Source organism: Thalassophryne amazonica, chromosome 16 (assembly GCF_902500255.1).
Source record: "Thalassophryne amazonica chromosome 16, fThaAma1.1, whole genome shotgun sequence".
Taxonomy (NCBI): Eukaryota; Metazoa; Chordata; class Actinopteri; order Batrachoidiformes; family Batrachoididae; genus Thalassophryne; species Thalassophryne amazonica.
This window is the reverse complement of record NC_047118.1, coordinates 61,067,037-61,139,125: the sequence shown is the minus strand read 5'-3', so window position 1 is coordinate 61,139,125 and position 72,089 is coordinate 61,067,037. Positions and strand designations below refer to the sequence as shown.

Below are 72,089 nucleotides of genomic sequence, written 5' to 3'. Positions count from 1 at the left end.
ATAAAGCGCCTTGGGGCAACTGTTTGTTCTGATTTGGCGCTATATAAATAAAATTGATTTGATTTGATTTTGTCTTCAGTTGTAGCTCTGTTCTTAGTTCTCTGTTTCACTCCACACCCTGAATCTGCTCTATGTTTTCATCCCTGTCACATCTCTGTCTGTGTTGTCACATCACTCCACTAGCTTTGTGCCCTGCTCTCACACTTTGTTCCAGTCTGCTTTGTGTTCTCATTTACTCATGTTCTTGGCACATGTTCACATATCTTTGCCTATTACATCACTCCACTTTGCGCACTCCCTTCCTCACCATCTTGTCCCATCTATACTCTTTGTTCACCAGCCACACCCCCTTCTAGATTATTCCTCACATGCACCTTGTTAACACCTGCCTATTTAATCTCCACCCGGCCACCACACATTTGCCAGTTTGTTGTTGCTTCATGCGCACATCGCAGCCTTTGTATTCTGTCCTGATTTCTTGCGTTGCCATGTACCGTGTTTTGCTCTGTCCTCCTCGACCACGCCTACCATACCTTTGAACCCTGCCTGAATATGACCGCGTTTGTGTCTAACCCATATTGTGCTTCTGCTCCACTGACTGATCACCTGTGTGCTGAACCTGATCCTGGAATAAAGACCATGATTACTCACATGCCTAAACCAAGTCTTCGCAGGTCCAGCCACTCTTGGTGTCAGGCAACCGCCCTGCAGTCCAGTCGGCAGCGCTCCTCTCCACTCAGATATTACAAGTCCATTGCTGATGAGGGGCTCCTTCAATGGACTAGAGAGTAAAGGTGCACTGACATGAGCGCGTTTTTGCTTCACGACACATCATGACCTGTGTCATGATGTGTCGTGCTGGAGAGTAAACTCATCTTTAACTGGTGCAGACAGGACACCAGAGGGGCGCTGGTGCATGCTATTGCGCACAGAGAATTTTGAAATGTTCAAAAAAATCTTTCACGCACAAATGTCATGCTATGTGGTGCAATCTAATCTCCAATAATACATGCAGATCATCAAATAGAGTGAACAGAGCGAGTGGTGACGTCAGCGGATCGCATCAGAGCGCAGCTCGTCTGAAGGATTATAACAAGTTAAATCTGTTATAAACACACTTTAACAGCTGCACACAAGAAGCAGAGAACACACAACTGTTTTATCATGCCATGACAATGTAAACAAGACAAATAATTACCTTTGTAGATGACTCAAAATGCTTTCTCCAGCTTGTTAGGGGAGCGTGTGCAGGCCCGCGTGAACAACTCCGACTGCAAATAAAATGGTAAATGGACTGCATTTATGTAGCACTTTTCCATCTGCATCAGACGCTCAAAGCAGTTTACAAATAATGCTTCACGTTCACCCCGATGTGAGGGTGCTGCCATACAAGGCGCTCACTACACACCGGGAGCAACAGGGGATTAAAGACCTTGTCCAAGGGCCCTTAGTGATTTTCCACTCAGGCTGGGATTTGAACCGAGGATCTTCTGAACTTAAGCCCAACGCCTAACCACGAGACCATCACGTGCCCCCAGACTGCAGCCTCCTCTGTGATTCAGGAAGTGATTAGAGCCATTTTCAACTGCCAATTTGCAGAAAAAAATGATTAATCTGCCACGTAATAATTATTTTATATACGCAGTGTCCAGCGCAGAGCACGTGGCAGCCAGTAGAACAAAGAACGGTGTCCAGCTGTGAACACAGCATGTGGGATCACCGCAACACAGTTCATGCTATTGCGCGAGTCTCAGACATGCTCGTGTTAGTGCACCTTAAGGTAAGTGGCTAACTACTTAATTGTTCATTTACGTTTAATGAGGTAAACATGCACATTGACCTCTGCAAAATCTGTTCCATGGTACCAGCAGGGTTGGGAGGGTTACTTTAAAAATGTATTCCGATACAGTTACTAGTTACCTGTTGAAAAATGTAATCAGTAACGTAATCCAAGTACCATAATATTAAAGTAATGTAATTTGATTACTTTCAATTACTTCTGGATTACTCCAATATCAAATATGCTAATACAGACAAAAGAAACTAAATAGAAATAGTCTTGACCACATAGTACAGTTTATTAAGCAAAAATAAAACTGTTTCTTTTACATGGCATGCTCTGTTTTACTTCACATTATGAATTAGGAGCATCCACAATATTGTTTTAAACACACCCAGTGTTCACCTGCTACATTTTCAACAAAAAATGGCAAACAAATGAAGGATAATGAAAACTCAAGCAGTGTGCACATGAATTTGTAATTAAAAGTGGTTTGCAGAACAATATACAAAAAAAAGTCTGCTCCTTGTTCAGTAAACATAAAATTATCTTACTTTAGTCTTTCACATGGCATTTGCACCATGTTTAACATATCAGTCCACTTATTGAACTTTCAGAATAAGAACAAAAGTATAATGAAAACCATTAAGTAAATACTGTCAGTAAGGAGGTGTGGTCCCATTTTAATTCCAGGCAAGTTAGTGATTTGCGCACATAGAAGTTCAAGAAACAGGTGGAATATGTCGGAAAGCTGCGCATGTTGGCAAAACCACAAACGGAGGAACAAGGGAGACAATATTTCCTTCCATAAGTAAGTGGTTTTGGTTCTTCTTGTCACTTTGACCGTGATATTTGGATGATAAACAGCTGTATGTTTCCTGCCGTACCTGTGTCGCCCGATGACACGGACCATTAACTCTTCACTTATGTCTAGTTGATATTTTTCACTGCTAGACCAATGTCTAGTTAAAATACTTGTCGTTAGTGATTAAAATTGTAGGACAAGACTGGGGATTTTTTTTTTAATTTGCACCTTAAAATAATGAGATTATAATGACCCACGCTGTGCCGCTCACAGTCACAGCCACACATAGAGATGTGTACCCACATCACTGACTTGAGTGGATAAGCGACTGTGACTCCAGGTTTGACACTTTCACTGCACACAGAGTAAGTTTAATACTTTCCTGACATAATTCAATGTCATTTAATTTTACTGGCTTGATATCCAGGTCAAAATGACATTTTAACACTTATTTTGCGAGCATTTTTCTGAGTGTGTTCAGAATCTCCATTGAAAATGCATTAACATCGGGGAAATTTATCAATATTTTGCCCGGTTAGGAGACGTCATGCTGTCCATGTTTTCATTTCAAAGAAAAAATATATATACAGATAATATCATAAAATTGCTTTTGGCAATTAAAAGCTTTTGGCTTTCCAAATGAAATTAGGAAAGCCAAAAGAGCTTATAAAGACAAGGTAGAACATAAGTATAGTAGTGGTGATCTGCGGGCAGCCTGGAGAGGCATCAAATCTATGGCCTCAGTCACTAATGTTCAACAGGAAAATAATAGAGCACCAACTAGAATAGAGGGGAGCAATGAAGATCTGCCAAATGCTTTTAATCGTTTTTACTCCCGGTTCGAGAACCATGATTTATCAGATGAATTCTCTCTTGAGAGTATTCCCTCTGTGACTGACTGTAGTATAGTCATCAGTGAGGAAAGTGTAAACAATCTCCTGAAGATGGTTAATGTAAGAAAGTCCTGTGGTCCAGATGGAACTTGTGGACGCACATTAAGGTGTTGTGCTGACCAACTTAGCAGTGTCCTCCACCACATCTTTCAGAGGTCACTAAGCTGTGGCCAAGTACCTGATTTATGGAAATCTTCATTCATAATCCCTGTTCCGAAAAATTCATTCCCCAAACAGTTTAATGATTTTAGACCTGTAGCACTTACGTCACTGTGTATGAAGGTCTTTGAGAAAATTATGAAGAATATGATCATTTCAAATATGGAGGGGAACATTGACCCACTGCAGTTTGCTTATCAGGCAGGTAAAGGTGTAGAGGACGCCAAGCTTTTTATCCTTAATTGCCTCTACAGCCATTTGGAAAAACCTCAAGCCCATGCTCGGCTTTTATTTGCTGATTTTTCCTCGGCTTTTAATTTAATGCAGCCACATATTTTACTTAAGAGGATGATGTGTGATTTTTAAATTGCCCCACCAGATTGTTTTATGGTTGTCAGATTTTTTTAACTAACAGGAAGCAGAGGGTTTGTGTAAACTGTTGTGTTTCAGACTCCTTAGCTTTGTCCACTGGTTCACCACAGGGCTGTGTCCTTTCCCCCCTACTTTTTATTTTATACACAGTTGAATGCAGAAGCGTTAGGCAAGGCAGCTACCTAGTCACGTTTTCTGATGATACTGCTCTGCTGTCCCTTCTTCAGGGAGCTGAATCAGGACACGGGGAGGCCCTTGATGATTTTGTCTCATGGTGTGACATAAACTATTTAGACCTAAATGTGTCTAAAACGAAGGAGCTCATAATTGATTTTAGACATAATAAAAGGTTAGCTACAGACAGCATCATTCATGGCAATGCTGTGGAAAGAGTTCCTGCATATAAATACCTAGGCACCTTTTTTGATGAGAAGCTGAAATTTGAAGTGAATACTGCAGATATTGTGAAGCGAGGGCAACAGAGAGTCTCCTCCGCAAACTGAACTCTTTCTCTGTCAGTCCTCTTATTATGTGTTGTTTTTATCAGTCCTTTATTGAAAGTCTCCTGTGTTTCTCTTTCATCTGCTGGTTTCCCAGCCTTGCACTGAAAGATAAAAACAGTTTGTATAGTATTATAAAAATATGTTCAAAGATCACTGGAGTGAAATTTAGGGATCTAACCAGTTTTTGTAACCAGCAAATTTTGAGGAAGGCAAATTGTATTTTGTCTTCTCCTGGTCACGTGCTGGCAGGTGAAATTTCCCTGTTGCCTTCAGGTCGTCGTTATGTTTCACCTGTCTGCGGGACGAACCGGTTGTTAAAATCTGTTATTCCCTCTGCTATTCGTCTCTTAAACTCTTTGTAGGGTCTATATATGTATGTATGTGTGTATGCATATGTATATGTATGTGTATGTATATAAAAGTAAGTCCCTTCGGCTGCTCCCTTGTTTGCACTCGGGGTCGCCACAGCAAATCCAAGGTGGATCTGCATGTTGATTTGGCACAGGTTTTACGCCGGATGCCGTTCCTGACGCAACTCCACATTACATGGAGAAATGTGGCAGGGGTGGGATTTGAACCCAGAACCTTCCGAACTGAAACCAAGCGCATTAACCACTTGGCCACCACCCCTGCTATGTATGTATATATACATATACATATATATATATATATACATATACATATATATATATATATATATATACATATATATACATATATATATATATATATATATACATATATATACATATATATATATACATATATACATATACATATATATATATATATATATATATATATATATATATATATATATATATATATATATATATATATATATATATATATATATACACATACACACACACACACACACACACATATATATACGAGGTCTGTTAGAAAAGTATCCGACCTTTTTATTTTTTTCAAAAACCATATGGATTTGAATCACGTGTGATTGCATCAGCCAAGCTTGAACCTTCGTGCGCATGTGTGAGTTTTTTCACGCCTGTCGGTTGCGTCATTCGCCTGTTAGCAGGCTTTGTGTGAACACTGGTCCACCCCTCTCGTCGTTTTTTTTATTGCAAATAAATGTCTGAACGATTTGGAGCTTTGCTGCATCAATTTTTTTCAAGAAACTGTGAGAGACCTCCAGGTGGACACCGTTCCGAAAATTAATATGGCTTTCAGGGACGATTTTATGGGGATTATACAGATTAAGGAGTGGGCGGTCTTTGAACCATCTGGATCACTCCTTAATCTGTCACCACACTGAAACTTTATTCCTTTTCTCCAGTAACACTTCTCCTGTTAAAGATTTTGTATATATGTTATCACTGTTAAACATTTGTACATTTGTCTTCTTTCTCATGAGAACGGTGTTGTGCTGTTTTGCACTTCACCCTGAGAATGTACGTGTTATTCAACCTTGTTTTAGCTTTGTCTTCTTTCTCATGAGAACGGTGTTGTGCTGTTTTGCACTTCACCCTGAGAATGTACGTGTTATTCAACCTTGTTTTAGCTTTGTCTTCTTTCTCATGAGAACGGTGTTGTGCTGTTTGCACCTGTCTTAACGCAATCCTGAGAATTCAATTTTGTTTTAGCACTCTGGGGTCAATCTGAGCTGGGAATGAAGGGCTGGATGTACTTATTATTATAATATACCTTTGTTTTCGCAGCCTCTAACAACTGGGAGTAAGAGAACGTTTTGACTGTTGTGATGTGGTGCTTAGTGTGAAGGAGTGTGAAGGACAGGACACTTCAGGCAGATGCAGAACAGCTGATAACTGCAACAGACGAACGAGATGTGCTGACCTGTGTAAAAGAAAGTGTTCTTCCTTACAGCTGCACTTATTGACGTATGCGTTTATGTTACGGGAAGAAACTTGTCTTGCGTCATCACCCCCACCCTTAGGACAAGTTTTTTGTTTATGTGATGAGGGCGTCTCTTAATAAAAAGAGCGGAAAGCAGGCCAGACTTTAGTGTAGCCTTGGTGTACAGCCTGACTGCACTCCGCGCGTAAAATTTGACTTTCTGTCTCACTGGTGTTTCTTGACTCTGTTTGTCTTGTTAAAGGTTTTAAAAATGTTTGGAGGAGAAAATACCCAACATTGACTGGGGGCTCGTCCGGGATCTCAACAACACCGGAGGTGTCCGGCGGAGGTCGTCAAGTCCAGACGTAAATCCTTGGCCAAGGTCCGATCGATCGATTGATCGTGTCTGCAATTGTCGACCACCGTTGGCATCGTCTGGTTGACGAAATTTTCCCGAAGAAGACAGACAGGAAGTCGAGTCAGTGAGTAAAATTTCTTTGTAAACAGTACTGAGTGAGTGGTGATCAGATCGCATAAAACAGTTAAATTCCGCAAGCGATGATACAGAATCGTCTGTTAATGCAAAGCAGTTAAACTCTGTAAGGAGGGTGCAGACTCCTCTGTTTATATACGCGTACCGGTAGGGGATAAAAGTGATCACATAAAACAGTTAAACTCCATAAGCGATGATACAGAATCGTCTGTTAATGAAACACAGTTAAACTCTGTAAGGAGGGTGGACTCCACTACGGTTGCGAGGGACGCACGTAGTTAAATTCCGGAAGGAGGATACTCCTCTGTTTTAATACGTAAAGGAAATCCCGGGTAGAAATACGTGCACTGTAAAAAAGCAGTTAAATTTGGCAGGGACGGCGGAGTCCCCTAAGGCAGGACATTAGTTAAATTTCACGGGAGGGCGAGCTCCCCTGGCATAAGAATACGCGTACGATTATTAAAAGTGTTTCTATGTGTACATAGTGTTTTGTGTAAGTGTAAATAACTGTGTGAAAGTGTAATACTTTGGACAACGTTAGTGACAACCGTGCGTGTGGAAGCAGAGGCAAGTGATTCCGCTTCCTACGGGGAGGTGAAAGGAATCAACCACACGACGGCAAATTAATTGTCACGTCCAAAGAAAGTGTGAAAACTTCAGATTTAGAACACCCTAGGTGTGCCCCCGTCTGAAGTCCAAATTATAATAAGGGATAAAAAATATAATAAAAATGGGGGGTAAGACGTCTAAAAATAAGGAAAATTTATCAACTGACGACTGGAAATTTATGGAAGCAAAAAATCCAAAAGCAACAAAGAAATTGGAGACCTGGATAAATAAACATGACTTTGACGGACGACTGAACCTGATCAGCATACAAAAGCTGAAGAAGGAGTTAGAACGGGAACATAAAGGTGATGAGAAAAAGATGCAGAAAGTAGGGGCAGATTTAGTGGCATTTTGGGAGGAAGAAGCAGAGAACAGACAGAAAGGAGCAGAGAAGCGACGATTAGAGAAAGCAAGGAAAAAGAAAGCTGTAGGTAAGGCAGAAGAAGATGTGATAATTCAGCACAGAGAGCCAGAACAGCCTCAACAATCACCGCCGGCTGGATCGTCGGTGACAAAGAGACCTTTATCTCCTCTACCAGAGGATGACGATGTACCGCCACCACAGTATGATTTGGCAGTAAAACCTAAGGTAAAAAGAGAAAAACCAGAAAAACCACAAACACGCAGTCAAGCGAAAGTGCCTACAGCCCCTCCCATGGTGGAACATAGTGATCAGGGAGGTGCCTATCCTATGATAGAAGTACCAAATCCTCGTGCAGGAACAGCAGGACAGCTATCAACCATGCTCGTTTATCGGACATGGAATGCTGATGATATCAAAGCAGCAGTCAACATGATACGTGCGGACGGATTGCAGCGTCGGCTCACAACCGCTGCGACACTCCGCCACAGGAAAAACACCTCCGTTGGAAGCCTTAAGGACAAGTTGGAACATGTCCAGCTGTTAAACAATTTCTCATATACTCACTCCACTGAAAGCCATCAAAAGCCACCTGGATTTTACAAATGGTTATCAACACGGAGGTGTTTTTCCTGTGCTGCCGCACCGCGCCGGCTGCGTCCTGACGCACGGACCCGTCCGCACGTCTTTCATTAAAAAAATCTCCTTTAACAGTGGAATATCCGGATAAAATGCTGAAACCGACTTCTTCTGAAACTTCTCTGTTCTCTCACGACGTCCTGGATCAATAGAGCCTGAAATGTGGAGGTTTTCAGCTTGAAACAGGCTGACGACGGCGTCTGAGAGCGCTGCACGACGTCTCGCACCGTGGGAAGTCCTTAAAACAACAGTATCACCCTCAAAATCTCTCATCAGCTGTTAAAATTTTCACCGAAAACCAGCTTAATTTTTCGACCGTGTCCACTTCGATGTGTCTCACAGGTTTAGAAAAAATTTTGATCAAACAAAGCGCCAGTCTCTCAGCAACTTCTCAGACAAAGGAATTCCGACGAGGGGCTGGACGACTCCTCCCACAAGGAGTGCTCACAGGCGAATGACGTCACCGACAGGCGTGGAAAAACTCACGCATGCGCACGAGGGTTCAAGCATGTCTGACGTAAAAACATATGAATGAAATCCATATAGTTTTTGAAAAAAAATAAAAGGGACCTATACTTTATTGACAGCCCTCATATTAGTGTTGTACTGAATTAGTTTTCCCTCCATCTTAAATTATATTACAAATAATGGAGCTGGACTCAGCCTCATTATATTTAATTGTGGCATTGTTCTTGAAGCAAAGGGATAGCTGCCAGTGATTATATTATCATATTTTCTGTTGTAATCTGTGAGTTGTTTGTTCTGACATGTTTGTTGTGGCTGACTGCTCTCTCTCTCTCTCTCTCTCCTCTCCTCTCTTCCTGACATCTCTCTCTCTCTCTCTCTCCTCTCTTTTCTGAGGTGTTGTCAGCAAAGTCTTCACTGATGGCTGCAATGGAGAAGGAGTGTCCATCAAGAAATCCCCTGTCTGAGGATGTGGTGTCCTGGACAGAATTCACTAGGTAGTGATCTTTGTTAGTATGGCCAAAGCTGTGGGTCACCCCTCTGAGTCTGGTCTGCTTAAGGTGTCTTCCTCAAGAAGCACCAAAGGGAGTTTTTCCCTTGTCACTGTTGCCTACATACTTGGTTAGGCCTCAACATTGTGACAACTTATGTTGTGATTTGGTGCAATATAAATAAACTGAACAAGTCTTTTTTTTATTATTACATTGGGAGGCTCTGCGACTTTATCTTTTGTGTTATGCTTTCTAAACAATGGATATTTCTGTTAGTCTTAATAAAGACAGCAGTGCAGTGATGTTGCACCCACACAAAGAATTCTGGGAATGCTAACAATAAATAATTATTTAGTTATTCTATTGGAATGTTTCATGTTGGTTCTTATGGTAATATTTTTACAGTTTAATAAAGCTTCTTAAAAATTAAAGTTATATCCATAACACGAAACATGCAGCACTGTAATTGAATGATCCTTATATATATATATATATATAATATATATATATATATATATATATAATATATATATATATATTATTATTATTATTATTATTATTATTATTATTATTATAGTCATTGTATTTTAGTCATGTCAGAGGTGTGATAAGACAAAAGTGCATCAACTTCTGTTTCTGAAATGTTTTTTTTCCTCCCTGCTCTTCCTCTAGGTTCTCATGATAAGTACACATTTCAGGATTTGTGCTTCAGTATTTGTGAGGTGTTCTGCATTGACCGTTTGTGGATGAATGTGGCCATGTAGAGGGCGGTACATGAGGTAGATCTATTTGCACACCATCCAAAGTACACTAAAAAGTAACTGCTGTCTCAACCAGAAAAATTGATGTAACAATTTGCATAATTTTTTAAAAAGTTATTTAAACTTAGTTATTTCAAATTTCAACTGAGTTAATGCCACAAGACTTCTCTAGTTAACGTGAAACAACTTTTTTAAATTATGCAAACTGTTGTCTCGTTGAGACAGAAGTTAATTTTTTAGCGTGTAGTGCATGATGATTTTCCTTGGAGTGTGTGTAAATGATTTTTATGTATGTTTTTTTTTTTTGTATGCCACTTTTGCCTTTTGTTGGTATGGACACTTTTAGTATAAATTCTGCACAGTGTTTTATAAATGAGGCCCCTGGTGTTTCCTGTCTTACTGCTTGGTGGTGAGACTTGGATGCTAAACAGTGACTTAATTTGGTGGATGGATGGATGGATGTCTTTGCTACCATCCTTGTGTGATGCTGGAATGACTGTGTGGAATGAATGGTTACTTAGGGGGAGCGTCTGCTTTGAGATTTGGGCTGTGTGGTGCATTTCTCTGTGCGTGACCCAGCATGCATGTTCAGTGTGTTGACATCCCCAGCAGCTGGAGAAGGCAAAGGGGACACCTACACTTCACGTGGCTGCAGCAGATTCCATAGACTTACTTGTGTGGCGGTTCCGCCCACGGCCCATTTGGCCGTGTTTTTTAATTTGTGTCTTATATTGGAGTTTACTATGTGTCATTGTTTTCTGTTCTCTGGTGTGGGTGTGTCTCCTCATGTCTGTCATGTGTGCCTTGGTCCTCGCTCCCTGCCCATGGGCGTGTCTCCCCTTGTCCGTCGTGTGCGCCTGCTTGTGTGTGGTTTCTTCCTTTTGTGTGTTGTGGATGAGTCTGTGTGTGTGCCTATCGTGTCCTACCACTGGTGTGTGTGTGCTGTTTTGCCATTTTTCTCCCTGCATCGTGTGTGTGGGTGTGTGTGTGCTGTTTTGCCATTTATCTCCCTGCATCGTGTGTGTGGGTGTTTTTCGTGTACGTGCTCTCCGTTCTCCTGTGTCTTTGGATCTGGGTGCAGATTGACCCCCTGCTTCCAGTGCGTGGGTGCTTGTGTGGTATCCGTCCAGCCTCTTTAGTCTTGTGGATGTGTGCTGCTCCCCGCTGTGTCTTGTGTTTGTTCAGTCCTTTACGTGTGGCTATGTATTCAGTCTTACTTTGGTTACGTGTCGCAGGGTCATTATGTACGCACGGTTATTATTCGTAGTTCCACTTGTGGTTTCTTGGTTTTCTGGATTTTGTTTTTTGTCACTATGCTGTAATGATTGTCATTTAGGTTTGATCACAGTGTTATTGTTTTCTTAGTTGTTTTTATTTGTGTTTACTTCTGCTGCACTCACCTCTTAGTTATTTGTATTCTGTGGGGTTATTTCTCTTATGACGGTTATGTTTAGGTTTTGTTATTTATTTTCCACTCACCCTTGGTTGTCCTTTACTTCATAATCATGGTCCCTGTTCATGTTGGTTCTGTCACTTGTATATCACTTTATTTCCCATGTGCGTTTTTGTTTCCTGCTTTCGTTGGTTACGCACCTGTCTCCTTAGTTGACACCAGTTCTGTTGCTGTTTAGTGGTTCATTGTTTGTAATGTTGTTTGTCGCTTGTTTTTCTGGCCCAGTGTTCATGTTGGTGTTCCATAAGGTCTCTGGCCATATGCTTGAGGTCACGCAAGTAATCATTGAACCAAGGTGACTGTGTTTGAAGGGGCATGGTTTTAATAAAGGTGGCACAATCATGTCAAGTGTAGTTTTGAGCGCTGAGCTTAAACTATCAATAGGAGACTGTCTACTGATTGGGCATTTTCCAAACGTGAAGCTAAGATATCAGGCAGTCTAGCTTCAAGTTCAGTCATAGGTTAAGAGTTGATGCGTGACTGCAGTGAGAAATAAGGTTGTTGTTCCACTAAACACGGCAGCGAAAATGTAAACCTAATAAGTGAGTGATCAGAGACCACTGATACAAGAAGCATGATGTCAATATTTGTTACAGCAATACCACGTAATACGGCTGATTTTTATTCTTCTGACCTTGGTAATGCATAGCATCGTGGGCAGAGTGGAGAATCACATGCTCAAACAAGTTAGATTTGTGACCCCCAACAGCTAATAAGCTGAACCTAGATTTATAAATAAGAGCAACACCCCCACCTTGCTTTGAATCACGATGGACACGACTAAATGTATTGCCGGTGGGCAGGCCTCATTTAAGGGGAGGACAGCTGTAGGTTTAAGCCAAATTTCACATAACCCAATCATATCTAAGTGATGATCAATAATTAGATCATTAATTAACAATGATTTTGAGGATAGTGATGTTATGTTAATGAGATCCAGACTAAAGACCCCAGTGGGGTTGACGGTTGGACTGATTGAATTTAGGGGTGGTTCCAGAGTAACATATATAAGATGCCTGGAAGTAGGTTTAGTTTTGAGACATTCCACACGGGTTATAGGTAGCAGACACAAAATATTTGATATTGCTGGAACACCAATGGGCCACCTTCAATTTCAACATCATCCAGTGTAGTAATGGGTATTAAATGTGCAACGCATATCCCTCTATGATTTTTTTTGGACACGTCTATGGAAACAGGCCACAGTCTCAACTTGTTGAATTTCCCTCCCTGGCACATAAACTGCACTATCACCATAGTGGATTTTCTGCACTAATTTCCCCACTAAGGTAATGAATTCCACTCCCACATTTGTCATAAGCCTTGCAAGGTCTCTAATCACCTGCTCCGTGGCCTGCTGTAAAATCCTAATGTTACCTCCCTGTAGTGCTCTATCTATTGTTCGCAGACAAGATGGTGGCACCTTGCCCAGTAGGGTGAAGGTTGTCTGGCATCAGCAAGCCACGGCGGCCCCAGACCGAAACCCAGTTATCAATAAAACTAAAGCCTTGCTGTCTAAATTGCACCAGCCACCTATTTATGATGTCAGCCTGGTAAATGCCTCATCACTACCCGGAGGGGAGGGGATCAGAGACTATTAATCAATGGTGACACATCTTTCTGGCAAGGTCACAAGTCCTCTCTATGTCCATTTTTGTGACCTCTGAGTACTTCATCCTGACATCATTGGCGCCAATGTGAATAACTCTCTCATGTCATGTTCCTTTATCTGTCTACCCTTCTGTGGCATCAGCACCCTAAGATGGGAGGCAATGTCGGGTGCTCTGGCCCCAGGAATACATTTAAGGTCAGCCGGTGTGTGTAACCTGACTTTGCGGGTGATAGAATCCCCTAAAGTCCACTAAAGACCAGCGTTTCAACCTGGAGATAGGAGTGGAAGTCACCTGTGGGCTCAAAGAACTCAAATCAAGCATATCCAAGAGAGAAAACCGGTTCACAATTCGCAGAGACGAGTGTGATCGGGTACCACAACCGAGCACCAAGTCCTACGTGACTTCCTCTGCCTAACCACAGTCTGAAAACCGTCCTCCAGTCTGCATTTCTAGGCTGATGCTAATGGGCACACTAGCTGACCCAGCACTAACCTTGTCTGAGGTGCCTATAACATCTATCTCCACTGAGCTAAGAAGCTGTTCTAACTTAGGGACATGTCTCTCTAAAAGAGCCACCCTATCTGCCAGAATCACACAGGATTTATGTGCACCCGAAGGTTCAAGAGTATAGCCAAGCAAGCACGAGCAAACCACTAATGAATATGCTAACCACTCCTAAGATTAACACAAGAGCAAAAATTAACAATTAATAATGAGCTAAAATTCACAGCAGTTACACTGAAAAACTAACAGATATGTTAAAGAAATGGATTGGGGGATCAACCTAACTAATGCAAGTTAATTGCTAGCAAAAATGCTTGCCACTCCTAAGATTTACACAGGAGTAAAAAAATAATGAGCTAAAATTCACAGCAGTTACACTGGACAACTAACAAAAGCATTAGACTGGTAAAAAAAATAATAATAGAAAGGTAAGGGGCGGGAGTCGACCTAATGAACGCAAGCTACTCGCTAGCGAAAGCTACTTGCTAGCAAAAGCTACTTGTTAGCAATTCACAACAAGAGGACTGTAATTAAATAAGACTGACAGGAGATACACTTAAAAACCAAAAGAAGTGCTTAACAGAAATAAAAGAAACGAATACAACTGTGTAGTGATTGGAAGAATGTCACAACAGCAAACTGTTCAAGTCAGTTGGAATCAGTTGAAGTCAGCTTATCTCATCTATTCCTCTTTGGATATTAAATATTGATTCCTCCTCTTTTTTCTTTGGTCTTCACAAATAATTTTCAATTATTCACAAATAATCATTTTTCTTGATGCTCAAAATGTAGGTCTAGATACCTCATTTGTCAATTCTGCCTGCATAATCATCAGTTCACTTAATGTTACAAACTGGATTTAATGTAGCTGCTTTGTGTGCAGTCCAACTGATAAAAACAAGTGCTTCATATCTGTCTGGGATAAACCAGGATGTCTGATGGAATATTCCATTATTGCTTATCCAACCTAATCTCACGGAAAGTCGTGATTCAGCAGTGCGAAATATACATTAATCTATTGGTTCGTGATATTGTGACGAAAAGCGCCTCATTTTCATCATGGCAGCACAAATTAATTCTAATTCATTCCATGATGGCTGCCCAAAATTAAAAGTGAAGCGGGGGGGTTGGGGTGATTATGGTTAGGGTGGGGGGGAAGGGGTAGGATTAAGTTATTGTTAAGGTTAGGGTTGGGGTAGGAGTAGGGTTAGTAATAGTGAGTTAAAAAAAAATCACGAAAATTTGACTCATTTTGTGACAGTAGCACGAAAAAAAAAAAAAAATAAATAAAACATGAGACTCGGCTGTGCTTTTCATGCTGACACAAACAAGTTCATCAGAAAGTTTTATAACACATGCTGCTTGAACAAACAACGCAATCGCGTCACCCGCTTACCATGCAGGTGCACCAGTATTGCAGCCAATCACATAGTCTCACTGATACACACGGCAGGGCAAGACCGCCCACCTGGGGGCAGGTTGATAGCAGGAATAAGAACAGCTCAGCCCTAATGTCTGGGCTCTCTGTTGCAATGGTGCATGTGACATTTGCATCTGGAAGACCAGCGCTGCCTTAGTGACTCTGTTCTCAGTGTAGGCATCTCTTAATACAACATCTGTTTTTTTGAAGTCCGTCACCTGTCAGTTATTGAGTTCGTTCACCACATAAAACTACAGGGTGGGGTTCAGGGAGACAGAACAACCCCTACAGTAACATCGAGAGACTCTGATGATCAAATGACACCTCTCTAGGCTTGATGCAGAATTCAGGTGCCTCAGTGGCACCCAGTAACAAGACCAAGGACACCTTCACGTATCACCTGGCTGCAGCAGATAGATCATTACTTACAAGTGTTTGGGATGGGCTTGTTGTCTACATGGATTGTTGCCACCTAGGATCTGGGGTGGCTCTGTGGTGGGGTGGGGGTGGCAATACACATCACTGAAATGAATGCTGTAGACCCTCACCATCCTTGGAGAAGAGATGAGGGTATGCAGGAAAGTCTCAGATTTATTTGTCAAAGGGCTGTAACAAACTTTACACCTGATTTAACTTGGAGAGAGAGAGAGAACACAGTGGGAGATAAATTTTTTAAGGTTACATTTTGTCCCAAGGTTGTGAAGGTGGCTAAATGCTGATTCAGATGTAATCATTTTTGCTTTCATCTGCTGTGAAGTGGTGCCAGGGCTTAGAGTATAAGATGGGCTGTCTAACAGCATTGATCACTACTTTGTGCTGAACATGCGAAATGTGGAAAAAGTTTTTTGGGGGGAGGGTGATTAATTTGATCTCTTCTTTCTTGTGAGGCGAGGTGAGAGAACAGATTGTGTGAATCTGTCATTATCCATCATGAAATATGTGCGACACCACGGGGGTCCACTTAGTGAGTGTTTTTGACATCTTCTGGTGAAGGAGTCAGCATAAGGGAATGACAGACGCTCCTCCCGGTTCATTGTTTCTCATTACCGTTGCAACGAGCAGGAGCTCTTTTGAAAAAAACAAAACAAAAAACAAAAAAAGAATTTACAAACCTGATTCTTCAAGTAGTCACATGCTGCATCATCAAACGCTGCAGCTCGTGTGTCATTGCTTTTGCACAGCCGTGTCTGTGAATGCTTGTTGGGATTGGGGAACATTTTCTACGCCCTCCCACACATCACAACCTAGCAGTCCACAAATATCCAGAAAACGTTCCATCGCAAGCTGCAGGATGTTGGGAATTAGCCTCGGCTGTGGCTTTGAATCGCTGTTGATTGGTGGGACTTTGAGATGTGTCTCGAATAACTGATACAGTGTTATGGAAATGATATACTCAGATACAGATAATGTGCAGTGACAGACACACCAAACTGACAGCCAAAACAAAAAAACAAAAAAGCTTAACCAACTGTGAATGTTTACGCGGCTGCTAACACCAAATGGTTCTGCAGCTATTGTGACTGTGCAGTTTGGACACTAATGCTGAGTCCGGTGCTGATAGAAACTAACACTGATTACAAAGCAGATAATGTGGTCTGATTCCCGAATAGTGAAGTGAATTATTGTGGAAACCACACGCATTCTAATTAAGCCCAAACTATGCCTTAAGAGAATCACAGGGACAGACCTGATGCAGATTGTGTAAGAACACAATCCATACCAAGAAAAAGTGCACCATAGTTAATGTTTATTTAATTCAAAAATATAAGCAGACGTCAAGTTTACTTCTTAAGTATACTTGTAAATGTAATTACAAATTCAATTTAATTTCAATTTATTTTCATTTATATAGTGCCAAATCACAACAGAGTTGCCTCAAGGCGCTTCACACAAGTAAGGTTTAACCTTACTAACCCCCAGAGCAACAGTCGTAAGGAAAAACTCCCTCTGAGGAAGACACCTCAAGCAGACCAGACTCTAAGGGGTGACCCTCTGCTTGGGCCATGCTACAGACACAAATTACAAAACAATTCACAAAACAAACATACAGGAAATGTTGCCAAGGCACAGGACAGTTTCTGGAACAGATACCACACCTATCTCTGGATGGAGCCGCATCTCAAACAGAGAGAAAAGAAAAAAAAGAGGATCAAGCATCAGAAAGACAAATACAGTGTAATTTGTCAGCATTAAGCAACAAGAAAAACAGAAGAAATACTAAGGTGATCACCGGCCACTAGCCCTAAGCTTCACTAAAATACCCAGAATTTAGATAAAGTTGAGGCCACGGCCCGCTGTTTCCAAATAAAATGAATTAAAAAGAGTAAAAAGCATAGTAACATACTATACCAGTATGCTAGCCATACGAAACGGAAAATAAGTGCATCTTAAGTCTGGACTTGAAAGTCTCTACAGAATCTGACTATTTTATTAATGCAGGGAGAACATTCCACAGAACAGGGGCATGATAAGAGAAAGCTATATGACCCGCAGACTTCTTATTCACCCTAGGGACACAAAGTCCTTCACCCTGAGAACGCATAGCCCGGGCTGGTACGTAGGGTTTAAGTAGGTTAAAAGTTGAGGCCACGGCCTGCTCCATTTCCTAATAAAATGAATTAAAAGAGTGAAAAGCATAGAAACATTCTATGCCAGTATTCTAGCCATACGAAAGGGAAAATAAGTGTGTAAAGGGAAAATGAGTACTTGTATTTCAGTAGTTCTTTGGACTAAATTGGCCCACATTTTAGTCTAGAAAAGTATAGTTTTAAGTACACTTTAAGTGTAAGAGTAGTAAAGTTTTATTAGACAACTAGTTTTATTTTATATTGCAACTGAATAATTACACCCACTTTGAGTTTACGAAAGTACACTTAACCTAGGAACTTCAGTAATTTTCAAGTCTGATCAGGATTTGAACCAAGAATTCTCTGATTACACATCTACCTCCCTAAACCCTGAACTGTGAAGTCCAGTTTGGCAGCCAGTGAGTTATGTGTTAACTGAATTCACTTGCCAATCATGTTCATTCATTCGTTTATTCATTCATTTTCTATACCCACCCACTCCAGTCAAGGGCAATAGGGGGCTCGAGCCCATCCCAGCAGTCATAGCGGATGAAGCAGGGTACACCCTGGACAGGATGCCACTCTATCACAAGGCCACATATAAATGGACAAACACACTCACACACGGCTATGAAAAATTTAAAGTAATCAATTTACTCTAATTTCCAGACTATTAGCTGCTACTTTTTTCACACACTTTGAACTCTGTGGCTTTTACAATGATGTGGCTAATTTATTGATTTTTACAGGCTTTTTCCTAAGTCCAAATGTGTCAGTTGATGTTGTAGATTGATTTCCTGAAAGCTGCACTCCTCATGTGGTGTAAATTCACACACAGTGTAAATATAAGGTCTTACACATTAGTTTTAGTGAAGAAAAGTCCCTCTCCAGCACTGTGGCCTGTTGCGCCGTCAGATCTGTAGCGGAGCAGAGCCTACTCCCCCCACCATTCCTCACCAGTTCTCTGTCTTGGCGCAAAAACTCTAAAAAGTCACAGCGCTTCATGAACGTGTCATTTATCACAGACTCCATTTGATCCTGGATGCACGCGAAGAAAGTTAGAAAAAGTTAAAATTACTCAGTTCCCCCATGTGGAGCAGATACATCGTATGCGCATGCTGGATGATGTGTACATCAATATTTACACATAACACTTCAAGGAAAAAAGCATTTATGGTAGGTAATTATTTAAAGTTAAAAAAATATTTCTGTCTAACATCTTTCTGTGTAAATATCTCATGTTACAACGTGGAGACCCGTGGCTTATAGACAAGTGCAACTTATTTATGTACAATTTCTTTTTAAAATTGGTGGGTGCGGCTAATATTGAGGTGCGCTCTATAGTCCGGAAATGACGGTACATAACTTACATATTTTTAGAAGTGAAGGGAAGCCGGACCACCCAGAGGGAAACCATGCAAACATGGGGAGAATATGAAGACTCCACACAGTAAAATGTACATATGGTCCACCTCTAACCAAATTAGGACCATATGTACATTGTCAGTGTTAATTTAACACTGTCAGTGTTAATTTTACACTGGCAATTTTACTGTGCACACAGAATGGTCCAGACAGGAAGCAATCCCACAAACTTCTTCCTGTGAGGCAACAGTGCTAACACAAAGTCACCGTGCCACCCAGTGTAGTTGTCAGTTTACTCAAATATATTTACACTTTACTGTATACTGTCAGTATAATCCAAGTATACTTAAGCTTTCCACTATACATCAAATATCCTGAGACATATCTGTATATCTGTTAGTATACGCCAAGTATTTTTGTATACTTGTCAGTATAAACTGTATTTTTGCATACTTGTCAGAATAAACTATTTTTTATACTTGTCAGTATAAACTATATTTTTGTATACTGTACTTGTCAGTATAAGCTAAGTATAAAAAGTTAACTAGTAAGTAAGTAAGTAAGGTTTATTTATATAGCACCTTTCAAGATAGAAATCACAAAGTGCTTCACATAAGAAATGAGAAATTAAAAACAGCAGAAACATAAAACCATAAAAACTAGGTAAAAGCCAGCCTATACAAAAGGGTCTTTAGCTTCACTTTAAATGTTTCAACAGAGTCCACGGAGCGTAGGTCCAAAGGCAATGCATTCCACATTTTAGGTGCCACCACCTCGAAAGCACAGTCTCCCCTGGTCTTCAGTCTTGTCCTAGGCACAACCAATAGGCCCAGGTCCGAAGCCCTCAGAGACCTACTTGTCACATATGGATGTAATAGCTCGGTGATATAAGATGGCATTTGACCATGCAGAGCTCTAAAAGTCAGTACTAGAATTTTAAATTGGAGTCTGAAATGGATGGGAGCCAGTGCAAGGAGGAGAGGATTGGGGTTATATGTGACCTCTTTGATGACCTCGTCAGCAGCCTCGCAGCCGCATTCTGAACCGTTTGTAAGTGGTCCAAAGAGGACTTGCTAAGGCTAAAAAATAGAGAGTTACAGTAATCCAAACGCGATGACACAAATGCATGAATGATCATCTCCATCTCCGCCCGAGACACAATGCTGCGCAGACGGGCAATATTGCGCAAATGGAAAAAACAAGACTGTGCCAGGCGGGTAACATACGCGTCAAAATTGAGGGAGTGATCGAATGTAGCACCCAAGTTCCTCACTGCTGAGCGAACAAAAGGGGCCAGAGAACCAAGATTCCCAACCACAGTGGGAACAAACTCGTCAGGGGCACAAAGGACCTCAGTCTTTGCTATATTTAAGGACAAATAGTTGGCCGCCATCCAGTCACCAATAACCTCAACACAGTTCTGAAGAGCAGATATCCTAGAGACCGTTTGAGGAGTGAATGAGATGTACAGCTGGATGTCATCCGCATAACAGTGGTAGGAGACATCTTTAAAACTACTCAAGACATAAACTCAATGCATACTCACTTATTTTTAGTATGGAAGAGGTATCTGTTAGTAAATGTGGATAAACTTCGCTTTTGCAAGGGAAAAGACTGTGCAATTAACTGAAACAAACCAAAAAGCAGATTTTAAACTCAGAGATATGACTACATCAATACAAAGATCCCTGGATTGGTTGAATGAAAAGTATTTTGTGGCTACTTCTGCATCTTGAAACTCTTACAAAAGTTCACGACTCGGTGTGAGGCTCTTGTGAAACTGGTCACAGGAACATTAATTTAGCAAAGTAAAAACAAAATCAATGTGTCTAGACCATCCATCCCACAGTGCTTATTATGTTCCTTTGACAGTTTCTCAATCTCAGTGTCTACTTGGGGTATAGGAAAGCTTTTGGAAGGTGTAGGGGGAAAAAGGAAAAAAAAACAAGGGGAATAACAGAAAATGGTACAACACAACTGGTTTCCTAGCATGTCTATTACCAACCCAACCAAAGCTATTAAGACTTTTACCATGCTCCCAATATGGTAACAACTGCTACCCAACTGCTGTTCGAGCTATGAATACCACTGGAACCAAATCACCATTTTACATGCCACATTTTAAATGAGTGCAATATTTGTTTATGTGGAATATCCACTGCATATACATATATATATATATATATATATATATATATATATATATATATATATTCCAAATACACCTTATGGATGCACTGGGACGCATCATCAGTGATGTATCCTGGGGTCATCGGGTGTTTCGGGTCTTGCAACATCATACACCCTCACCCAGGCGACCCAGCCGGGGGTGATCAAGCCCCGACTTGCATCCCAGTAGCAGCCCACGGATCTGCCCTCTTCATCCAAAGCCACCTGGTGGCCTTTTCGGCGGCTTCGCTTGCGGACTTGATGGGCCTCTTCTTTGCCGCTCCTACGATGCCCAGGCGGCTGAGGACCTTGCACAGAGACCGCCCTGCAAATCCCCTGCAGCCTACCTCTATGGGCTCGTAGACCGTCTTCCAGCCTCCCTCCCTGCACTCCTCCACCAGTTCCTGGTACTTAGCCCTCTTCCTCTCATTGGCTTCCTCAATGTTTTCTTCCCAGGGCACTGTCAACTCCAGTATGATCAGCTGTTTCGAAGACTGAGAGGTCACGATCATATCTGGGCGAAGGAATGTTGTTGCGATGTGCTGGGGGAACCTCAGCTGCTTACCAAAGTCGACCTGCAGCTGCCAGTCAGATGCTGTGTGGAGTAGTCCTGATGTCACATGTTGGTTTGCTCTGGGTTTTTCTCCAGCTTTAACAAAGGAGATTGCCTTCTTTGGAGCATGATGGTTCTTGCTGGAGCTGATGTCTGAGGCTACGCTCTCAGTGACTGCCTTAAGCACCTGGTCATGGCGCCAGCGATAGCGACCATCTGCCAGAGCCCTTGGGTAGCCGCTGAGGAGGTGTTCTAAAGAGCCTCTACCAGAGCACAGCGGGCAGGAAGGTGTCTCACTTTTCCCCCACGCATGCAGGTTCGCTGGACTTGACAGAGCATCATAGACAGCTTGCACCAGGAAGCGGACCTGCTGAAAATCTGGCTGCAAGATGTTTGTCCAGGTGATCCTGCACTGTAGTGCGCTCTCCCACCTTGTCCATGCTCCCTGTTGCCGTAGTCCTACTGCCCTGCTCACCCGCTCTTCCTCCACACCCGCTCTGACTTCCTCCTGGATCAGGTGGTGCCTTTCCTTCCCACAGGCCTGGCTGATGAGGATCTTTGGGAAGTAACCCAAGCCTGCTCTGCCTGTTGCCACAGTGCCCACCAATGCCTTCTGTCTTAGGCATGACTCTGCCAGCTCCACTGCTTCCCATGTCTTCCACTTCCTTCCTGTCATCACCTCGATGCCGGCTGCTGACACATTGCAGTCCTTTGAGTCCCTGTACTGTAGAACTTCTCTGGTGCGTGCCACCATGAACTCTTCTGTGAGACCACTGAGAGGAAGCTGCAGGATGTTACTCGTTCCGTACAGGGCAGCGATGGTAAGGCTGCGAGGAAGTCCCAGCCACCTTCGAAGAAAGCCACTGATCTTCCTCTCTAGGGACTCAACTGCTGTTATTGGGACTGCATAAATCAACAGGGGCCACAGGATGCGGGGCAGGATTGAATGCTGGTAGATCCAGGCTTTAAACCTACCAGGCAGTCCAGACTGGTCTACCTTGGTGAGCCAGGTTCCAAGTTCTATCCTGGCCTTCTGGATGGCTGCTGAGTCCTTCAGGGTGGAGTTGAAGAGTTTCCCCATGCTCTTCACGGGTTGCTCCGTGATGGTTGGGATGACAGTTCCTGAGATGGAAAAGCGGAACTTGTCACTCACCTTCCCCTTCTTCAGCACCATGGATCGTGATTTGGAGGGCTTAAAACTCATCCTTGCCCAGGTGATGAGCTCTTCAAGCCCTTGCAGGATCCTCCTGCACCCTGGGACCGACATGGTTGTTACAGTGAGGTCATCCATATAGGCTCTGATCGGGGGCTGTCGTACACCTGACTTGGTCAGGGGCCCTCTGCATTCCACCTCAGCTGACTTGACCACCATGTTCATGGCTAGGGAGAAGAGGACAACAGAGATGGTGCAGCCTGTAATTATCCCTTTCCCAATGCGATGCCAGTCTGATGTCTCAGAAGTACCCAGACCCAGAAGTAACTCTCATCCTGAAGTTATCGTAGTAATCCAGGATGAGGTCCTTGATCTTACTGGGAACATGGTGGAGGTGGAGAGCGAGCTCAACCAGCTTGTGTGGTATGGACCCGTAGGCCTTGGCCAGGTCCAACCACAACACGGCTATGTCGCTTTTGTTCTCATGGGCCTCTCTGATGAGTTGCGTGATGACCCCAGTGTGTTCCAAGCAGCCAGGAGCAGAGATCCCTCCCTTCTGTACTGATGGATCAATATAGCTGTTCTTGAGGAGGAACTCAGTCAGTCTTCGTGAGACGATGCTAAAAAACACCTTCCCTTCCATGCTCAGCAGTGAGATGGATCGAAACTGACTGATGTCTCGTGAGTTCTCCTCTTTGGGGATCCAAACTCCATCAGCATTCCTCCACTGGTTGGCCAATTTTCCCCTTCTCCAAATCACCTTCAGGATCCTCCACAGGTGCCATAGAAGCTCCGGGCAGCGCTTGTAGACCAGATAAGGAATTCCACTGGGGCCTGGTGCTGACGCAGAGCGGGCCGCCTTGACGACCTCCTCAACCTCCTTCAGGCTTGGCTTCTTCAGGTTGAACACCGTTGTTGGGGGATCTGGGCTGATGATAGCTTTGTTGGGCTCCAGTTCCAGGTCTCTCAGAAGGTCAATTACAGTGTCCTGAAGGAAGTGGTTTACTTTCTCTATAGAGCACTCAAGCCGGCCACAGCTCTTGTGATAACCAGAGAAATTGCACACGATGGTCCTGGCTCCACACAGCCATCTGTTTAGAAATGATGTGGTGGTTTCTGCCTCTCAATGGCGGCTCGGAGCACGGCGCACCATGCGCCATTGTGGGCCATCCTTAAAGCTGTAGTAACACTCCTTATTCTCTGTGAAGCCCGTAAAATTTTCACCAAAAGCCAGATAAATTTTTCGAATGGTTTCCAGCTGCCTGTCTCTAACAGTTTCTGAAAAAATTCTGATGGAAAAAAAGACCAAATCATTCCGCCATTTCCTCGCAATGAAACAACGACGAAGAGGGGTGGAGCAGTGCTCACTCAAAGCCTGCCCACAGGCGAATGACGCAACCGACAGGCGTGGAAAAACTCACGCATGCGCATGAAGGTTCAAGCTTGGCTGACGTAAAAACATATGAATCAAATCCATATAGTTTTTGAAAAAAATAAAAAGGTCCGTTACTTTTCTCACAGACCTCGTATATCTATCTTTTTTGCTACTACATTCTTATATATTTTTTTTTCTTTTTAAACTTGCACTCCAGACATACCTTTATATTCTGTTAAATTTTATGTTTATGTTCTTCTCTTCCCAAGACTTTTCAAGTCTGCATGTGATTTACTCAGGTTTATATTTCCAAAAAGGCTTGCACCTGACCTGTTCTTGTACTTGTTTAATGACAACAAAGAATGTGCATCTGTATTTGTGTTTAAAACAGATTTAGTAGGGTGTGTCTGCTTGGGACCCTGTAAATTTGTCCAATACCACATATATAACTGGAGACACCTCAAGGTTAAAGGTAATTTGCCAACTTCTACCTGAAAAGGTGAGATTGATGACTTCCTGAAAGCTCTACAACATACACAAAGGGCCTGCACTTGTATCACATCAAGCTTTTGTAGATGAGATTTTGTGGCTGAGCTGCATACAATACATGCATAACCTAAGCAGATCTTATTATGGCAGTATAGATTTGCTTCAGAGACTTCATGGTAGATCTCCAGCTACTTTCTGACAAACACTGCATTATATTTGCTGCTATATCTTGTGACAACTCTTTGGATATGCTCTCCAAAAGTCAATTTACAATCCAACCAGACACCCCAAACCCACATCATTTGAACTTCCTTAACTGATTGCCCATTAAACTGAATTGTAATTGGTGGATTATTACACAATTTTGGAGAAACATATGGCTTGTGTTTTATCCACAGAACAAGGGCAACCACAGGTACTGCCCCATCTCTCCACTGCAGTGACAGCCACCTGAAGCTTTTTCCCAATAAATGCAACATTTCAACCCTTAATCCACAATACACAATCATCTGCATACAAAGACCTTCCAAAACTAGAATCTACCTCTGAGAAAATATCATTAATCATGATGTTAAACAGTAAGGGCCCCTTCACACATAGTGCGAATATGTACAACTCTAGGGTGACTCACGGCAGTAGAGCTCGTATAAGTGCACCACGAAACATTGCGCTGATGGGCAGGCATGCACGATGCTGGTGCAACAGTTCATGCACGCGGGAACACAGTGGCAGCAGTTGCATGATGTGTAACCACATTGCGCAGCTCCTGTGAAGAAAAAAATGAATAAAAAAAATACATGCTGCGACGGTTCTGTGAATGAACACAGCAGCTTCTCATAGCAGTTCCGCGATGTGGTTGAAAATAAAAACATAAAAATTACATGCCACCCACGGGAATCAAACCTGCACCTTCCAAAAGCTCTGATTTCCAGTCAGAAACTTTACCACTGAGCTACCATCACAGTCCTGTAAAAGCTGCAGGAACCTGCCAGATATCAGAAAGGACATGGAAGTCCATCCATCCATCCATTCATCCATCCATCCATCCATTCATTTTCTTTCACCTTATCTGGAGTTAGGTCACGGGGGCAGCAGCTCAAGCAAAGCCGCCCAGACCTCGCAATCCACACACACCTCCCCCAGCTCCTCCGGGGGAACCCTGAGGTGTTCCCAAGCCAGCCGAGAGACGTACTCCCTCCAGTGTGTCCTGGGTCTTCCCTGGAGCCTTCTTCCAATGGGACGTGCCCTGAACACCTCTCCAGTAAGGCATCCAGGCGGCATCCGGAAAAGATGCCTGAGCCACCTCAGTTGGCTCCTTTCAACGTGGAGGAGCAGCAGCTCGACTCTGAGCTCCTCCCGAGTGACCAAGCTCCTCACCCTATCTCTAAGAGAGCGCCCAGCCACCCTGCGGAGGAAACTCATCTCAGACGTTTGTACTCGCGATCTAGTTCTTTCGGTCATGAGCTTTGGCTCATGACCATAGGTGAGGGTCGGAAAGTAGACTGATCGGTAAATCGAGAGCTTTGCCCCCCTGCTCACCTCTCGCTTCACCACGATGGTCCTGCAGATCACTGCAGACGCTGCACCGATCCATCTGTTGATCTCACACTCCATCCATCCCTCACTCGTGAACAAGACCCCAAGATACTTAAACTCCTCCAGTGTCCAGTGGACACTACGTCTTTGGGGATCCATAACAACATCTGTACATCTGGACTGGCATTGACTGGCAGGTATGTCGATTTCTGTTTGTTATACAGTCGCAAACTGTCCGCAAATCAGATGTAATACAAACACTTTATTCGTGGCCAATCTGTCTGCATTCACTACAACTTATTTTAGTTTGTGATGTGGACATGATATGCACACTATATATCCATTTTACACACTGTCCTAGTCCGCTGCCAAGCCACAATACCCCGTCTGTTGCGGATATCAGAGAATAACGGCGGATATACAGCACATAGATTGAGTATGTATGGAGTATGTAAGGCGGCTGGCTTCTACAACCAAAATTTTTTGCAGCTCAAAAATCCTGGCAACGGCAAAAACATGCCTGTGGATAATTGCAGATGTGTGGGGTGTCGGCCGACTCATACAAGCATGTTTCACAGATATTGTGGATGTTAGCAAATATCAACCACTTTGTGCGCAATCCATACGCAAATATACACATGCCAGTGGGGACCCACCTTTCCTTCTAACAACATCAATAGGTGTTTGGGAACTGAGGCACTAACTGTTGAAGCTTTGTAGGTGGAATTCTTTCCCATTCTTGCTTGATGTACGACTTCAGTTGTTCAACAGTCCGGGGTCTCCGTTTTTGTATTTTGCGCTTCATTAGGCGCCACACATTTTCAGTGGGCGACAGGTCTAGACTGCAGGCAGGCCAGTCTAGTACCCGCACTCTTTTACTATGAAGCCACGCTGTTGTAACACGTGCACAATGTGGCTTGGCATCGTCTTGCTGAAATAAGCAGGGACATCCCTGAAAAAGACGTTGCTTGGATGGCAGCATGTGTTGCTCCGAAACATTGATGTACCTTTCAGCATTGATGGTGCCATCACAGATGTGTAAGTTGCCCATGCCATGGGCACTAACACATCCCCATACCATCACAGATACTGGCTTTTGAACTTTGTGCTGGTAACAATCCGGATGGTCTTTTCCCTCTTTTGTCTGGAGGACACGGCATCCATGATTTACAAAAACAATTTTAAATGTGGACGCATCAGACCACAGCACACTTTTCCACTTTGCATCTGTCCATTTCAAATGAGCTCGGGCCCAGAGAAGGCGGTCGCATTTCTGGATGTTGTTGATGTATGGGTTTCACTTTGCATGGTAGAGTTTTAACTTGCACTTGTAGATGTAGTGACAAACTGTGTTAACTGACAATGGTTTTCTGAAGTGTTTCTGAGCCCACGCAGTAAGATCCTTTACATAATGATGTCAGTTTTTAATGCAGTGCCACCTGAGGGATCGAAGGTCACGGGCATTCAATATTGGTTTTCAGCCTTGCCACTTACATGTAGAAAGTTCTCCAGATTCTCTGAATCTTCTGATTATATTATGGACTGTAGATGATGGAATCCCTAAATTCTTTGCAATTGAACGTTGAGAAACATTGTTCTTAAACTGTTGGACTGTTTTTTTGATGCAGTTGTTCACAAAGTGGTGATCCTCGCTGACAGCTTTGCTTGTGAACGGCTGAGCCTTTTGGGGATGTTCCTTTTATACCCAATCATGACTAGGGGTGGGTATTGAGAACTGGTTCCTTTTGGGTATCGTTAAAAAATGATTCGATCCACCGACATCAATAAGCTTTTTGCTTAACAATTCCGTTGTCGGTCCTTCAGAGTGGCCGTTGTTTTTGGGGGTTTTTGTCAGGAAAATGATCATTTCTCTATGTTGATTACAGACCCTGTAGTGGGCCTGTAATCAACTTTTCTGCAGCGCAGCTTTGCTTTGAACCTTGAACCAATCGAAGCAATGGTTCGCAGATTGAAGCAGTGCTTCGATCTATTGCTTCGTTTATTCATTTTTTTTCTTTCACTGTATCTTATTTTTCTACCGCTAAAACCCTAAAGAGCATATGGCTGAGTATTATTTACCTTTTTTATGTTAAACCGACCTGTTATGGTCTTCTGAAACAGTTGATAGATGTATTTTATAACTTAAAAACAGGAGCGATGCTAACGCGTTAGCATGTCTATGGCTTTTTCTATGTTAAAGTTAGCATTAAGCAGTTGCAGCTGTCATCACGTTTGGGTGCATTTTTCTGTATAATAAGCATTTGTTGTCGTAAAAGGGTCAAATGTATTACAAATATTACATTGTAATATTTTTTAATTTTATTTTTGTTTATATATTAATAATCTAATGATTAGTTATTATATACTATTTTAGAGAAAGAGACAAAAAGAACCTGAATAGAAACACAACAGAAAATATAAAACCAACTAACAATGAACATACATAAATAAATAAATAAATACATACATACATACATAAGTGTTTCTCGTGAACACCTAGTGACTCTTACACCTCCACTTCATCCCTGTCTTATTTAAGTTTAATGACAGTTTGTTTCGGTCAAACCATATTTTCAATTTGTTAATTTCTTCAGTGATTTCCTCCAGAACTATCTGCCAAGCTAGAAAACTGCTGCATCCTAGTAAGAGCAGAATACTAGAATGTATGCTGCACTCACTCCAGTTTATTGTCTGGAATAGTCCCAGATTGCATTTCAGAGCTTCTACAATTCAAACATTTTCATGCAGGTGGTGTTGGGGGTAATTTTGGGTTTCAGCTTTTTTGTTTTTCACCACTTTCATCCCTGAATATGTCAATCGTGAGTCACTTTTGTGCGGACTAAAGGTACTAACTGGGACTCCTGTCTTGTTGCGAGAAACAAGAATCGTCCTCCATTCTGTTCACACAGCTTCAAACGCTGTGCAGCTCTCTCTGCCGAGTCAAGTTAGAATGATAGAGTCCAGTCGGAATTAATAACTTCAAAGCGAAACACCGTTTTCTTTATTTTTATTTATGTCCAGAGAAGTGACCAATTTCATATTTATTACCACCGCCAAGGAGGTTATGTTTTCGGTCGCATTTGTTTGTTTGTTGTTTGTTTGTTTTCAATGTTAAAAGTTAGCATTAAGCAGTTGCAGCTGTCATCACGTTCAGGTGCATTTGTTTTAAAATTGTAATATTTACCTCCACCAAGGAGGTTATGTTTTCAGTCGCGTTTGTTTGTTTGTTTGTTTGTCTGTCTGTTTGTCAGCAGGATAACTCAAAAGGTTTTGAATGGATTTTGATGAAATTTTGTGGAGTGGTTGGAAATGACAAGAGGAACAAGTGATTAAATTTTAGTGGTGATCCGGATCACAATCCGGATCCCGATGCTAAAGCGTTAGCATGTCTATGGCATTTTCAATGTTAAAAGTTAGCATTAAGCTGTTGCAGCTGTCATCACGTTCAGGTGCATTTGTTCTCAAATTGTAATATTTCTTAAATTTATTTTTGTTTATAGAAATTTTGTGGACTGGTTGGAAATGACAAGAGGAACGAGTGATTACATTTTAGTGGTGATCCGGATCACGATCCAGATCCCAATGCTAACGCGTTAGCATGTCTATGGCATTTTCAATGTTAAAAGTTAGCATTAAGCAGTTGCAGCTGTCATCACATCCGGGTGCATTTGTTTTCAAATTGTATGTATATATTAATAATCTAATTATTATTATATACAATTTTAGAGAAAGACAAAAAGAAATAGATCACTGTGCCAAGGAGGGAATCTCTTTAGGGTCAGTGACCCTATGGCCTTGTTTAGAGAAGTTTTTCATAAATGTTAAAAAATTAATATATTTGCAGTTTAGTTGAATAATAAATTGAATTTTGTCTCTTATTTGTTTTTGTCTATAAGCACATGCAATATCAATATCAGTGCTCAGATGACAGTAGCTTCTGGGAAAGGTGCAAGTTGCAATAAACTGTGATGCCATGTGCTAAGGATACATGCTATCCAGTCACAGCAGATGAAACTTTTTTTACTACTGAGCAAACATCATTGTTAGACTTTTTTAGGTTCAATGATTCCACGGCGTGTAGATGTTATGGCGTCAGTGACCCCATGGCCTTGGCGGAGGTTTGCACTCTCTGAGTGCTTCTAGTTTACTTTAAGACTCAATGAAATACATAGAAAACCTGTAAAGTCTACTTTAGTACAAAATTCACAAGAGGTATCGATAAGGGAATTGATAAGGAATCGGATTGATAAGCACAATCGATAATGACATCGATATCGATAAAATCTTATCAATACCCATCCCTAATTCATGACACTCACCTGTTTCCAATTAGGTGTTCTTTGATGATCCATCAACTTTCCCAGTCTTTTGTTGCCCTGTCCCAACTTTTTTGAAATGTGTGCAGGGATCTATTTCATCATGAGCAAATATTTGCACAAAAAAAAAAGTCTATTAGTTTGAACATTAAATATCTTGTCTTTGTGGTGTATTCAATTAATATAGTTTGAAGAGGATTTGCAAATCATTGTATTCTGTTTTTATTTACATTCCTCACAACGTCCCATCTTCACTGGAATTGGGGTTGTAGCATATGTCACATGTCATAGAATTCACTGGACATCAACATTGTTTGACCTTTATTTTGTAGATCAAGCACTCAACACAAAATTATTTAATTTATTAATCCCAGAAAAAGCATCTGTTCTGTACTTTCCATTGCAGTTAGACTCATGACAAGATCTTTTTTTCAGATCTTGTTTTTACTTGATAGTTCAGTTGATTAGGATTCAGTCAACCTTGAACAACACGATTATCCTCCACTGCAAAAAAAAAAAACAAACAGTCTGTTTGCAGTTAGTATGAATTCATAAATTTAACATGTACTATGTCATGGAAACACTTTGCATTTTTGTGCTTCAGGGGAAAAGTAATATAGAAAATAAAAAATAATATTAACCGTAATTTTGTGTGTGTTTACTGTCAGTTGGGGGTGAGTTATTTTAACACAAAGTCATTCCTTTCACAGAAAAATGAATCATTTCATTCTGTAGTTATTCTGGAGCTTCTCATGTTCAGTAGAACAGATAAAGTTTGTGCAAAAGGAAGAGAAAAATCCATTTTCAAAAGAACTGAGAACTTTATTATAACTTTGTGTGTGTGCGCGCGTGTGTGTGTGTGTCTGTCTGCTCCTTTTTCAGTTTTATAATTAGCATGTGTCCAAAGTTGAATAATATTGTTGCTTCCACAATAACCTTTCTTTTCTCCCCTAATAATTATATTGATATGGGTATGAAACTCAAAAATATGTTTTTGCCTTATTACTATTCCGGTGAAGATGTTTGCACAAACAAACTTCATAATCATATTTCCCATCATTTTCAGGACAGAAGGTTGCCATGGATTCTTCAAATACAGTGACCAGAAAACAGTATCACAAAACAAACAGCACAGAGTAATAATTATTTATTTCAAATAAAATATTATTTTGTCATAACCACTTTTTACCTCCACCTAGGAGGTTATGTTTTTGGTCGTGTCCGTTTGTTTGTGGGTTGGTTGGTTTGTTAGCAGGATTACTCAAAAAAAAAAATCCTCAACAGATTTCAATGACATTTTTACCAGGGGTGTATCTTGGCCTAACTTAGAAGTCATTAAATTTCGGTAATGATCCGGAACACAATCCGGATCCAGTAATTTTTTTTAAGGATTCTTTATCATTGCAGGATGGGGCCAATTTCAACCTTTTTGCATCTAACTTCATGTAGACGGGTCACAAAGGCTGAACAAATATTAAGTTACGACACAACAATAATTTAGCATTTGTTTCTCCTCATTGAATAAACGTGTGATTAGAAAATAAAAAAAAAATTGTGTAGTTCATGCTCTTTATAAATACATTTGCTGAAGATCTAAGTGTTTAACCACTAAATCTGAAACATGATGGTAGATGCGCGAAACGACAAAGATTAAGTCTCTTTGCCAAAGGGTATTCCATGTGACGTCAGTGACCCTATGGCCTTGGCGGAGGTTTGCGCTCTCCGAGTGCTTCTAGTTTATCTATTTAAATGAAAGTGTGTGTGAATGCAGTTTTCATCTAAGGTCCAAAAATGATTGTGAATTTCTATTGTCCAAACTGCATCAAATAACATCCTACATGTTGTTGAACACACATTTATTTGTCCATCTTGCGTATTTTCAGAATTTAAATCTTTATGTGTCAGTAACAGTACAGGCTGTGGTGTGCACACTGAGTTCCTGTAAGTTGATAAACTCATCCCCAAACTGAAAACGCCATTTTTGCAACCTAATAGCACCTCTGAACTTATTTACAAGACATTTTGCAGACATTAGCATGGTGACGTAACAGGAAACTCTGTTTCATTTGTGTGTAAATATATCCTCTTTTGTCATACAGTGAGGAACATAAGTATTTGAACACCCTGCGATTTTGCAAGTTCTGCCACTTAGAAATCATGGAGGGGTCTGAAATTTTCATCTTAGGTGCATGTCCAGTGTGAGAGGCATAATCTAAAAAAAAAAAAAAAAAAAATCCAGAAATCACAATGTATGATTTTTTTTATTATTATTATTTTTAATTTTTTTTTTTTTTTTTTGTATGTTACTGCTGCAAATAAGTATTTGATCCCCTACCAACCAGCAAGAATTCTGGCTCTCACAGACCTGTTAATTTTTCTTTAAGAAGCCCTCTTATTCTGCACTCTTTACCTTTATTAATTGCACCTGTTTGAACTTGTTACCTGTATAAAAGACACCTGTTCACACACTCAATCAATCACACTCCAACCTGTCCATAATAGCCAAGACCAAAGAGCTGTCTAAGGACACCAGGGACAAAACTGTAGACCTGCACAAGGCTGGGATGGACTACAGGACAACAGGCAAGCAGCTTGGTAGAAGACAACAACTGTTATGATTATTTATTAGAAAGTAGAAGAAACACAAGATGACTGTCAATCTCCCTCGGTCTGGGATTCCATGCAAGATCTCACTTTGTGGGGTAAGGATGATTCTGAGAAAGCTCAGAACTAGACAGGAGGACCTGGTCAATGACCTGAAGAGAGCTGGGACCACAGCCACAAAGATTACATTAGTAACACATGATGCTGTCATGGTTTAAAATCCTGCAGGGCAGCAAGGTCCCCCTGCTCAAGCCAGCACATGTCCAGGCCCATTTGAAGTTCACCAGTGACCATCTGGATGATCCAGAGGAGGCATGGGAGAAGGTCATGTGGTCAGATGAGACCAGAATAGAGCTTTTTGGAATCAACTCCACTTACCATGTTTAGAGGATGAGAACAACCCCAAGAAAACCATCCCAACCGTGAAGCATGGGGGTGGAAACATCGTACTCTGGGGGTACTCCTCTGCAAAGGGGACAGGACGACTGCACCGTATTGAAGGGAGGATGGATGGGGTCATGTATTGTGAGATTTTGGCAAACAACCTCCTTCCCTCAGTAAGAGCATTGAAGATGGGTCATGACTGGGTCTTCCAGCATGACAATGACCCCAAACACAGCCAGGGCAACTAAGGAGGGGCTCCATAAGAAGCATTTCAAGGTCCTGGAGTGGCCTGGCCAGTCTCCAGACCTGAACTCAATAGAAAATCTTTGGAGGGAGCTGAAACTCCAAACCTGAAAGATTTGGAGAAGATCTGTATGGAGGAGTGGACCAAAATCCCTGCTGCAGTGTGTGAAAACCTGATGAAAAACTACAGGAAATGTTTGACCTCTGTAAGTGCAAACAAAGGCTACTGTACCAAATATTAACACTGATTTTCACAGGTGTTCAAATACTTATATGCAGCAGTAATATACAAAAAATAAATAAATAAATAAATAAAAAATCATACATTGTGATTTCCGGATTTTTTTTTTTTTTTTTTTTTTTTTTTTAGATTATGTCTCTCACAGTGGACATGCACCTATGATGAAAATTTCAGACCCCTCCATGATTTCTAAGTGGGAGAACTTGCAAAATCGCAGGATGTTCAAATACTTATTTTCCTCACTGTAAGTAAGTCCCTTCGGCTGCTACCTTGTTTGCACTCGGGGTCGCCACAGCAAATCCAAGGTGGATCTGCATGTTCAACTGGCACAGGTTTTACGCCGGATGCCCTTCCTGACGCAACTCCACATTACATGGAGAAATGTGGCAGGGGTGGGATTTGAACCCGGAACCTTCTGCATTGAAACCAAGCACATTAACCACTTGGCTACCACCCCTGCTAACTGTATATTATGTAAAAGCTAATGAGAAAAAAACACTTCTAAAACTGAAAACGCTGTTTTTGTAACTGGATAACACCTCTGGCATAATTTACAAGACATTTTGTGGTGTTAGCATACACGCTAACTTCTGCTAACTCAAAGCTAACTTCCTATGGAGTTAAATTTGTCTCATTAATACCAGCAAATGCACAGACGTACAAATATTCCTTGATTTGCACAGTCTCCACTCTTGTCAAAAGCTAATGTTTATGCACACACAAGGCCTCCTGCAGATGCAGTTAAAATGTAAATATTGTTTTTGATTGATTGATTAATTGATTGATTGAGGGGCTTTATTGAACATTTACAAATTGTATGTAAGACAATAGGATCTTTATAATTAATTAAACAACTGCATATTATAAAGATCACAAGGCTCATATGGGCGAGGGTATTTTAGCATTGTCTTCTAATATTTATTCTAATCCAATTACATTTTTTCCGTGAATCTGATTGGTTAATCATGTGACATAATCAGGTGTATAATATCTGTGGAATGGAACAAAATATTACACCGGTGGCCAAAGATGTGTTACTCCACGCCCTGACTGGTCTTCTGATGAGATGTGATTACTGTTGAATGCCAGTCCCGTCCTTCGCATGCAACAGCGCACAGTGCATGTGCAGTATTGTCGGGACGCGGATGTGTCGAGACACACAATTCGTCAGAACACCACCTGCACACTCTGCTAGCTGTTAGTGCTGTTAGCTCAGAGTGAGAGAAAGTCGCGTGCCGCCGCCAAAATGGGTGAATTTAAGCTACCGTACGAAAGTATTGATGTGGATTCTGATACAGAATTACCGTTTCATGTTTGATGGATTTGATGGATTTTCAAAGTTGCTGGATTACTCCGCTCCCTGACCACTGTTGGAGAGACAGCTCGCTGCTATATGGTAAGAATGGGAATAACCTCCTTGTGTCTGATGATGTGTCGGATGTTCATGCTGTTATATACAGTCGAAAAAAAACTGCTTTTTAGCAAAGCCTATTTTCAACCGCATGAACGTCCGACACCTCATCAGACACAACATGGTTATTCCCTAATTGATGTACCTTTTTCTTTGGCTTTATGTAAATTTTGGGATACTGGGATTAGGTTGCATATTACATTTAAGGTTAAGGACAAAGGTTAAGTAGGTAATAACATCAGGCCAAGAAGTCTCATTTGATCCCATTTTAGTGGATTTAAGAGTTTTTAAGATGGATTTGTAAATGAATTGATTAAAATGCTTCATTTAGGATCCACACAGTTGTGACATTATAATCAGTCTGCGAATGCTCATTCCTGACACAGCCCTTATTATTATATTCTGTATCTGGCTGGTCTGTCTAGGTTGTACATTTGGTCCATAATCCTCTAAAATCCATCACCCTGTAATACAGTGTGCAGCTGTGTATGTGAGGTGGTGACGCTGTCAGATGTCTCATTCAAATGGGAAATTTACAAATTGAAAGCAATAAGGGTGTGGACAAATGCAATATTGACCTAAAGTTCTAAAAATCAATTACCAGTATGTCAGAAATGCTTTATGCAAATCCAGATGCCTTTCTTCCAGCCTGACACACGACATGAAAAGATGCTGAATGAAGATCTGTGTGATTCCATTTTCCTGCTTAATCTCGCTTACTTGCAGTGTTGCATTGATTCAACAATAGCTCACTGTGTGGATGGATAAAGCAGACTGCAATAACAGGAGTAGCTGGATTGTGAGCTTATTAGGATGTAAACTGGGTCTCTGTGCTTTGGATAAGATGATGAATCCCTAATGATGCCAGCAGGAGTTTAACATGAAGGCTGACGTGTGAATGATGGTGCTGTCTGTAATTTCCAACTGTGTCAATGCATGAATTAATACCCTCTGGTGTGAACTAATTGGCCTTGTGTGTGAGAGATAGGAGCTGGGTTTTGCATGTAGATGTTCATGTGCATCTGCGAAAGAGGTTTGAAACCAGATATGTTTGATTTATGCAGCAATTTGCTCTCTGTACACATCTCAAATTGCACATACCAAGCACAAATTGCTTTCAAACAAAGTTAGACATGATTTTATTTTCTATCACATTTGATGATGCTGAATTGGTTATCGTCTTTAAAAAAAAAATCAATCATTGCTTTAGAGTAAGACAGAATAGTGTTTAGAAACAGGGAGCAGATATTTTTCTCTGATTTCCATCCACAACATGTGATTTGCTCCCAATCCACAAAACAGTTTAATCTTCAGATGGGGGGAAATGTGAGAAACTTCACAATAATTTCAATTCTAATGTGTATTTTCCAAAGGACAGTGATGGAAGAAAAACATTTAAGGATGCTGAAGACACGTTTTCCTTATTTTCTAAGATAATACCAAGATGTCTATGTTGAGTTCTGTCCAATGATATTTTTAAATAAAGAGCATGCCCTAGAGATTTGAACAGTGTAACGTGTAACTGACACAACTTTTCATGATAATATATTAGATGTACACATTGAACAACATCAAATAGACTTGAGCCAAAATTGGACATGTTGACACCTACAGGCAAATGTGAGAAAAAAGTTGGCAAAAGGTCTTACTTTATCAATTTGGGTGTGCTGATTCCAAATCTGCCATTTTCCAAACTGTATCAGTCCTCTGGTGATCTTGAGAGGTCATCGAACTTTGTACCAGTCGACCCCCACTAGAAATCCCACTTTGAGTATGAATTATCAATCTGAGCTCATTCAAAATCCACAAAATGGCTACAAAATTGTCCAATTTTCTAGATTTGAATATTTCAAATTCTAATTACCAACTTTCAAGGATGTACTTGACCTATGGTGACCTTGAGATGTCATTGCATTAAACTTTAATATGTGGTTTGAAGAGTAAAATGTTTTTACGGAGTGGCTATACGCCCAACCGTTGGGTCAATAAAGTAAATTCGCGAGCATATATGCCCAACCACAACCGACCAACGAGCGCGCTTGTAAGCTCACTTCCGGTTTCAATGCAGGAGGGAAAAAAGGCGGATATTTTCTCAACGGCTGCGGGAGGGTTCGCAGCCCACGGAGGAGCTGTGATCTAAAGCGGTTCTGTTTGGCTCATCACACCCAGGGAACAGTGTCAAACTAACACCATCTTACAGCCAACAAGCAGCATTTTGTTCAAAAACTGTTTCATTGTTGTTAACAGGCTTCCGTTCAAAATGCTTATGAAGTTTGTCTGTTTTCATCCATTGCAGTGTTTTCGCAGTAAAGACGACGCCGTTAAATGTGTCAAACATACACCACAATAGAGCCTTAAAAAGTGGTGTAAAAAACGTAGTTTAGATGCACAAAACATGTCAAATACACGATCACGGTTGGGTGAATAAGATAAGACATTATATTTATCTGCCCAACAGTTGGGCAAATAAGATAAGACATTATATTTATCTGCCCAACAGTTGGGCAAATAAGGTAAGACATTATATTTATCTGCCCAACGGTTTGGCATATAGCCTTTGCCATATTTTTATGATCAAAATGTTGTTTAAATGTCACACAATTTTACTGTCATGTATTTTAAACACACAATTTAAATATCATTTCATCATTTTGGAACTCTATTTGACCAGTGGTGACCTTGAGAGTCATCTAAATAAAGCTCATGTAGCGGTTGACTACGTTACATTTACTCTGCCTTGTTTCTCCATACAGATGCATGGAAACTACATGCGGCGGTGCACTGCAGCTTGTTTTTCTTGCATGTACAATTACCAAATATGCAATGAGTTGCAAATTGACATGTAACAAACTGACAAACCTTTGTGGTACAGAATGTGTTGAGGTCAGTACTGGCACCAGTGTACCATTTTCAATTTTCCATCTCATGGTCTGTCGTGGCAGCAGCAACGGTTGCTGTTGGTCTGTTTGGTTCCACACAGATACTTGGTAATATGCTCTCTGTATGTGAAAAGATAGGGCATCATGAGTTGGTGCAGGTTTCCAGTAAATGTGTCTCAGCAAAGAGTGTTACCCGTGCTCTGTCTGATGAAATGCAGTCAGTCTTAAAGACTTTGCAGATGAATGCCTCTGCACAGGTGTGGTCACTGAGATTCCCTTTGCCAAGGTTTGACAGTAGGTTGTAACACTCCTTGAATGTCTTAAAGCAGGATTTCTTGCTGTGACCAGCTAGAAATTATGTGGTGTCACAACCTGTAATCGCATGAAATGCTGGAAGTACACTGAGTACATCATCTCCAAGGCTGAATCTCAGTTCTACCCCTCGGCCCTTCCCCTTACCCCTTACCCTTACCCCTCCCCTCCATTTTGCGCATGCACGAGAGACAGAGGGGTGTCTCAATTCACCGCTGTCTCCAAAGACACAAACATGGCACCGAAAGAGCACAAATGAAAGCTGTTTTCATTACAAATTATGCTGTTTAGCAAGTTATAACTTACCAAAAAAACTTTACAGGCAGTTGTCTATGACAGCAGTGTGTATGCTGCTGGATGCATGTTGCGTATATTGTAGTTCTGAAGAATATCGTAACTTCTCTCGTGCGCTGAGGCGTTATAATGCATATACACAGGAACGCTACGATAAGACACTTTTATATCTCACAATGGAGAAAATCATGATAAAGAATAAGCACGTTAATTTGGATGTTCATAAATCTTTGCATAATAGCGACCCCTGCTGTTGGATTGCAAGGTCTGTAACGCGTGTGTATTTTGTAAACAAACAGGGAGCCCTGAGCACACTCGTCTCCTAATAAACTTTCAGGCAGAAAATGAGGAGAAGTTTCATCAATGGGAATAAGTTGGAAAATATATACACACACGTATATGTGTAACACATAACCTGACTCCTAATAGACGGCTATTATTTGTCAAGGAAATTTCTAAAGGAAATAGGGCTGGCTGCAAAAAAAAAAAACAAAAAATGGGAGAATTTGAAAAAGAAATATAAGGTTAACAGAACTAGATGCAGCCAATAACATATATACGGGTGCTGGTCATATAATTAGAATATCATGAAAAAGTTGATTTATTTCAGTAATTCCATTCAAAAAGTGAAACTTGTATAATGTATACATTCATTCCACACAGACTGATATAGTTCAAGTGTTTATTTATTTGAATTACTAATTAATTAATGCATTAATTAATTACTAATCAGTCAATTAATGAATAGTCAATTAACAATATTAATTATTACTATTATTAATTATTAATTATTAGTAGTAGTATCATTAACATTAATTTACTACTAATTAAGTAATTATTAATACTATTAATTATTATTATTATTAGAAATTACAAAATAATTAAATTAATTATTAATACCGCAAAATTCTCCGACATGATTGCGATGCATCGAATAAATCTGTGAATTGTTCTATTTCTTTGCATTTACACAGAAAGGCGAGAAAATAAAAATAGCAAACAGGCTACTGCAACAAGTTGCGTTTCGGTTGCCATGTTGACAAATAGGGAAGATGGGCAGTTTTTTCCCTCGAAGGCAGAGGGGTGTGTAAATTCATAGGACTAGAGGCATACCCCTTTGCCTTAACCCCTTGTTTTAAAGGGGTAGGCGTAGGGGTAGGGGTATGGCCAAGGGGCAGGGGAAGAGGTACAAAAGAGAATTGAGATTGGGCCCAAGACTTGCTGCTAGTGCGTGAATGGGGTTGTTCTTCAGTTTCTTCGCTGTTCCTGTTTTCATCCAAACCTTCTTGTAGGACATCTTGTTGAAGTGAGTGAGCAAGTGAGTGAGTGACGCAACAACAATTTGAATATGAGATATACAGATATTCACGATATAAAGTGCATATAAACAAAACCTAACTACCAATATACATATTTACATATGTACAGTACTGGATAGCAGCTGGTCTGCTCTGTGTGAGCCTGATCCCGTCAGACCTCAGAAGCTAAGCACAGTAGGATCTGGTTAGTACTTGGATGGGAGACCTCTTTGGAACACCAGCGGCTGTGAGTGTTTCTCCAGGTGAAACTGGAGTTGCGTCAGGAAGGGCATCCGGTGTAAAACTTGTGCCAATTACCAATGCGGATCTGGCTGTATCCACTGTGGCGACCCCGAACAAAAAAACGGGAGCAGCCGAATGAACAACAACAACAACATATGTACAGTACTGGACAGAATACTCACACTACTACATTTTGACTAGGCCATTTCTCATTTTTAAAACAGTGAAAGTCTTATGCATATATACATACAATGATATATATCATACACACCAGCTATTTGCTGCACAAACTAATAACAAAGCCTTAATACTAGTATACATTTTTACATATGAAGAATACTGGAGGGAAATATCCACAGTACTACAGCAGAATGAAAGTCACAGGCCCATATTGACTAGGCCATTTCTCATTTCTACTGTTGTGAAAGACTTTAGTGTAGCTATGAAGTGACAATCAAAAGCCCTTCTGAACTAGGCTATTTCTTAGCTAATCAGTGAAAGCAGTTACCATGTACATTTTGGAAAATGTTTAGAGCAGATGATCCCTCGTGGTGTCCCAACAATAACAGCAGAGTCATGGGGATTTTCCTGAAGTGAAATTTGGTCACAAATGGGAAGATCACTACTGACCTTATGGTGCGCAAGGAGGTAAATTTCTGTGATTATTTTGCAGCTTACTACTACAAAGTCCCTGCATTAACAAATAAACAAATATTACAATTTAGGACAGGACAAAAAAGTTTTAATGTTCTGTTTATCAGTTTGATGTTCCAAAGCAGTGCAGTCACGAAAGGTAACTGACCTCTTCCTAAAGATCATGTGCAGAATGACATTTTAAGTGATTGGTTTGTGAAATACCTAAGTATATAAATAAAATTAAGTTCTAGAAAAGTCCATTTTACAAGGATTCAGATTGAAACACACTGAATACATGGTCAAGCCTGGATTAACAGTCATACCTGCAGGACTAATTTTGTAATCATTCAAGGTCACAAAAGGTCAGGTAAGGTGTTTTTCATAGACGTGATATTTCAAACAAGATATCTAAACTTGAGACACATTTTGAAAAATGATTATAAACTCAAATTAAAGTTCAACGGAGCAATCTGAAAGGTCAGTGACCTCTCAAGGTCACTAGAGGTCAAGCACATCCTGGAAAGTTGGTGATTAGAATTCGAAATATTCAAATCTAGAAAACTGGACAATTACGTAAGCATTTTGTGGATTTTGAATGAGCTCAGACTGATCATTCATGCTCAAAGTGGGCTTTTTAGTCGGGTCAACAGGTACAAAGTTCAATGACCTGTCAAGATCACCAGAGGAGAGATACAGTTTGGCAAATGGCAGATTTGGAATCAGAACACCCAAACTAACAAAGTAAGACCATTTGCCATTTTTTTTCACATTTGCCTGTATTTCTTTAAATAAAGCCCTTTCCTCATTTGTGGAAAGCTGTGCTTATCACCAAAATCTTAGTTGAGAAAACCTTAGGTTTAAACAAGGTCAGGCTTAAACAATTTCATTTTTTAATCGGACAAAACAAGAAAATGCAGGAAATGCTTAAGTCAAAGAAGTACTTCCACAGTCCTTGGTGACTGTCCCGCAGTGACTACAAGATAAATCAGTTTCCAGTCATCATGAACCTTCAACTCTCCATGTCCCTTTGAGTCTCTCTGGCACAGTCCTACTGCGACTGCAATTTGACATGATTCATTGGAGTCCTTCCACAGTGAGGAACAGCAGGTTAAAAACAAAAGTAGACGGCTGTGTACTGCCGATAGACTCATCTTGATGAAGTGGCTTTACCTTGCTTTAACCTGTGTGTTTTCTCCCTGCAGGCCATTACCTTGTCTGAGGATCCCACAATCCAGCACCGCCGTCCCCTCCAATCTGCAGACAGCAGGGGAAGAGGAAAATGATAAAAATATTTTCAGAGGCAGCGATGCAAGGCCACCCAAATTAGGGTGCTAATGTAGCGTTGCCCATAAGCGCGCAATGCCATTGAGGCAGAAGGCGCTGCCAGCGGTGTCCCCATTAGGGCTCATTTTCCACTCCTAATGGCACAGGCACCTTGTTTAATAAGCATGGATTACAGGTCATAAAGGGCAATGGAGCACAGAGAGCCGAGGTGGGAGGAGACAAGGGGAGGAGGTAGGATGGGCCCATGGTAGGAGAGCGATAAGATGGGGGAGGAACAGCCCATGAGACAGAAGTGGGGGTGGGAAAGATAAGAGACATGACAAGTGAAAGGGAAGGAAGAGACAAGGCAAAAAATGAGGGAAGGAAATATCAAATCCTGGACAGATTTCATGCTTTGGAGTTCTGAAAATAATTATGAAAGAAAGCATTTTGATTAGCAACAGTAGATGATTCTCTCTCTGTGACTTTCTCTGTTGCTCTCAAACTAAGATAAGCAACTGAGACCAACATAAAATAAAAGCAGACGCAAACCCAAGAGAGATGAATAAAGACAGAGATAAATACCAAAAGAAACAAACAACAACAACAACAAAACACAGGGACAAAGCAAAAACAGACAGAAAGTGGGAGACTGGGACACAGACTGACAGAGACAAACAGAGACACAAAAACAGACAAAAACACATTACAGACAATAGCAGAAAAAGGCACAAAGTAAGACACAGACACAAAAAGGAAAAACATAAAATGAGACAGACACACAGACAAAGTGCAACAGAGACCAAAACAGCAATGATACAAAGCAAAACTGAGAAAGAGACAGAGCAACAGAGACACAAACATAAAGTGAGATTGGGACACAGACCAAGAGTGTGAGAGACAAATAAAAACAAAAACAGACACAAAGACAGATAAAGACACAAAAAGTGTCACAAAGCAAGAAATCAAAAAAAGAAAGACAAACAGAGACACAACATGAGACAGAGAAAGAGCTACAGAGACAAAGAAAGGCAAATAGACACACAAAGCCAGACAGAGACACATAAAATAGAGCAACAGACCAGGCTCGGACTGGTAATCTGTGATTTTGGGCATTTGCCCGGTGGGCCACTGCACGTTTAGACGTGCGTGGGCCGGCCCTCCCATATTTATAGAGATTATGGCAATATACAGTGTTGTCGAACCGCGCGCTGCTGTCAGCACGAGGAAAGTCCGTGATCGGTGAAGCTACAGCATTTAATCTGCGCAGCTGCAGAGCCACTTCCTGAATTTGTGACAAAATAAAAGTTCTGTAGTGTTTCATACACGGCGCAGTCTTATTCTAGGTTTCAGTTTTGTTTCCATTTGATCACACAACGGAGACTTACATCGAGCACAATGACTGACATGACCAACAGCCAGTGACAATGGAGAAGCATACAGTGTGACCAATCAGACTGCAGGAAGAGCAGGCGGCTGCTCCCGCCCCTGTGAATGGATTGAGTCCTCGGCGCCTGGACTTCTCTCCGCTCTCCTACTGATTACAAGGTTGGAATCGTTTCTTTTATCTTAATTAACTGTGCTTTACTTTTGTTAATATTTAAATGCAACAGCTACGGACTTCAGCTCCTTAATTTGCTGCTGTGTGAATCCGAGCAGTGGTTACACATTACCTCTCTCTCTCTCTCTCTCTCTCTCTCTCTTTCTCTCTCTCTCACTCACACACACACTTTGGAGTCACAAAAACTTTTTTCCGCTTGTGTGCTTTTGCTTCCGTTTTGTCAGACCCGGCGCCAGAAAAAAAAAAAAAAAAATGAAGGGGGCGATGAGTTTATCACAGGGAGCAGGGTCGCTCCCCCTCCCCCCAAAAAAGTGTGCACCGGAGGAGACGTGCGCTCCTGGAAAGCTCGTGTATTTATGCTGCACCGTTGTAAGAGACTGACTAAGAGGGAAGAGTGATGACAGTATTTTTTTTAATTATTATTTGAACATATAGACGCTCGGTCAAGTGATCTCTTGCATTCCACACAGAGCCGGTGTTCTGTCGAGATGAGGTGCGCCAACTTTTGACACTCTGAGCTGTGACGTACCTTCGCATTGTCCAATAGGAACGACGCGTCGGGCCAAAACACGGAAGACTCGTGGCAGAAACCACTGATCTGTACAAAACATTAACGTGTGACAGGACTGCTCATTTATAGAGCAGTTTTCTGAAGAAAAATCATTGGAAATGTTTTTTGTTGTTGTTACCTCAAAATTTCTGATTACTTTTAAAAAAAGTTTACAACACTTGTAATTAAAATAGGTAAATAAATCAATAAATGGTTCTTTAGAAACCTTTCATCTGTATTAAAACCACCTGTTATTTCAGATTAGATAATTTCTTGTTTAACATAAGGAACCTCAGACATTTATTTTTAGACAAATAAAATAACATGGAAACTTGTATATTTTTTTGAAGTCTGGTAGATTATTTATATCTTATTTCAACCAGAAAAAGAAACACTAAATAAATACAAATGTTTATTATAAATGCAAAAGGAAATAATTTAACAATGACTGCAGTGTAAAGTAGGATTTCTGTGACATAAACCTCATGATGTTGTATTTAAATATATATATATATATATATATATATATATATATATATATATATATATATATATATATAGTCATTTAAACTTGTAATTTCGTCAAAATATGTAATTGCCTTTAATGTTATCAGGACGCCCCCTTGTGGCGCCGGGTCTGCGTTTTGTACTATGATCAAGGTGAAATGACAGTGAAAGTGTGTGTTTAGGTGTGTGTTCATGGTGTTTAGGTGTATAGTATTTGTTCATTGGGCGTTCGGTATGGACGGGTGGGTGTGTGTGTTTGGGGGTGGATTCGTCGGGCCAATAGTGGGCTGGTCCAGAGGAAAAATGCCAGGGCCGAAATTTGTTCCCAGTCCGACCCTGCAACAGACAGAGAAAGGTGAACAGAGGCACAAAGGGAGACAGACACACAAAGAGTGACAGAGGCAAAGAAACTCAAATGCAGACAAGCATACAACAGAATAAATAAACACAAATCAAGGGAACGACAAAGAAAAATAGAAATGCAAAGGAAGACAGAGACAAACAAATACCTACAAAGACACAAAGAACAACAATGTCAAAACATGACAAACAATGACACAGAGAGACTGGGACAAGGGCAAAGGGAGACACAAAAAATGATGCAGTTTTGAGTCAGAAAAAAGACAAGAAGAACATACCCCTTCTTGTGCTTTTCAAAATAAAGCTATTCTTGCCCTTCAGAAGCGTCCTCTTCTCTCCTAATGGTAAATGATTGTGATGTGATGAGTTCACATCAGTTGGAGAAGCCACTGTTGAACAAGAATGAAGAATGTAGAATCTCCAGTCAAACAAACATAACACATACAGTAGTGTTCAGAATAATATGGCTACGGCTAATCTGTAGTTTGTGTGTGGTCAGGATGAGGGTCTTTGCATCCCGTGGATGTTTATGTCTATGTAGGTGTAAGTGCGAAGCTCCCTGTTCTGACAAATGAGCACATAGAAGCCAGGAAATAAAGAGCAAAAGAAAATGGACGGGTAAAAGAGCAGAAATGGAAAAATGTCAGATGAAAGCTGAATATACAGTAGTGTTCAGAATAATAGTAGTGCTATGTGACTAAAATGATTAATCCAGGTTTTGAGTATATTTCTTATTGTTACATGGGAAACAAGGTACCAGTAGATTCAGTAGATTCTCACAAATTCAACAAGACCAAGCATTCATGATATGTACACACTTAAGGCTATGAAATTGGGCTATTAGTAAAAAAAAAGTAGAAAAGGGGGTGTTCACAATAATAGTAGTGTAGCATTCAGTCAGTGAGTTCGTCAATTTTGTGGACCAAACAGGTGTGAATCAGGTGTCCCCTATGTAAGGATGAAGCCAGCACCTGTTGAACATGCTTTTCTCTTTGAAAGCCTGAGGAAACTGGGACGTTCAAGACATTATTCAGAAGAACAGTGTAGTTTGATTAAAAAGTTGAATGGAGAGGGGAAAACTTAAACGCAGGTGCAAAAAATTATAGGCTGTTCATCTACAATGATCTCCAATGCTTTAAAATGGACAAAAAAAAACAAAACAGAGATGCGTGGAAGAAAACAGAAAACAACCATCAAAATGGATAGAAGAATAACCAGCATGGCAAAGGCTCACCCATTGATCAGCTCCAGGATGATCAAAGAGTCTGGAGTTACCTGTAAGTGCTGTGACAGTTAGAAGATGCCTGTGTGAAGCTAATTTATTTGCAAGAATCCCTCGCAAAGTCCCTCTGTTAAATAAAAGACGTGGAGAAGAGGTTACAATTTGCCAAAGAACACATCAACTGGCCTTAAGAGAAATGGAGGAATATTTTGTGGACTGATGAGAGTAGAGAGTAGACAGGGCCGCAGACAGTTTGTGAGATGACCCCCAAACTCTGAATTCAAGCCACAGTTCACAGTGAAGACAGTGAAGCATGGTGGTGCAAGCATCATGATATGGGCATGTTTCTCCTACTATGGTGTTGGGCCTATATATATCACATACCAGGTATCATGGATCAGTTTGGATATGTCACAATACTTGAAGAGGTCATGTTGCCTTATGCTGAAGAGGACATGCCCTTGAAATGGGTGTTTCAACAAGACAATGACCCCAAGCACACTAGTAAACGAGCAAAATCTTGGTTCCAAACCAACAAAATTAATGCCTCACAGATATGAAGAAATCATGAAAAAGTGTGGTTATACAACTAAATATTAGTTTAGTGATTCACAGGATTGCTAAAAAAGCAGTTTGAACATAATAGTTTTGAGTTTGTAGCGTCAACAGCAGATGCTACTATTATTGTGAACACCCCCTTTTCTACTTTTTTTTTTTACTAATAGCCCAATTTCATAGCCTTAAGAGTGTGCATATCATGAATGCTTGGTCTTGTTGGATTTGTGAGAATCTACTGAATCTACTGGTACCTTGTTTCTCATGTAACAATAAGAAATATACTCAAAACCTGGATTAATCTTTTTAGTCACATAGCACTACTATTATTCTGAACACTACTGTATGAGGGGTGACTGAAAAGTTTGAGACTGGCCCGCAACACTCATAGGATGTGGTTCTCCATCTTTTTTCATTCTGAGAAACCAACTTGTTTCTTGAGAATGTGTGACATCTTGACTCACTGGGTGCAACCTTACAGGTACAGTATTTTAGTGACGTGAGTAGGGGTGTGTCAGATTGGCAAAATGGATAAAGCTGGTGCTACCGCGATTCAGTCTCTAAAGAAAAAGGAAATGTCTCCAAAGGAGATCCATGAGGACATGACAATGACTTTAGAGGAGGATGTCCCAGCTAATGCTACAGTTAAATGCTGGTCAGCTAATTTAAAGGAGGACAAAATAAGTGCTGAAAATAAAGCAAGATCAGGAAGATTCAGAGCTGACACCTCGTCCGATATGATCCAGAAGATCCTTGCTGATAGCAGAGTAAGTGAGGGTCACACAGCCAGTACTGCAGACATTTCCCATGAGAGAGTTCATTCAGTTCTGATATAAGATCTGGAAATGGTGAAACCTTCAGCACAATGGACCTCAAGGCTTCTCACAGCAGATCAGAAATGCACAAGGTTCCAGATATCCAGGGAGAATCTACGCTTTCTGGAGGCAGATCCGGACAACTTCATGTGACAATTCATGACCATGGATGAGACATGGGTCCCTTATCTGGAACCAGAGTCCAAACAACAGTCAAAGCAAAGAAAACGTGGGTTATTCCCCGTCAAAGAACATGTCATGGCCTCTGTCTTCCGGGATGTTGAGGGCATCATAATGGTAGATTATGTTCAGAAGGGAGAGACCATCAATGGGGTCAATTATACTTTCATTTTGTGCCCACTGCAGGAGAAAATAAAGCAGAAGCAGCTCAGATGAGATGTTCTGTTCCACCAGGACAATGCTCTGGTCCACACATCAGTCATCCCATGTGGCTTTGAACTTGTTCCTCACACTCCTTATTCCCTTGATTTGGCTCCTTTGGACTTCCATCTGTTTCCAAACTTGAAAGGGCATCTTGCTGTAATACTGATAATGATGTCATATCTGCAGTGGTTGACTTCCTTGAGCTCCAGGACAAGACCTTCTATGAGAACAGTATTAAGGCACTGCAGCGATGTAGGAAATTTAATGGGGATTATGTTAAAAAATAAAACATTGCATTGGCTGATCGCCAGCGAGAGGACATGTCCACGTCCATGCCTCATGGACGGATCGTGCGCACCATCACTGGCTGTAGCTCTGCAGCACTTTCACATTTTCTCACAATTGTGGCACATTAAATAAAGTCCATTCATTCCTGTTCACGGACCGATTGCCAGCAAGAGGACATGTCCACATCCAGTATAACTCCTCACGGACCAATCACAAGTGAGAAGACATGTCCACTGTCCACTCCTCATGGATGGATTGTGCGATTGCCGGCTGCAGCTCCGTGGTGCTTTCACCTTCTTAAGTTCTCTCATGATTGTGGCACGTTAAATAAAATCCATTAACTCCTGGAAATTATGTATTCTGACTTTTCCCAATGTATCAAATCCATCTGCGTGTCCAGGCAGTCATCACGAAGCCAAGCCCCCCCCCCCGCACGCAAGGTTTTTTGGTTTTTCGTGCACGCAACTTTTGCAGCCATTCCTACGTACCAGACATGCAGCACAGTGCAACTCTATGCAGACCCGGTGTGAAAAGGTCTTAACATTGCGGCCTGTAGTACACATACACATACACACTTCTTTTACTTTCATTCATTTTCTGAAGCCATTTAATCCTGCTAAGGGTCACGGGGGGTCATTGGGCAAAAATGGGGGTACTCCCTGGACAGGTCATCAGTCCATTGCAGGGTGCCTTTAGTTTCAGTGAAGTGTTTTCTTTGGATTTACTGTGTCTGTATGTGTGTTCTGAAAGTCAGCGTCCTTTATTACGGCGTCAGCTTTGTGTTGCATTTTTGACATTTAGAACAATTTCTCTAAAATGAACTCACTGATCGGGATGAAACGATAAAACCTGTCTGTCATAAGTTTCTGATAACAGGCCATGAACGAGTCACATTTCACATACATCAAAATAACAATCCAGGGTAATACCAGTGATTTTCAGTGATGTTGCTATATTGTGAGAAATAAGGACACAGACATGCAGTAATTTCTGCTGTATTTTCGGGACCATCACACCAAACTCACAACTGTCAAACAAATGCATCATGAAGAGGAAATAAACACATATAAGTCGTACAGGAGTATGAGTCACATTTATTTTTGAACCACGTATTTCACAAATATTCAAGAAAAACGATTTTGTAACAATTTGGAAAGATTAAAGCACATTGATAAAATATTTCTAAAGTATTTCTTGTTTTTACTGTCCTGAAAACATACAAATCCTGATTTCTGTGGACCATAATATAATTTTTGACATATAAGTCATTTCTGAATATAAGCTGCAGAAGATTCCAAACTAGCAAATAAATAAATAATAATTATAAACAAAAAACGAAAAGTAACATTGTCTGGAAAATATAGTACAATTTTGTATTTTGTTGGAGGTATTTACTTTGAGTGCATTTCTTGCACTTGCGAAACTTTGTATTCTGCTCAGTGCACAGAATAATAAAATCCAAAAAGTTAGTCAAAGTTGATAGTGTACAGCAGATAAAACTAAAACATGTATGCACACTAGTGCACAGAGCTAAGTTGTACCATATAATTAATCTTAATAACTTTGAGAGATAAATTAGGAGATATTCACTGAAGCATTTTTTTGTGTGTGTGCATTCTGATGCTGTATTTAGAAATAAAAGCAACCAGCTGTGCTGCTGATCAAACTTTGCCACCACACTGAGACGCATATAGAATTCTTTCAGTTGTGCTTTGAAAATTTAAATAATAAACAAATGATTTGTAATTTCCAAAATAGGCCAAATATTGATGTGTACTTATTGTTGCCTGGATATGGTCAGGATGTGAATGAGCCAGCTCATAATGAATAAAAAATACTGCACCTGCAATTTCCATATCTGCTTACTCTAATCAAGGGTCACGGGGGCTGAAGTCTATCCCAGCAGTCACTGGGTTGGAGGCAGGATACAGTCTATCACAAGAAAAGGGGATAATAAATAACAATAATCAATACACACACTCACTCATCTTCAACCGCTTACTTGAATTTAGGGTCACGGGGGGGCTGGAGCAGTCATAGGGTCTGAGGTGGGGTACAGCCTGCATAGGACGCCAGTCTGTTGCTGGGCCACATATAAACAAACAAACATGGTCACACCTGCATGCACACCTACGACCAATTTAGATAGTCAATACTGTATTCAGAAAAGTGGGCGGTCCTTAGAAGTTCTTGGTGAAACCAGATCATGCTAAAATTCAAGCCTGTGTGAGACATACTTAGTTGAGATGTCTGGTTCAAATTTAGTGAAAATCAGATGAGTTTTGTTCAAGTTATCATGATAATTTAGTTGCAGGTTAAATTACGGTAGCTCTGTTGGCTATAGTTAGTCAACTTTTGGGATTTATACTCTTTTACATGATGTAAACTTTTAATGGTTCTTCAGTTTAAACAGTTTTTTAATAGATATCAATAGATAGTATCTAAGTTTCCATTAGAAGGCATGTAGAGTACGGAATTTGTCTTTCTATAGTAACTATCCATAACTTAGCTAGCAGGGTGAACTTTAGATAGGTACCTACTACATATATCATAGTTTTTGTTTCTATATAACATAACCAGATTTATATTTTAGCCTACTAGCCATAACTTTGTTTTACAACAAGTCTACAGATGAGGTGTATATTTCACTTTTTTCTGTAGCAAATTTTTGCTCCCCTCCACAGCATGTCTTTTCCTGGCTCTCTCCCTCAGCCCCAACAAGTCCCAGCAGAAGACTGCCCCTCCCTGAGCCTGGTTCTGCTGGAGGTTTCTTCCTGTTAAAAGGGAGTTTTTCCTTCCCACTGTCACCAAGTGCTTGCTCACAGGGGGTCGTTTTGGCCGTTGGGGTTTTTCCATAATTATTGTATGGCCTTGCCTTACAATATAAAGCGCCTTGGGGCAACTGTTTGTTGTGATTTGGCGCTATATAAATAAAATTGATTTGATTTGTAGGAACACTTAGGTTTCATGTATTAACTCCTATAATATTATGTAGTTATTGTATTTCTTGTATATGTTGTTTACTGACCTGTTTGTGTAAATGTCACTTATACAACCCCTGGCAAAAATTATGGAATCACCAGCCTCGGAGGATGTTCATTCAGTTTAATTTTGTAGAAAAAAAGCAGATCACAGACATGACACAAAACTAAAGTCATTTCAAATGGCAACTTTCTGGCTTTAAGAAACACTATAAGAAATCAAGAAAAAAAGATTGTGGCAGTCAGTAACGGTTACTTTTTTAGACCAAGCAGAGGAAAAAAATATGGAATCACTCAATTCTGAGGAAAAAATTATGGAATCACCCTGTAAATTTTCATCCCCAAAACTAACACCTGCATCATATCAGATCTGCTCGTTAGTCTGCATCTAAAAAGGAGTGAACACACCTTGGAGAGCTGTTGCACCAAGTGGACTGACATGAATCATGGCTCCAACACGAGAGATGTCAATTGAAACAAAGGAGAGGATTGTCAAACTCTTAAAAGAGAGTAAATCATCACGCAATGTTGCAAAAGATGTTGGTTGTTCACAGTCAGCTGTGTCTAAACTCTGGACCAAATACAAACAACATGGGAAGGTTGTTAAAGGCAAACATACTGGTAGACCAAGGAAGACATCAAAGCGTCAAGACAGAAAACTTAAAGCAATATGTCTCAAAAATCGAAAAATGTACAACAAAACAAATGAGGAACGAATGGGAGGAAACTGGAGTCAACGTCTGTGACCGAACTGTAAGAAACCGCCTAAAGGAAATGGGATTTACATACAGAAAAGCTAAACGAAAGGCATCATTAACACCTAAACAGAAAAAAACAAGGTTACAATGGGTAAGGAAAAGCAATTGTGGACTGTGGATGACTGGATGAAAGTCATATTCAGTGATGAATCTCGAATCTGCATTGGGCAAGGTGATGATGCTGGAACTTTTGTTTGGTGCCTTTCCAATGAGATTTATAAAGATGACTGCCTGAAGAGAACATGTAAATTTCCACAGTCATTGATGATATGGGGCTGCATGTCAGGTAAAGACACTGGGGAGATGGCTGTCATTACATCATCAATAAATGCACAAGTTTATGTTGATATTTTGGACAATTGAAAGCATGTTTGGGGATGATGAAATCATTTTTCAAGATGATAATGCATCTTGCCATAGAGCAAAAACTGCAAAAACATTCCTTGCAAAAAGACACATAAGGTCAATGTCATGGCATAGGGTCAATGTCAATGAGCAGATCTGATTTGATGCAGGTGTTAATTTGGGGGATGAAAATTTACAGGGTGATTCCATAATTTTTTCCGCAGAATTGAGTGATTCCATATTTTTTACCTCTGCTTGGTGTAAAAAAGTAACTGTTACTGACTGCCACAATCTTTTTTTCTTGATTTCTTATAGTGTTTCTTAAAGCCAGAAAGTTGCCATTTGAAATGACTTTAGTTTCGTGTCATGTCTGTGATCTGCTTTTTTTCTACAAAATTAAACAACTGAATGAACATCCTCTGAGGCTGGTGATTACATAATTTTTGCCAGGGGTTGTATACATGCTGTCCATATTCTTGAGCCACTTGGGTGAGTAGGGAGAGTTTCCATGGAATAAAAAAGCTTTTAAACCTACCATCCCTGGTTCTCAAGACCAGTCACCTAGGTAGCTCCTTCCCATCTTCTTTCTTCATCTCTTTTTTATTTTAATATTTAAGAATACCTTAGAATACACTAGTATAGTTCCACCTTAGCTTTGGAATGTATAATAGAAGATATACCTTACTGAATTTTCATGGGCACAAAAATGTCCTGACATACACATGCAACTCTATAGTCCTTCTGAGGTTAATGTGGGTGGGAGATTAAAAAAAAAAGGCATAGGCCAGTTCTCCAATCTGCTGCTAAATAAAGCCAGAAGCTGTTTTAATGGTGTGTCTAAATTCATTTAGTACTTTACACCAGGGGTTCTCAATGTGTCAGATGTGGCCCCCTGAAGGCAGTGAAGGTACAGGAGGTAGGCCATGAGAGTTACATAAAAATAAACAAATAAAAGCATGAATTTTATAATAAAGTTTAACTGTCTAAGAATATTTGTAACAAGCGAATGCCCTGGTGTGACATTTCGTAAACATTTGAGATTGCTTCGCCTCTTACAGTCCTGACTAGTCTCCCAGTTCCTGCTGCTGAAAAATATCCCCACAGCATGATGCTGCCTCCATCATGCTTCACTGTAGGGATGGTGCCTGGTTTCTTCCAAACATGACACCTGGCATTCACACCAAAGAGTTCAATCTTTGTCTCATCAGACCAGAGAATTTTGTTTCTCATGGTCTGAGAGTCCTTCAGGTGCCTTTTGGGAAACTCCAGGTAGGCTACCATGTGCCTTTTACAAAGGAGTGGCTTCCGTCTGGCCACTCTACTATACAGGGCTGATTGGTGGATTGCTGCAGAGATGGTTGTCCTTCTGGAAGGCTCTCCTCTCTCCACAGAGGAATGCAGAAGCTCTGACAGAGTGACTCAGCATGAATATTGCAGCAGGGACATCTTAGATTATCTATTAGGACTTTTCACCACACAGGACTTATTAATTCAGATGTTTGTAATAAAATGCTCAGATACAAGCCTCATTGAGCATCTTTTGAGTTGGAGATGCCTGACTCAGCAGCTGTCACTCAAAGCAGCCACATCCAAAATTAACTTTAGTCTAATAACAACATCATAAACAAAGAAGTTAGAAGAAGTTCATCCACCCCCACCTAAGTGTGCCTAGATAGAGAGAGTGGCGTCAACTCAGAACATGGTGCGATTTTGGTTCCAACTGTGCTGAACTACTGAATGAACCGTTTATGTTTTCAACATTTTTTTAAATCATTTAACGACATACAGCAACACATCCAGGTAGAGGTGCTATCAATATATATATAAAATAGTTAAGCTATCAAATTTACAATTTATGATGATTTATTTAATTAATTTAAAGCCTGATTTATGCAGCTGCAGCTCTGTAACTCGTGACAGTTTAAAATTCTCCATCTCTGGATTATGCTTTGTTCTGGACTAATTTGATAAGCTTTTCTTTCTACAATCATCACCTCCAAATCAAAGGTAAGCTGGACATTTTCCTCTTTTACCAACTTCGCGCTGTAAAGTTGCAGACTTTTCTGATCCATTTGTACTCAGCGTGCGCACTGCAAATACTATAATAATATGATGGCAGACAAAGGGTTGAAAGCAGAAAAGTGTCAAATCACAACCGGATGTGATTTGACACTTTTCTGCTTTCACTGCGCAGCAGCACTGGGCATTCACGTGTAACGTGCGGCTCCAAGTATGAGCACGGTGTGAAAAAATAAACGGTCGGACTTTTAATCACGGAAATGACTCCGGTCCCACAGGAAGGGGGTTTAATGGAAATATACTGTGATCGGATGGGACATTTTATCTGATGTGAGCGAAAAATCTGTTGTACAAAAGCCGTTATATACGATGTTTATTACATGGAAAACAATACAAAAACTTTGGGACTTTTGTTGTTCGGTGACTGCGAAAATCCAGTTTATACAATGACAGTTTAGGTGAGTTTTGCTGTACATGGGACTGAGCAATAAATTTACCTCTCAAAGCTTTGATGATGAAGTCGCTTCCATCTCACACAGCTGACTTTATTTTCCAAAATTTTTCTTCTGTTCTGATCTGAAGGGAATCTGTACATCTCGAAGCCCTTGTGTGCCTCCAAATGCACAACAACCCGGCATTTTCAGCGAATAAATAAATAAAATAGCTGGATTTACATGCAGATAGATTAACAGCGAATGCTATTTTGAACCCAAGATGGCACCAGGAGTCACATGCCCGATATTTTTTTACTTGTCATATCGCCACTCTCTGTATGTTGGCACACTACCTCCACTCCCACCCCACCCCAGTACAGTTGTCATGGAGGCTGTAAACATGTTTATGTATGTCTGCTCTAAAGTTGGACATTTTAACATGGACTTGAATGGCAACCTACTCAATTATGGAGCCAGCCTCTAGTGGCCAATCAACAAATTGCAAGTTTTTTCTTCTTCTGGGTGGGCTTCACCTGAGACCATCAGAGATTACCGCTTGACATAGATGTATACTGCTGCCTTTAATATATGATTGTTTTTTTTTTTAAATTATCAGAAGTAATATAATAAAGCCTTATTTTATTTTTCATGAAATATATACAAAAGTGCTTCATCGTAGTCTGTCAGTTTGATCAACAGCGTTGATCAAAATTGTGACTGTCATTTTCAGATTTCGAAGTGGGCTTCAGCATTCATAAGTTTGAGAATAGTTGCTTTCAAGGACCTGATTGGGTTTTCCTCAAGCATGCATTTGCTTCGACACACACTGCAAAGTCTAGTGGCACAAAGCTGATGCTTTTTCCCTCTTGCTTGCCTCAATCAATTGTGTATTATCCCTGGCATGTAGGGCACCTCTCTGATCAATTATCCAATATGCCTCTCTTTGGTTTTAGCTGAAGATCTGTCTACTTTATCTGCATTTTTCTTTTCATAGTGCTAAAGTACATATTTGAAGCTTTGCACCACATCGGCAAAACAATGTTAAGTATTGATCCATCAATATGATGTTCAAATCTTATAGCAATGCAGAACAGTCATAGTTCCTCGGGCGGTGACTTAATGATTGCACATAAGTCTCAAGTATTTGGTGTTGCCTGCATGTGCAAACAACTACACGTAGTGATTATACACACAGAATGCAGCGCAGAAGCTCCGCAACTCAGAAAAGAGCTGGTGTGACCCAGAATCTGCCTGGAGCATCTGTTTAAACTTGACTGTAGTGGATCATTATGTCCCCAGTGTTACACCACCTATAACTTATTGTGAATGTTCAGCTGTATCTAAATCTGACAAAAGTTCTCCAGGCTATTTCCATAAATATATTTAGAATATATGTGAATAAATTGAGTAGAATGTAAAGAAGAGTGTCTTTCTTTACTGCAGCTGCTTTTTATTTGTGTTGACAGCCCAGTCTCATGTTTTGTTTTTTTTTGTGCTCCCGTGACAAAATGCGTCAAATTTTCGTGACAGGGTTTTTATTAACTCACTATTACTAACCTTACTCCTACCACTAAACAGATAAAAACATAGATGCAAGTGCGCAGGCACATCATGTACCCAGCAAGTTCCCATTACATCACTGTTAAACCAAACAATCCATTTTAATACAATAATTAAGTTAATGAAACTCAAACTTTGAAAAAAGTTATAGTCACTCATTTCCATTAATTAAACTAACTCAAAAATGAATTGTTGTAATTAAACTAACTCAAAAATGAATTGTTGTAATTAAACTAACTCAAAAATGAATTGTTGTCACAACAACTCAGTTCCTTTAAGTGCATTTAAAGTTTTGGGGCATTTAAGTGTTGGTGATGTATTTCCAGTGCATTCCATTCACATATTTTAATTGAGTTTATGTAATGGAGGGCCGCAGGTGTCCTTGTGCAGATGTAGTTAGTAAACCTCACTCCCACCAGCTCAAAAGAATTATCTGGTCACAAGGCCAGAGCCCTGGGTTTTAGCCTTCTGGTTAGAGAGTCCGACTTCCATGCCGGAGATCGTGAGTTCACGTTCCGAGGGGAGTGAATGGGCGGAGTCATAACAACACAACGCAGAGTCAACAAGTAGTAAACCAAAGAATGTATCAAAAACTCTAATCCAAAATGTAATGCAAATTTTTTAGGCAGAAATTTGTCACTTTTTTATTGAAAAACATAAACTAGATTTACATAAGTTTAATTAACTATAAATTGTTAAGTTACTAAAACTTTAACAGTTAAATTTGTGAAAATTATTTTATTTAAGTTGGTAAACTCAAATGATTTAAGGCAATCGGTTTCCTCTTTCCTCAAATGGTTTGAGTTCAAGTAACTCATTGAGTTTTACAGTAATCGATTGCGACTGACCGGTCGATTGCAAAGATAGTGTGGGTAGATTGCAAGGCATTACAGTTTTTCTCAGTTGATAAAATACAAAACCATATTCCCTAAATAAAATTCTCAAATGCCTTTACACAGTTATTGAATTAATCTCCCTTTTGCCAAAACCGTAGAGGACTTTCACATAGGTAGACACATTTAGCAAAACTCATTCACTCTTTTTGCAAAACTCTAAACACATTCTCATACTATAAAACACATTCTGCATAATAATTCACTTCTTAATTATATTACTAACCAAACAAAGCAGAAGATAAACACAATTAAAGCACAGATGTCACCAATTAGACACTACTAGTCAAAACTGTTAACACTTGTGTCTAATGATGTGACAACCAATATAAGCCAGTTCAGAGTTGAAACAAGCTGGTTGGAGTTTCATTGCAACAATGGACAGAAACCAGAGGCGCAGGGGATGGGTGTGTGTTAGAGGTGGGGGAGTAGGAAGAGGAGAAAGAGGAAGACGAGTTATAGTAAATGATGAAATTCGGGTCAATCATTGACCATGTTCTGGTTCATGGGATGTCAATGACAGAAGCAGGACTTCGAGTCCAACCTAACCTCAGCCGTTTCTCTGTGGCTTCAATAATCTGGACATTCAGACAACAGAACAGGTATAGTGTAAATATTGTACAATACTGTATACAGTACACAGTTACAGCAGATTTTGTAGACCACTGTGACAAAGCATATATTGTATATTCACTTGTGTAGAATTGCAAGGATGCCAGGGGGAGGTGGAAGAGCCCCTATGTTCTCCCAGCAGCAGGAGACCCTGATAGTTGACATGGTCATTCAAAACAGTACCATTAGACTACGCGAAATACAACAGCGAGTGATTGAAGACAATGTCAATTTTGAAGGAATCAACACCGTAAGCCTCTCCACCATTGACCGTGTCCTGAAACGCAAGAGTGCGCATGAAACAAGTGTACAGAGTACCCTTTGAGCGCAACTCTAACAGAGTGAAAGAGCTCAGATATGAATATGTCCAAGTAAGTACACATTCAGATACACTACAAGTACTGCATATTGTAAACACTATATATCTGCCTGTCTTTCTGTGCACTTACAAAACTATCTATCTATTTTTTATATAGAGAATATTTGAATTGGAGGCCAGTGAAAGGCCCCATGAATACGAGGTCTGTCAATAAAGTATAGGTCCTTTTTATTTTTTCAAAAACTATATGGATTTCATTCATATGTTTTTACGTCAGACATGCTTGAACCCTCGTGCGCATGCGTGAGTTTTTCCACGCCTGTCGGTGACGTCATTCGCCTGTGAGCACTCCTTGTGGGAGGAGTCGTCCAGCCCCTCGTCGGAATTCCTTTGTCTGAGAAGTTGCTGAGAGACTGGCGCTTTGTTTGATCAAAATTTTTTCTAAACCTGTGAGACACATCGAAGTGGACACGGTTCGAAAAATTAAGCTGGTTTTCGGTGAAACTTTTAACGGCTGATGAGAGATTTTGAGGTGATACTGTCGCTTTAAGGACTTCCCACGGTGCGAGACGTCGCTCAGCGCTCTCAGGCGCTGTCGTCAGCCTGTTTCAAGCTGAAAACCTCCACATTTCAGGCTCTATTGATCCAGGACGTCGTGAGAGAACAGAGAAGTTTCAGAAGAAGTCGGTTTCAGCATTTTATCCGGATATTCCACTGTTAAAGGAGATTTTTTTAATGAAAGACGTACCGACGGGTCCACGCGTCGGGATGCAGCCGGCACAGGAAAAACACCTCCGTGTTGATAACCATTTGTAAAATCCAGGCGGCTTTTGATGGCTTTCAGTGGAGTGAGTATATGAGAAATTGTTTAACAGCTGGACATGTTCCAACTTGTCCTTAAGGCTTCCAACGGAGGTGTTTTTCCTGTGGCAGAGCGTCGCAGCAGCAGCGAGCTGATGCTGCAAAAAAACAAAAACAACAAAAAAAACAACAAAAAAAAACAAGTACATGTTAGCGGTCATCCATCCTTAATATGGCATTTGCACTACCATATCTCACGGCATGTCGTGATTCAGCATCACAAAATATACATTAATCTATTGGTTTTTGCTATTGTCACAAAAAGTGCCAAATTTTTGTAAAGGGAGCCTGAATTTATTCTAATACATTCTGTGGTGGGTGCACAAAATTAAATGTGATGCAGTTGGGGGTGGGGTGGGTGGGTGGTATAGTTAGGCTTAGGGGAGGGGTAAGGTGAGTAATAGCAAGATAAGAAAAACCCTGTCACAACAATTTGACTAATTTCATGATGGGATCATGAAAAAAAACTTGAGATTTGTTTGCATTTGCAGTGCTGTCACAGTTACTTTGAAAAGTTACTTTATTAGTTACTTTATACAGTTACTTCATTAGCAGTTTTATGCCGTTACTTTTTTTGCAGCTGCAGATGACGTGTAACTAATAAATAATGTAACTAATAAGGCAACTAGTAATCTAACTTGGTTACTCATAAGACTGAGTAATCAGCATAGTAACTAATCAGCAAAGTAACTAATAGTTACTTTTCTGCAGTGGTGGGCACAGATGTGAATTGGGACAAGTTAAAAAATTAACTTCAATAACAGATAATCAGATAACTGAAAAGTTATCTTTGATAAAGATAAAATGATAAACCACCCAAAAATGTATCAGAAGTTACAGATAACCGATAACCGATAAATTCCAGTATTGTCTATGGTACATTTGCAACTACTAATAAACTGAATTTGAGTTTTAACACCACGATCACTTCTGGTAACATCAAAAGCAACAACAGACCCAAATAATGAGCTCACACTTTGTCTTTGAACATCTTGCCCCCTGCTGGAAGCTCTTGTTTACTACATGGCTTCCAGCCCAGAGGCAAGCTAAGAACAGCCACAAAGCCCAGCTCTCTACCCAATCACAAAGCTCCGGTCAGGCAGAGATCTTGGAAAATAAAGCAGTGCTGACTTATGGTTTTGATTTATAAATAACATTAATACCGATAGAATAACTCCATTAATGTCAATTCTGTCATTGGTACAAAGTTAAAACCCCAGCCTGACCGGAAAATCACTAAAGGCCCTTGGGCAAGGTCCTTAATCCCCAAATTGCTCCTGGTGAGTAGTGATCACCTTGTACTGGCAGCACCCTGACATCGATGTGTGAGTGTGTCTGTGTAAATGGGTGAATGTTTGGCATGATTGTAAAGTACTTTGAGCATCTGATGCAGATGGAAAAGCGCTATATAAATGCAGCCCATTTACCATTTAACAGTGGGCATTTACAACTTGATTGACATACAGGGCAGCCAGTCTGAGAGCTCATCTTTTGTAACGCACAGGTTACTACATTTGTGTGGTAAATTGCGCACACTACTGTGGAGTGAGCAAAATTCCTTGCATTCCAATTTATTTATTTGAAAAAACGGCATAGGTGTCAACCTGATTCCAGAAGGGGCAAAGAGAGCGTAGGTTTCTTTATAACCACCAGCTTCGCCAGGTGATTTCACTGATTAAGAGCAGATGGGATGAGTTCATAGGACACCTATGGAAAAGGTATAAAAATGAGTGTGGGAGCTGAACCAAGCAAGAAACCAAAAACTTGCCACTTCCATCTGGAATGGGAACAGGACTTTTTTTCTCCACACTGTCATTTGTCTGATCTGCCAATCTACTATCACTATCCAAAGAAGGGAAATGTGGAGTGGCACTTTCGAACTGTTCATAACAATTGTGAAACTGATTTCCCTCAAAAAAGCGAGTTAAAAAAGAGAGGTTAAGGAACTCAAATCACTGTGGTCCGGACAGTAGTCATTTTTCTCACACCGGACCTCAAAAGCAAAGGCAGCCACCGACGCATCCTTCCAGGTATGTCACTCCATCATTAGGCACAAGAAGTCCTTCCAATATGGAGAGATGATAAAAGAGGGATTTGTTGAAGCAGCAAACTCGTCGTTTTGGGACTTTTAAAACAAATCGTAAATATCATCTTCAAACATGCTCTCTAGCTATCAGGAAGCACCGTTACTAGTCATGGCCGAGGATTTGATGCTGCAGCTTTGGAAGGACTTTGCGGACTGTGTTTCTCATTGAAATTGTATGAGTCTACAGATGTTTTATTTGGATATGACTGCAAAAGAAGAGCTGTTCACAAAACTGCCCACAAAAAACACATGCAGGGAGAAGACATGTTTCAGTCTCTCACAAGCTTTACTGAGAAAACCCAACGCCCAGTGTGCAAATTGGTGTCAATCACCACAGAGGGTTCACCCACAATGTTTGGCCATGTGAATGGATTTAGTGCCAAGTACAGGGAGGATGATGCTTTCCCCAACTTCTTCACACAACTGAGCCGAGTTAATTCCAGCTGACGAAGCTGACGGAACTATTCATAGAATGTCCGAAGAGGAGGCGAGGGAAGAGAGGCGGGCTAAATCCTAGGCTAAAGGCTAGAGCTACCAGACCGCAGTTGCCTAGTCTGTTACTAGCTCTCAGCTGCCTAGTCCATTACTTGCTAGTGTCCGCTCATAAGCTAAAGCTTAGAGCTACCACACAATAGCTTCCTAGTCTGTTACCACCTGATATCGCGCCTTGGGGCAACTGTTTGTTGTGATTTGGCGCTATATAAGAAAAAAGTTGATTGATTGATTGATATCCGCTCCTAGGCTGAAGGTTAGAGCTAAAAGACCACAGCTAGTCTGTTGTGAGGGAGGTGATGGTCTAGTGGTTAAAGCATTGGGCTTGAGACCAGAGGATCCTCGGTTCAAATCCCAGCCTGACCAGAAAATCACTAAAGGCCCTTGGGCAAGGTCTTTAATCCCCTAGTTGCTCCCAGTGTGTAGTGGGCACTTTGCATGGCAGCAGCTGATGCAGATGGAAAAGCGCTATATAAATGCAATCCATTTACCATTTCATTGCTAAACATGAAAGAAATAATGGATGTGGATGGATGTCTCTTCACAGACGGCTGTTCCATCCACATCTGGAGATGCTGACTGTGGCCACTCTGAGTTGTTGCTACACACTTGTCAGATGACTTAGAGGGAAATTCCTGCAAAGATTCTGAGAACTCTGTCCGGAGATAAAGGAGCTTCTCCTTGTCCATAAGCATGCAGAATACAAACAGCTAAATGATGATCAGGGGCTACTTGACTTAGCATTTTTAACCAATCTGACCAACATCTTGAATGAGGTTAATTTAGAGCTGCAAGGAAAAGACAAAACTGTGGTCAATAAGATCAGCTCAGGTAATGTGTTCAAAGGAAAAATGCAACATCTCCACTCAAAGCCGCAGCACCATGATTTGGGCAACTTTCAAAATGTCATGATCCAGCCCTGTTGGGCCCGACTTATTATTTTGAAGTCTTTTTTCCACTTTTGTGCTCTGAGCTTTCAGGCCATGTTTCATAGCCATGCTTAAGCTGGTCTTGTTTCTTGTTGTCAGGTTTTCATGTTCATGTTATCATTGGTTTTGTATTTGTTCACTCTTGGTTCCTTATGTAGCTGTAGTTTAGTTCTGTTCATCACATTGTGTGTATTATGCTTTGGTCACAGTTTTTGGTGGTTATTTACCGGCAAGTGTTTCCTGTCTGGTTATGTTCCTTTAGTTATTTATTGCACTCTGTTTATCATTTATTTTGTGTTGCTTTATTATACTTTAGTCACAGGGTTTTGTTATTTATCTGCAGTGCTTTTTATTTGATTATGTTCCATTTGTTATTTATTGCATTTTCTGTTTATCTGTTATCTTGTTTTATTAATTGCATTATTCTCTAGTCACTGGGTTTGTTTATTCTCTGTTTTTCAGTTGTTTATTTTGCTCTTCTCATTTATGTATTCAGTTCTTATGTTCAGGCTTAGTTTGTTATCGGTCATAGTTGTTCTGCGTTGTCCATGGTTTCTGTTATTGCCTCTTGTTCTTTGACTACTCCAGCTCTTGTGTCTTTGTCTCCCACACTTTGATTCAGTCTGCTTTGCATTTTAACTCACTCTCACTCTTGCACCTGCTCACACATCATCACCCCACTCTGTCTTCCTGCCTTCACTATCTTGTCTCATGCCTATCTCTGTTCAGTAGTCACACCCCCTTCCAGAACCTTCACTGACACCTGAATCTCATTTCACTAATCACACCACCAGTTATTTAAGCACTCACAGTCTCACAGTCCCTTGCTTGATTGTTGAATGTCTTTCACTTTCCAGCTGTCGTTTCCTGCCTCCTTTTGTCTTGTATTCAGCCTGCCGGTATTAGACCTTGTTTTGTCCTTTACCACGTTTTTGTCTCTGCCTTTGATTGCCACCACGCTTTGTATTTTGACCTCAGCCTGTTTTTTCGACCAAGCCTCAGCCTCACGTCTGTCGGTACCTTTGCCTCATTGCTGGACCACCTGTGAACCGAATCCCTGCCTTCTTCAACGATTAAACCTAATTCTAACTGCACCTGTTGTGAGTTTGCATTTGTATCCACCTGGTTTGTGCCCCATCCTGACACAAAACCTCGTGTCAGAGCTCAAGATGCAATGGAAGGCATGTGCACGACTTGACATTGCACGCTACACAGAGCAGATTGAGAGATGTCAATGAATTTGACAAGACTTCTCTTTACTTGAGCCAGTCGCTACATTTATGCACTACCCATTTCGTGAAGATGCTGACGTTGATTCACTCGCATTAAAAATTGCAACGCTGTTTCACTTGAACTCGTCTAAAGTGGAGGATGAGATTTTCACACTACAAGCTGACACTGAGCTGGAGTCCAGAGCTCATGGACAGTTCTGGAACTTAGAGGAAAAGTACCAAAACATGAAGAAATGTGCTCCCTGACTGCATTAGATGGCTCCACTTATTTATGTGAGTTAGCCTTTTCCCACATGAAGATAAATGGATGATAAATGTCAAAACATCTTTCTACTATGACTGATGATCATTTGGATGTCTGCTTGAGGCCGTCCACCAGAAAATACTGTTCAGACTATGCAACCCTGGCTGATTCCATTCAGTGCAAGTCATCAGAGTAAAGTAAGGACCGACAATGTACCGAGTTGTATTGTGCTATATGGGTTCATGCAGTTATGCAAGGTACACCAAGGTACATATTATATATATATATATATATATATATATATATATATATATATATATATATATATATATATATGATGGTAAGGAGTCCAACATAGAGAAATATTGGATTCAGAAAAGTATAACTTTTCTGAATCCAATATTTCTCTATGTTGGACAACTTGCCATCCATCAATTGTTATGTTCTCCACCCCTCTCCCAAATTAAGCAACAGAGTGTCAAGTAAATTAGATCAATTTATTTTGTTGTGAACAGCATATGATTGCTTCTAAAATGTCAGTAGTGTGCTTGTCTACCTTCTTAGTGTTTTTTGCATCCTTGGAGTTCAATATTTCCACCAGTTCCTCCTCTGTGAACTCAGCAAACCTCGCTGACAGACAATTTTCTGCTGTTGTTGACATGTTTGTTGCCATTTTTTCAACCAGCGTCTGTCAGCTAGTTCCTGACCTTCGTATGCCGCACTCTGATTGGCTAGCTGTTGGCAGTAAGCTCTAACGCTATTGGTCAGTGGGAACCGATCCAATATAACTTTTGGTCTGAGCCTTTTTGGATCCTTTTGGATCCAACATAACTTTCTGGCGCCAAGCATGCCAAAATACAGGTAAATGATGGACATGTGACGACCCCTACAGGTCACCAACAAAAAAAAGATTCTCAAACTAGGGTAAAAAGGACAGGCAGAGGCGTGGTTCCAAGTTACAATAATTCACAATTTTATTTCCAAATTGACAGATTGTTTTGTGGTTAAAAGTAATTAACAAATACTCACAAAACATTAAGGGATTGGTCAACAGTGAGGGCTTACCGGTGAGAAGGAGGCACCAGCAGTGATGGTCCCTGAAGAAAAAGATAAGCACCCCAGTCACACATGACACACACTCCACAATCACACTATGAAGGTCCAATCCTGCAGGGTGGGTGAAACACAACACACCAAAATCGAGGGATCCAACACCCTGGGCCCCTACACCACCACTGTTGCCCAACAACTGAAAAGCAAATAATAAATATTTAAAAAAAAAGAATTTAAAATTAACCACAAACAACTAGGCACAAAAAACATATCAGCCAACATTAAAAAAACAACACAAAACAGTTAAAAGAGAAAAAAAGAATAAAATTAATAAACTCTGGCCTGACCACCCACAAGGGCTACTGCACCAAAAGACCTGGATATATTGCAGGTGTCTAAAGCCCAGGTTACACATAGACGGTTTTGTCAGCGGGTAGTACGTAGACCGAAGTTCGCGGTAGTTCCGGCTGTTTTCGCGGTGGAAAGGGGCGGAGCATTTCGCCGGCATTTTGAGCGCCGTACTAGCCGCAAATACGCAGATAAAACGCCGCTAAATCCGCCGAATAAAGCGGTGTTTTGACGCCGTAGCATCCGGCACACGTCAGGCAACGGGGGTTAATACTCAGTTCTATCCTTTACAATCGCAGGTTAAGACGCACGTGAGAACGGCGGTGTTCTGCTGCCGCCGATAATGCCCTGTGTACCGCTGAATTTATCCAGGCAAATCCTGCGTTACTCCAGGAACTTTTGCTTATAGGCACCGCCCCCAGAGTATAATAGGCTGAAGCAGCTGTCAGTGCAGGGGGAGGGAGTGACAGGGAGCTCACCTCTCAGCCTTTTCTTTTCTCTCTTTTTCCCCTCCTCAACGTGTTGCTCATTTCCACGACAGGGCTACCCCTGAACCAGACCTCTTGGTAAGTCCTTGCCGCTGCCAATTTTATTTTAGGAGGCATACTGGAGTTTCTCTGCAAAAATATCTGGAGCTGGCCATGAGTGAGAGACCTGCATGCAGCGCGCTAGCGTTTTTATATTGACTGCCGCCTATCGGCCGTTTGGAACACCGTTAACTGGGAGGTGGCGTTTAGAACAGTGTACTGTCTGCTAGCACCGCTGTTTTGTCTGCCTCTGTCGCCGGTTAAAACGCCTTTGAGGACGCCGATGTGGGCTCTATCGCCGTTTTACACGCCATTGGTTAGGGATACAACACCGGCCGCCAATTACGGCGGTGTAAACTGCGGCACTACAGGAAGGGGCGGGATGACACGGCGATTAAAAAGTATCAAACGCCGTTGTTTGCATTGTCTCTGTCGTCAGGCCACTTCTCCGGGAGCGCTCCCAGAATTATTTGACATGTTGAATAATTTTTTCGACGATTCCCGGTGAAGCCGGAACCAAACCACGCCCCCGTGCGCCGGCATTAACTACGGTGTTTGATCCCTAAAACGGCCTGGAGGGGGCAAAATCTCTGCCGGGACGCTTCCACCAGAAGGTATGCTAACATTAGCACTGTCAGAAAACACACGCTAAAGCCAGATAAGGCAAAGCAGCAGCGGTCCTAGGCAACCAATCCAGAGCTGCTGTCCACCCCAGGAATCTGCCATGACATTACAAATTATTAAATTGCTAAAAGGCCATAATATGTGCATTGCTAACGAGTTGAGCTACATACCAGTAAAAGAGCCACTTGGTCACAGGAAGGGAGGGAGGAGCGCCACAGCTGATGATGCCGCCGTAACAACCTGCGGATTACGTTTCCCCACAACACGATAGCACAGATTTCCTGTCTGCTGTAAATTTACAAATATAATAATGATCTATAGCCTCTTTTAGCCGTCTTGCAGGCAGTGGTATTAGCACTGGTAGCACTGGTACAGGTAGCGCACGGAAGGAGGCTGGCAGCTCGCTGCACGATGACATGCTACAGAATTAAATCATTAGCAACGAACACAAAAACAATAAGGTTGATACGCAGCACAGCACTGCTACATACCTGCACCGGGAGTGAAGCAAACAACCAGGTGGCGGAAGTGGAGCGGCTAAGAATGCCTGCTCAATGCCATACAGAACCAGGAAGGGGGCAAACCACTAAGGAAGGCACTACTCCTTTTAAAGTGCGCCCCTAGCGAGGTTTGGATGAACCAAATGACTATCAGGGGAGAGACAGGGGAGAGAAGGAGAATACTCCTCCTGCTACAGACAGAAAGGCTAATCTGTGATTGGCTATTGCAATCTGAGTGGAGAACATACATATAGGGGTCAAATCCAGCTTTATGCCCCACCTTCTTCAAAATCCTTCTCAACTCTAATAGACCAAGAGGATGACCATGTATCAGCTAAAGACCTTTCTGAAGCATAGGTTTTCTAGATGCAGCGAATGGATGGTGCTCAGCTCTTCACTTCATTGCCTTTATGTTTATTTTAATAAGACTGATTGATGATTACATTAAATTAACCAATTTGCACCAATGCAAAGCTCTACCATTTCACCTTAACGCATCATTTACACATGATTTTTTTTTTCTTTAAAAGTGCTGTTTTCAGTGCACCAAAGCGCCAAACAACTGAAGTTCTATCTGCAGGTGGGCAGTGATTGTGAGATAAACAGCAGCAATCTACCACAGTGAATTAATAAACCCTCCCCACTGTTTCCCTTTATTCCACTGCTTGAGGGTAGTGGAAGTAACACTGCGGTGTTTCTCCTCTACACACTTTTCTCCTGTCTGCTTTTTGAAGACTCCGTTGTTCCCTCACTTCAGTGTGTCTCTGATCCTTCCAGCTAATGCCTCCTTGATTACACACGATAAATACTTGGCAAGTGCACTTTTTTCCCCCACCGCCCGAGGCAGGTAGACAAACTTTAGTCATTACCATATTAAGGTAAATTGGACTGTAAAGTGTTGCATTTCTTCAACAGTAGCCCCGAAGAAAACTGCTGACAGAAGCGGAAGTTGCTGGCAGATCTTCAGGGGAGGAAGCTTGTTTGTAATTGCCTCAGTCACAACACAGTTCAACCTTTGAAAAAGAGGCTCCACTTGACTTGTGTGAGTCAAGTCGATATGTGAGGTTTAGTGCTATGATGAGAAATTGGTTGGTAAGTGGGGAGTGTGCACTCCCTCTGTGCGTCCCTAAAAGCGAGGATAGTCATACATAAAAGAGGAGGGAGATGTGGAGTCTACTCCTGACATTTACTCATCATGTCAATAGCAACTGTTTCTTAGAACTGTTGAATTTGCAGTGTGGAAGGTTTGCAGAGTTATGTTAGGAAGGCATCTGCCACAAAAACATATAACTGAAGTAATTTTTACATCTGATCTCCCTCTCTTCCAAGTCATTTGGCCAAATTCCATCAAACTCGATATATGTGTGGATTATGGCCAACACTAGATTTGCCTTTAAGGGTTTACTTTAACAAAGGTCAAGGTCATTGGGATCAAATGTCCAACATTTTATTTGTGCTCTGATGTCAACCAAACATCAAAACTTGGGATTAAATGCCATAAGTCTGTCCTCTCCTCCAAACACTCTCGGTTTAATGTCTCTCCTGTCATAGACATAAGTTATAGATGTTAGTAGACTAACTACTGGGGCTACAGCCAGAGGGTTAAGCAGATCACACGTTGCCAATTTTTGGCACCTGATTGTTTACTTCTATGGCAAAAAAAATTTAAAAAAGTATACTTTGATCCACTGTTGATTTTGCAAGTTTTCCCACCGACGAAGAATGGAGAGGTCTGTAATTTTTATCGTAGGTACACTTCAGCTGTGAGAGACAGAATCTAAAAAAAAGACGGGTAACACTTTATATTAACTGCACGCTATAAAGCATTAGTAAAGCATTTATAAAGTGTAAGTAAATGCTTAAATAACTACTTGCAAAACATTTACAAAGCATTCTTTTTTATTAGCTACTCATTGGTAAGAACATAAATAGATGGCTTATTAATTATTAATAACAAAATATGTAATGTCTTTATAAGACATTTTAAGTTTTTTTTAATTCTCTATAAATCATTTAAGAAAAGTTGATCATTAATAGTTCATCATTTACAAACGTAAAATCATACACTTCCCACCTATGACTCCGGATAAAGCAGAAGAAAATGGATGGATGGATGGATGGATGGATGGATGGATGGATGGATGGATGGATGGATGGATGGATATTTTTGTCTTTACATTTTTTCCTCACAAATTATTAAGCCTTTACTAAGCATTAATAAACCATTAGTTGATGCTCAATGTATCAGTTATAACATTTGTAAAGCTTGCATTAACTACTTTTCCTTATTCCTCAATACAAATACTGTATCATAATGTACAAAGCTCAAGTCTCTTTCCCCATCACTATAAGTATGCAGTTTTAAAGAATTTATCTATGTACGAATTCTTCTTTCAATGTATGAATAAGCCATAACTGAGCATTAGTTAAGCATTTATAATATCCTTGCGGTGATTAAATTTGTTTTATAACTCATTTGTATATGCTTAATATATATTTTAAGCACAATCTCAGTTGACCAATTCACTTTTATATGTCCATTTATAAAAGGTTATCAATACATTAGTAAACTTAAAAATCCTATTATAAAGCCTTTACAAGCTGTTAGTAAAATATTTGGTGTGAGCTTTACTAAAGTGATGGTTAAATTTGCATTTTTAACTCATTTGTAGATGCTAATTACATATTATACTCAGAGTCACCAACAGTTGACCAATTCACTTTTATATGTCCATTTATAAATGCTTATCAATGTGTTAGTAAACTTAAAAATACTATTTAAAGCCTTTACAAGCTGTTAGTAAAGTATTTGCTGTGAGCTCAACGAAAGTGATGGATAAATTTGCATTATAACTCATTTGTAGATGCTATGTGTTATGCAGGGTCACCAACAGTTGACCAATTCACTTTTATACATCCATTCATAAATACTTATCAACACATATTTGAGGACTCTGTACGGCGGTATTAGACGAGGAGTGTGAGTTCATTCGTCGCGGAATGTTAAAGTGATGTTCGGTTAGGAGGTGGTGTCGATTTGAGAGTAATTGCGCCGCCATTAGTTGCTAACTGATAGCTAAACGTGGATTCAGAACGGGTCGCCATTAGCTGCCAAGCGATAGCGGCTAATCGGCTAACTGGTCTTAAAAACTGAGGTTTTACATCTGATGATATAAATTCACATCAATCAAGCAGATAGCCTCTCGGACAGAAACAAAGTGTCCGCTTGATGATTTTCAACCTTAGAATACATTAAGCAGTTAGATTTGGTTAGCCAATGCAGCTTTAGCCTAGTGTCCACTGGAAGTGTGCGTGAGAACATCAGTGATTAAGCAACATTAGTCCATACGGTATGAAAAATGGTTAAAACCAGTTTTTCATTTTAATCTTTCTTCTCGGACGTTTGTCGTCAATAAGAACAAAAACAGGAAGTGTCGCAGGACATCTTCCTCACCATTTTAATTTGTTGAACAATTGTGTGCTGCCATCTGTCTGCGATATAGTATCATTTGCACTTGGTGTTGCAGCCATTTGTCGGCGAGGTAAGTAAAATCACATCTTATTTGGTTTGAAAAAACAATAGGTTTATATTCCTAGAAACGATTGGGTGCTTAAAATTAAGAAATATAACTAATAAAACATCAAATAAATAAACGATTGGGAGGTAAAAATTAAGAAATTGAATTAAATAAAATAAAAATAAGGACTAATAAATAATAACAATAATAATAATAATAAAAAATAAAAATAACAATATTAATAATAAAAATGGCACTGGGAACAAGCTCAATATGAGGACCTCCTTAACTGGAGGTACAGTATTTGAGAAAGCTAAAACGGAAAAGAGGAAAGAATTAGAGAGCAGGTAGCAGCTAAAAGAACAGAAGAGGACTGTGATGAACAACAGGTGCAGAGAGAAGTTGTTATTGTGGGATTCTTAAATGGTTTATAGAGAATAAAAAAATATATATATAAATGTTTTATAAACACATTACATATTTTGTTTATTAACCCATCTATTTATGTTCTTATGAATGAGTAGCTAATAAAAAAGAATGCTTAATAATTTGTGAGGAAAAACGTAAAGACAAAAATATGATTTGTAAAGTATTTTTATCAATAATGAATACTGTCTGATTTTATGTTTGTAAATGATGAACTATTAATAATCAACTTTTCTTGAATGGTTTATAGAGAATTTAAAAAATCATTTAAAAGTGTTGTATAAAGACATTACATATGAGGTCTATTAGAAAAGTATCCAACCTTATTTTTTTTTTTTTCAAAAAACATATGGATTTGAATCACGTGTGATTGCGTCAGACAAGCTTGAACCCTTGTGCGCATGCGTGAGTTTTTCCACGATTGTCGGTTGTGTCATTTGCCTGTGAGCAGGCTTTGAGTGAGGAGTGGTCACGGCGTTGCTGTGCGCCATGCGGCACCGCCGCAACGCGCGAAACCTCCGCTCCTCTTTCCATGACAAAAACTCCTGTAACAGTGGAATGTGCCGTTCATTTCCAAACTGGACGCTGTGTATCCGGGACGTCGTCTGACTAG

The 72,089-nt window shown here is 40.6% G+C and overlaps 1 protein-coding gene across 1 annotated transcript; it reads right to left on the bottom strand.

The window, feature by feature from the left end:
* Nucleotides 1-21,321: 21,321 nt before the first annotated feature.
* LOC117528742 lies at nucleotides 21,322-42,777 on the bottom strand. Its single transcript, XM_034191375.1, is given in 4 exon segments — nucleotides 21,322-22,878; nucleotides 23,210-23,986; nucleotides 42,381-42,464; nucleotides 42,668-42,777. Coding segments are annotated over 4 exon segments (2,442 nt in total). The 3' UTR covers nucleotides 21,322-21,407.
* Between the last annotated feature and the right edge of the window lie 29,312 nt (nucleotides 42,778-72,089).